Consider the following 72,089-nt stretch of genomic DNA (forward strand, 5'->3'; position numbering starts at 1 on the left):
CATGACATTGCGTTCTTCTCCCATTAAAACGAAAACTGCGCTTCATTTCCATAATTGGATGCGCACCATTACGCAATGCGATGCCCGTTGCATAAATCTTATATAAGATAAACTACTCATACACAAATTACCCGGTATGTGTTTGCTCTTACTCGACTTATGAGATCGTACATGAAAAAAAAAATCGAGGTAGATCGATCCATGCGTCGTCGCGGTAATGTTTGTCAAAGTTGTTGTTGTCATGAAAACTCGTTGATTTACAACGCAAAACGTCTTATTTGAACTGACGCGAATTAATTTAATCATATTTGTCAATTTCGCTTTTGCTTTATTTTGATATTTAATCCAAAGTTTAATGTTAGCAAGTGTTTTTTTTTACTGGAATTGTAAACAAGGAGTCGGTTAAAGTCTTCCGAAAATGTGCAGTCTGTGTGAATTGACAGTTTGACGTCATCAAAGGAAAGCCGCTTTCTGTCGGAAGCAATAAAGCGACAAATTTCGCGCCGAAAAAATTGGCTTCCTTTGTCTAGCAATCAACATGCCGAATCAATTGTGTGTTTGGTTCTCAATTGCAATCCTCCAATTTAATAAAAGCACGTGCATAGCTCCGCCTTCGAATCTTTTGCAGAGAACGGAGGCGGAGTTTAACGGTTAATTGAGCTAGTGTTTTACACAAGTTGAGTTCCGATTTGCCGAAATTACTCGGCCCAGAGCGTTGAAAACGACAAATACATTTATCAATGATTTTCCGAGATATACCGATGTGGTTCCGATTTCCAAACTTTCTGTACAGTTCCTATAAACTATGGCGGACGTGTTTACAAAATTCCTAAACACATATATCGTAAATATGGCAGTGTTTTATTGGATTATTTATACTAATTATCAAATACTATCGGGTTTGTTTAATATAATTAACATGTTAAACAATATAGTTGCGTCACAGACACGGAAATAAATTTTGATGGGGTCGACATTTGACTGACGCTGATTTCTTATTGTCTGTAATTTTTACCCGAAATAAATTTTGAGAAGTGCCCATAAAAGGACTGGTACATAATGTGTCACATTGAAAAATATCCCGATCTCTGCAATTGAATATATGTGAACCAATCGTTGATTGTACTTACTTGATTTTATTCGCAACCGTACTCAAACCGGATCGTTTTTTTCTCGTTTCGCTCGTTTTGCAGTGCGGTCGGGAATAAAATATTTAAAAAAAAGACGATTTTCCGATTTTATTTTTTTTCCCATTTTCCAAAAATTAGGGTCGGCGGTTTTGTAAACCAAGAAATATAAAAGTCGTGGCCTAATATACTTTCAAGCTCAACCCAGCAATTAAATAAAAAAGATTATTAATTATAAATATGCAATAATATTTCTGTCTGAGGTAAAAAAACAAACAAACTTGTATAACCGGTACTTTTCAGTCTTCTTCTGCGTTTCACAGATGATACTTTTGACCCAGAGCAGGCTGCCACAATAGGTATGTTGTCAGTAACAAGTGTACAGAGACCTGCATGTTTGTTTTCTATATTGTTGTGAAACAATGACCAACAAGTATACAAGTTTAGAAATTACCATGGTATTCTTTATGAATCAGTAAATAACTTGATATCTGTTACAAGTAATTAAAGTTATTTTAGCTGAAAAAGGTTTGTGTGAGCAGAAAAGTGACATTATTGTATTATTTTACTCAAAATGTTTTGGATAATATTATGTTGTGAAATCTTACAGTTTAATAATTTTTAGGTGTTGATTTCAAAGTGAAAACACTTACAGTTGATGGGAACAAAACGAAACTCGCCATATGGGTAAATATAGTATTTTTATGTTTTTATGCTCCCCCCAAAAAATTTGGGGGGGGAGCATATAGTCGCCGCTTTGTCAGTCGGTCTGTGTGTCAGTCAGTCCGTGCACAATTTTTGTCCAGGCTATTTCTCAGCAATTAATGACCGGAATTCAATGAAACTTTATGGGAAGCTTCACTACCAAGAGGAGTTGTGCATATTATCAGCCACTTCTGGTCAGATGATTTTTCACAGAGTTATGGCCCTTTGAAATTTTTTATAAAAACTTCTTGTCCCCCAACATCTGTGCCCTCAAGACGTTTCCTTTTATCTGAATAATATATAGTGCAATATTGTGACAAAAAAAACCTTTGGGGAGCATCACCCGTCTCCGACTGTTTCTTGTTTATTATTTGTTCCCCTGATTTAAATCAAAACTGTAAGAAATGCTAAATGTGTTATTGTTTTGAGTATGAAATTAAATTAAAGTGCTGATCCACATATAATGCGTTTTTAATTGAATTATGTTTGGTAACTACGGTAACAAAATTCATTTATTAGTCCCCTACCGGTTTCACCGGAGGGGACTTATGGTTTTCGCTCTGTGCGTCTGTGAGTCTGTCACACTTTTCTGGATCCTGCGATAATTTTAAAAGTTCTTAATATTTTTTCATGAAACTTGGAATATGGATAGATGGCAATATGGACATTATGCACGTCATTTCATTTTGTTCCTACGTCTAAAATTCTGGTTGCTATGGCAACAAATAGACTAGAAATACTGCTGAAAATGCTGGTTTTCTGGATTCTGCGATAACTTAAAAAGTTCTTAATATTTTTTCACGAAACTTGGAACATGGATAGATGGCAATATATACATTATGCACGTCATTTCATTTTGTTCCTACGTCAAAAATTATGGTTGCTATGGCAACAATTTTAATTTTTTTTTAATCTGAATATGTTGGAATTTCTGACAATGGTGGAGCGGGTAGGGGACTTATATTGCTTGACAATAGTCTTGTTTTACTTAGCTCAAGAAGGTTCATTCACCAGCATAAATGATGTTTGGCTTAAGAAAATTAATAGCCAATTAATTAAGACTTGAATAGTGTTGAGTTTGGCCAAAACTTGAACTTAAAACACACTTTAACCACAGGTGTTGGTGCCACGCGCCCAACACGGTCACCTGTGACTTTGAAAGGTTAAAAAGTATACAGTTGTTGTAAGGAAAATATCAGCAACTGTCGTATAGCCTTAAAAGTACAGTTATTTGTCACCACAATTGGCAAACACTGATGTATCTGATTATTATTAAATTTTGACTAGTCAAAACTAAATGGACTGTTTGACAGATTTCGACTTAAAAATTTTTTGCCAGCTAGAATGAATGATCTCCATTATTGTTAGGAGTTGTCTTGTAAAAACATATGTATACTTTACACAGTTTTTGTTGGAGGTTGATCTGTAAAGGTGTGCTAATAAATCCAATAGCAATTGGTAAATGGATTGTTTTAGGACACTGCAGGTCAAGAGAGGTTCAGGACTCTGACTCCCAGTTACTATAGAGGGGCACAAGGGGTCATACTAGGTAAGCATTTTTTAGAGTCAAGACAGGGCGGCACAAATGGTCATACTAGGCAAGCATTTTTTTTAGGGTTATGGCAGGGCGGCACAAATCTTACTAGTTAAGCCTTTTTTGAGGGTCACTACATGGGGCACAAAAGGTCATACTAGGGTAAGCTTTTTTATAGGGTCACTAAAGGGGGCACAAGGGATCATACACGGGTAAGCCTTTTTTGAGGGTCACTACAGGGGGCACAAGGGGTCATACTCGGTAAGCCTTTTTAAAGGGTTACTTAAGGGGGCACAAGGGGTCATACTCGGTAAGCCTTTTTGAGGGTCACTACAGGGGGCACAAGGGGTCATATGAGGGTAAGCTTTTTTATAGGGTCACTAAAAGGGGCACAAGGGATCATACTAGGGTGAGCATTTATGGAGGGTTTTTCTAGTTTTCTAATTTCTGTCAATTGAAAGACTGCTATATTTGCCCTTCATTCAAAATTTGCCAATCTTTGTTGAGTATCTGTGGAAATGATATCTAGGCCAACTTCAATAATCATTCAATAAATTTAAAGATAGTTGAGGGCAGGATTTGAAATACTGGTATTTAAAATAAGTCTTTAAGCAGTTTTACTCTCTAACAACCTTTAGTTGATCATTTTGATCTTACACTTTAATAACGTAAAAAATTATATTTTATCTCAAGTTTTTAAACTTTGGTGCATAATTGTTTTACAAGCTAAGCAGCACTTGTAAGATCCTGTTGTGTAATATTTGTTTTTACCAGATCATGTTTAAATCAAAGTACTGACAGTACTGGTGTGACAATGCTTTTGAAGACGATTGATATATAAGCATCTATTTAAGTTTGTCTACATCACCACAATTGTGTATGTGGGTACGAAAATTTTGGGTACAAAAATTATACCAACAAAAAGTTGGGTACGAAAAAAGATTTGGTTACGAAAAAAAATGTGGGTACGAAAAAAAAATTGTGTTAGAAAAAAAAATTGATTGCGAGCAAAAATTTGGAAACGCAAAAAAAATGGGTACAAAAAAAATGGGTACGAAAAATGTAGGGTACGAAAAACAAAAGAGTTACGGGGAAGTAGTACCCGTGGGGATCTTGATCCATTCAGCGAAACTGGGAGGCGGGTTACATTTTCAATCAAATATAACATGAAATATCTTTAAAAAGATATTCAACGTGTATTTTCTGTACCACTTATCTTAAAAAAAACGTTCTGTTACAGCAAAACGTTTGTGGGTTATCAGGGGTGGCGAAATCAAATGTCCGAGTTGCCCGAGTCGTACATTTGCTTGTCTGGGCAACTGACTTTTTTCAATTAAGTTTTCCGTGGACAACAAGTTTTTTAAAAGTCGCGTCCAGGTATACAAAAATACAATGTATTAAAGCCGTAATTAAGTTTTACAAAACCGGATGTTGACACGCGATTACATTGTCAGTGCTATTTGCGGAGCAATCAAGCTAAAATACGTGCACTTTCCTGCACAGCGATCTCCCTTATTCTATATGAGACCGGGAGCATGCCGCATTTTCAACATTCGGCCCGACTGTTAGACAGTGTACAGACTGGTTTCTTTATTTTTACAATCAGACGGAAATAAAAAGTATCAATCTAAGATAATCAAAACACGGTCTACCTTGTTATTTAAGACGACTTTAATGGTAAAGATGAAACTTTTTTTTAATCTTCAACAACGGAGCAGAAACCCGAAGCTTTGAGCAGCCCACCTCCCAAAAAACTAAGAAAGATTATGATAAAAAAATATGATCTAAGTAAACGCACCAGAACTTTTCAAGAAACTTGGCTAACCGATTTTCAATGGTTACCAGTTTATATAATCAAATTGCTACCAGTAGCGGAGCCTCAGTCTGATGAGGTCCACATATTGGACTAGTTTAATTTGTTAAGATTACAATGTACTTATGTTCAGCACATGTTTTAATAACACTAGCTTCGCAAGATTTAAAGTTTGAGAAAGTCTATATATTGTTTATAATATACTGCTATAATGAATGTACCATTGAAATACAATTATAAACAAAACAAGCAAATCATACTCATTTTGATATATTCCACATTATTTAACATTAATCAATAAATGCGTTTATAATTTATATAAACATTAACGGACAAGTGTAGTTCAGCAACGGGCAAGTTAAATTTCCTAAATGGTTGTCTGTGGACAAGTATAGTTTTTTTAGATTTCGCCACCCCTGGTTATAACATTACGTTTCAGCATATAAATTCAAATCTTGACATGCTCTTTAATTACACCATGCTCTTTGATTTGACATGTATATCATACCAAACTTTATATTTCGTTGTTTCCTTTCATTAGTTAATGATGCTATGTGTACGGACGTGATATCACATGCCCATGATTATTGTTTTTTCTCTTATTCAATAAGCTTAGGCATGTCTTGTCTTGTCGTGGATTTTCCTCCCTTTGGCATGGGAGCACTCCCCTGTAGAGGATGAGTTTTCCGTTCATTCACTCATAATGTTCAACTTTTTTAAGCGTAACGATAACTAGTGCGCATAACCAGACTAGTATTTACAAATACAACGAAACGCGGTCGGCCATCAATTAAGTTAACTAGGTCTAGTACAAAGTATCGAAAACGAAACGCGAGAGGACCATTACAATTATATTAATTTAATCAGAAGTATATTACATACAATTGGGATACCCATTATTTGCTACTTATTATTTGAGCTCTGTGCATCATGAGTCTTTCGCAGTAGGCTTGGGACCATCTTTCTATGTCTGTCTCTTGCTTTCGTGACAATATGACGCTGTCCTCTAGCGATGAATGGGTACAGTCAAGAATAATCTGAATTAGCATATCAAATCTTGTGTGATGGTTGTGAATTTGTTGTCATCGGATAGGATTGCTTTCAATCGTTTGAAGTTTTCTCCTCTCTTTGCATGTTTGTTCGTTAAGTACGGCAATCATTTCATGATGATTCCCGAAGTAGGTATGAGCACATAGTCATAAGGGCACTTGAATACATGAGTTCGTCCATGAACACATGGTAAGGTTAACTAAATCTCCGCAATATGACCTAATATGTGTTTAAAACAGCAAACAATATCCAACAAACGAATGAATTATCAAACATAGTATGTGCACTGATGTTGCTCTGTAATTTCTGTTTGAAAGTTTATTAAATATGCAAAATAAGAAAGCACGCGTAAGAGCGAGTTTCACAGATGTGTTACGGCTATTATGCTGTTTATATGCCATAGTCGCTACAACGTTTACAAATGGCAGGTTCGAAATAATTCGTTTTCTTAACACTCATGAACGCGTTGAAAGTTAATTATACATGTTTTAATTCGCAATTTATTTACTGAATCACGACAAATGTCAAATACAATACAGAAATTGCATAGTTGTTTTATTGATCTATAAACATATAATGGATTGAATATAACTGATTTAAAATTTATGTTTTTAAACTACTATTAAATCTTTTTTCCAGAATATGCTGTCCTATTTATAGCTGACATTCCTATACCTTTATCAATGATAATCAGCGAGGTATGCCAGTTAGTAAAAAAATCTAGCTATCTCAATCGGACTGGCTCGGTCTTTTACATAGGTCGCCATTGTGAAGAATTTTTTCATGGTATGATAACTTAGACGAGCTGCTTCGCAGCCTCGTCAAAAAAGGGTATGAAACCAAGTTTTCAACGAAGTTGACAATCATAAGTATTATATTTGGGATTGGCTGCAATGTGTTGGAGTGGCATCATACATGTGGTGTCCAGTTGATACCTTAGAAGCTAACATAGGCCAATGGTGATGAAACTTATATAGTTCTTGCATTAAGGAGCTGTCTCTGTACATACAAAAAGAAAATTTTTATGCCCCCGAAGGACAGCATATAGTGATTGGACTGTCTGTCCTTCGGTCACACTTTATGTTTGGGTTTCTCAAATTTCTCATAACGTCTATGTCCCTTGAGATTTAACCTTCATATTTGGTATGCATGTCTATATGGACAAGGCCTTTCCATATGCATAAAAATTTTGACCCCTGCGACCTTGACCTTAGGGTCCGCGTTTAGCTTTCAAAATCTGCGTTTAGGCTTCGAAAAATGCTCATTTCTTCTATGTCCCTTGAGATATAACCTTCATATTTGGTATGCATGTGTATATAGACAAGGCCTTTTCATACGCACAAAAATCGTGACCCCTGTGACCTTGACCTTGAACTCAGGGTCTGTGTTTAGGTTTCAAAATCTGCGTTTAGGTTTCTCAAAATGCTCATAACTTCTATGTCCCTTGAGATATAACCTTCATATTTGGTATGCATGTGTTAATGGACAAGACTTTTCCATACGCACACAAATTTGACCCCTGTGACCTTGACCTTTAACTAAGGGTCCGCGTTAAGGTTTCAAAATCTGCGTTTAGGTTTCGAAAAATGCTCATAACTTCTATGTCCCTTGAGATATAACCTCCATATTTGGTATGCATGTGTAAATGGACAAGGCCTTTCCATACGCACAACAATTTTAACCCCTGTGACCTTGACCTTGAACTAAGCGTTTAGGTTTTGAAATCTGCGTTTAGGTTTCAAAAAATGCTCATAATTTCTATCAAAGCGTTTATAGGGGGCATATGTCATCCTATGGTGACAGCTCTTGTTCACTGGAAGTTTTAGGTAGGTAGCTTACATGAAGACCTTTGTGAAAATTGCTGTTGGGTCAAGGTCACTGTAACTAAAAAAGAAAAACACAAAAGAATGTGGTTTCTCAATAAACTAAGTTTGATTTGACTCATCTTAATGAAAACTAGCATAGAACAAGCTCAGTATTGGAGTTATGATGGATATATTGTGGTTTGTGTGCTTACATGTAAACCCATCGTGGGCATCCATTTGGGATCAGTTTTGTCAAGATCAAGCTCATTGTTTATAAATATAGAACAAGTGTTTCCACTCTATATATCAGTTAGCTTACATGCAAATCTATGTTTGGATTTCTAAATAAATTATATTAAAGAACACCTAAAATACTGATAACCTGGTTTTGTGGCAATGCGATGTCATTTTTAGCTTTTCTATTTTTTGAAAAAAAAAAATGAGCTATTGTCATCACCTTGGCGTCGGCGTCCGGTTAAGTTTTGCGTTTAGGTCCACTTTTCTCATAAAGTATCAATGCTATTGCATTCAAACTAGGTACACTTACTTACTATCATGAGGGGACTGGGCAGGCAAAGTTAGATAACTCTGGCTTGCATTTTGACAGAATTATGTGCCCTTTTTATACTTAGAAAATTGAAAATGTTGGTTAAGTTTTGTGTTTAGGGTCCATTTTATTCCTTAAGTATCAAAGCTATTGCTTTCATACTTGCAACACTTACTAACTATTATAAGGGGACTGTGCAGGCAAAGTTATGTAACTCTGACTGGCATTTTGACAGAATTATGTGCCCTTTTTATACTTAGAAATTGAAAATTTGGTTAAGTTTTGTGTTTAGGTCCACTTTTTTCCTAAAGTATTAAAGCTATTGCTTTCATACTTGCAACACTTACTAACTATCGTAAGGGGACTGTGCAGGCAAAGTTATGTAACTCTGACTGGCATTTTGACGGTATTATGGGCCCTTTATACTGGAAAATTTGGTTACGTTTTGTGTTTTGGTCCACTTTACCCCTAAAGTATCATAGATATTGCTTTCATACTTGGAACACTCGCAAGCTATCATAAGGGGACTTTAAAGGACAAGTTGCATAACTCTGGTTGTCATTTTTACGGAATAATGGCCCTTTTTTGACTTAGTAACTTTGAATATATGGTTACATTTTGTGTTTAGATCCACTTTACTTCTAAAGTATCAAGGCTATTGCTTTTAAATTTCAAATACTTTCATGCTATCATGAGGGTACTGTACCTGGCAAGTTGAATTTTACCTTGACCTTTGAATGACCTTGACTCTCAAGGTCAAATTATAAAATTTGCTAAAATTGCCATAACTTCTTTATTATGCCCCCCTTCGTAGAAGAGGGGGTATATTGCATTGCACATGTCGGTCGGTCGGTCGGTCCGTCCACCAGGTGGTTGTCAGATGATAACTCAAGAACGCTTGGGCCTAGGATCATGAAACTTCATATGTACATTGATCATGACTCGCAGATGACCCCTATGGATTTTGAGGTCACTAGGTCAAAGGTCAATCTCACGGTGACCCGAAATAGTAAAATGGTTTTTGAATGATAACTCAAGAATGCATACTCGGCCAACAGGGCAAACTCTGAACAATATTACTGAAGCAACTGGTCTGTAATCCTAAATCTATAATTATCAGTCCAATGAAACATCATCCTTTGAGTAAAATACAGTGGATCAGTAAAAATATTATCAGAATATGAGATTTTTTGTATATTTTGTATATTAAATATTGTGTTAATGTTTAATTTTGTTGATTAATATAAATATAAGCAGGACAGGGGAGGTAATACACTATTATATCTTTCTTATATACAGGGGAAACAAATGCAATAAGTTTAAATTTCATGTTTAATGAATAGAGGATATCCCCCCCCCCCATTTTTTTTTAAACATCATGTAATAAATTACCCCACCCCACATTTAACCCCCTTCTCACCCCCAACCCCCTCTCACCCTCCCCTACCCCCCACCCCCCTACCCCCCCACCCCCCTACCCCCCACCCACCCCCCATTTTTTAAACATCTAATAAATAACCCGACCTTAATACCCCCCTCTCACTCCCCCCTACCCCATCTACCCCCCCACCCCCATTTTTTTTAACATCTAATAAATTAACACACCCCACATTATACCCCCCTCTCAATCCCCCCTACCCCACCACCCCCCACCCCCCCCCCCCCAATTTTTTTTTAACCATCTCATAAATTACCCCACCCCACATTATTACCCCCTCTCACCCCCCTACCCCCCACCCCCCCCCCCCACCCCCCCAATTTTTTTTTTTTTTTAAACATCTTATAAATTACCACACCCCACATTATACCCCCCTTTCACCCCCCCTACCTCCCACCCCCCTACCTCCCCACCCCCCCTACCCCCCACCCCCCCACCCCCCCAATTTTTGTTATGCCCCCCTTCGAAGAAGAGGGGGTATATTGCTTTGCTCATGTCGATAGGTCGGTCGGTACGTCTGTCCACCAGATGTCGGTCGGTACGTCCGTCCACCAGGTGGTTGTCATACGATAACTCAAGAACGCTTGGGCCTAGGATCATGAAACTTCATAGGTACATTGATCATGACTCGCAGATGACCCCTATTGATTTTGAGGTCACTAGGTCAAAGGTCAAGGTCACGGTGACCCGAAATAGTAAAATGGTTTCCGGATGATAACTCAAGAACGCTTATGGCTAGGATCATGAAACTTCATAGGTACATTGATCATGACTGGCAGATGACCCCTATTGATTTTCAGGTCACTAGGTCAAAGGTCAAGGTCACGGTGACCCGAAATAGTAAAATGGTTTCCGGATGATAACTCAAGAACGCTTATGGCTAGGATCATGAAACTTCATAGATACATTGATCATGACTTGCAGATGACCCCTATTGATTTTCAGGTCACTAGGTCAAAGGTCAGGGTCACAGTGACAAAAAACATATTCACACAATGGCTGTCACTACAACGGAGAGCCCATATGGGGGGCATGCATGTTTTACAAACAGCCCTTGTTTAAATTCAAAGCGGCGTTCTCAAGAAGCTGAACATTTTGAGTGGTGGAAGTTCAAGGTCAAGGTCATCCTTTAAGGTCAAAGGTAAAAAAAAAATTATAAAATTTTAAAGGGACGTTCTCATGAAGCTGCACATTTTGAGTGGTGGAAGTTCAAGGTCAAGGTCATCCTTCAAGGTCAAAGGTAAAAAAACAACATCAAAGCGGCATTATCATGAAGCTGCACATTTAGAGTTGTGGAAGTTTAAGGTCAAGGTCATCCTTCAAGGTCAAACAAAATAAAAAATTTCAAAGCGGCGTTCTCATGAAGCTGCACATTTTGAGTGGTGGAATTTCAAGGTCAAAGTCATTTTACAAGGTCAAGGTCATCTGTCAAGGTCAAAGGTAAACAAAAATAATTTCAAAGCATCTTTATCATGAAGCTGCACATTTTGCATGGTGGATGTTCAAGGTCAAGGTCATCCTTCAAGGTCAAGGTCATCCTTCAAGGTCAAAGGTCAAAAAAATAATATTTCAAAGCCCGTTCTCATAAAGCTGCACATTTCTAGTGGTTGAAGTTCAAGGTCAAGGTCATCCTTCTAGGTCAAAGGTAAAAAAAAACAAAAAACATTTTTTCAAAGCAGCGCAATAGGGGGCATTGTGACAAACACATCTCTTGTTTTTTTCAAACATGGTTAAAAAACACAAATATTTATTTTTATTATTTTATTTTTGAAAAACCGTCAGACCATCCCACCCAAGAATCCCCCCTCCCTAAAAAAAAAAATTTTTTGCAGTTTTTTTGCATTTTTATGAAATAGTAAAATGGTTTTTGAATGATAATTCAAGAATGCAAACGCGGCCAACAGGGCACACTCTGAACAATATTACTAAAGCAACTGGTCTGTAATCCTAAATCTATAATTATCAGTCCAATGAAACCTCATCCTTTAAGTAAAATACAGTGGATCAATAAAAATATAATCAGAATATGAGATTTTTTGTATATTTTGTATATTAAATATTGTGTTAATGTTTAATTTTGTTGATTAATATAAATATAAGCAGGACAGGGGAGGTAATACACTACAGGGGAAACAAATGCAATAAATTTAAATTTATTGTTACAGATTTGCCTCCCTTGTAATATATTTAAATTTTACCAAATGTAAGGCTAACAGCATTTTTGTAATGCATACTACTACTACTACTACTACTACTACTACTGCTGCTGCTGCTGCTGCTGCTGCTGCTGCTGCTACTACTACTACTACTACTTCTACTACTACTACTACTACTACTACTACTACTACTACTTCTACTACTACTACTACTACTACTACTACTACTACTACTACTACTACTACTACTACTACTACTTCTACTACTACTACTACTACTACTACTACTCTACTACTACTACTACTACTACTACTACTACTACTACTACTACTACTACTACTACTACTACTACTACCACTTCTACTACTACTACTACTACTACTACTACTACTACTACTACTACTACTACTTCTACTACTACTACTACTACTACCACTTCTACTACTACTACTACTATTTCTTCTGCTACCACCACCTACTACTACTACTACTCTATTACTACTACTACTACTACTACTACTACTACTACTACTACTACTACTACTACTACTACTACTACTTCTACTACTACTACTACTACTACTACTACTACTACTACTACTACTACTACTACTACTACTACTACTTCTACTACTACTACTTCTACTACTACTACTGCTACTACTACTACTACTACTACTACTCTACTACTACTACTACTACTACTACTACTACTACTACTACTACTACTATTTCTTCTGCTACCACCACCACCAACCACCACCACCATTCACAGTGACAAAAAACGTATTCACACAATGGCTGCTACTACAACTTATAGCCCATATAGGGGGGCCTGCATGTTTTACAAACAGCCCTTGTTTTTTTTAAAACATCTTATAAGTTACCACACCCACATTATACCCCCCTACCCCCCACCCCCCTACCCCCCCCCCACCCCCCCCAAACATATTTTTTTAAACATATAATAAATTACCCCACCCCACATTATTATCCCCTCTCACCTCCCCACCCCCCCTACCCCCCCCCCAAAACTACCCTACCCCCCCCCCCTACCCCCCCACCCCCCCAATTTTTTTTTTAACATCTTATAAATTACCACACCCCACATTATACCCCCCTCTCACCCCCCGAACCCCACCCCCATACCCCCCCCCCCACCCCCCATTTTTTTTTTAAACATCTTATAAATTACCACACCCCACATTATACCCCCCTCTCACCCCCCCCTACCCCCTCACCCCCCTACCCCCCACCCCCTCTCACCCCCCACCCCCCCTCTCACCCCCACCCCCCACCCCCACCCAAAACAATTTTTTTTTTAACTTATAAATTACCACACCCCACATTATACCCCCCTCTCACTCCCCCCTTGATTATGACTGGCAGATGACCCCTATTGATTTTCAGGTCACTAGGTCAAAGGTCTAGGTCACAGTGACTCGAAATAGTACAATGGTTTCCGGATGATAACTTACATTAGGTCAAAGGTCAAGGTCACAGTGACAAAAAACCTATTCACACAATGGCTGCCACTACAACTGACAGCCCATATGGAGGGCATGCATGTTTTACAAACAGCCCTTGTTGGAAGATAATGTAATAAATGACCACACACCCCACAATATACAACCCTCTCCAGTCCACCCCTCCCTCATTTGTGATTGAAATTGAGATAGGTCCCTACACCTTTAAAAAGAAAAAAAGATGAGCGGCCTGCACCCGCAAGGCGGTGCTCTTGTTTTCAATGTCACACTCTTATTGAGTGACCTTTGACATTATGGAATGCAACATTTACATAATGTTTTTTAGCCTTACAGTGTAATACTATAAATGGCGACATTTCTACAAAATTAAAGTCAGGAAAAGACTTTGGAATCATATTTTAAAGATATCAATTGTATTATATATTTATGAATTAAAACATTTAACATATGTATTTGTACAGGTATTAGTCTTTGCAAAAACCTTGTACAAATTTTATGAAATATTTTATTATTGGATGAAATAAAATTCAATCTTGTTTACAATTATTTTAGTGTATGATGTATGTAGTAAAAGCTCGTTCAGCAAACTTGAGGTCTGGCTAAATGAACTGGAGACATTCTCAACAAAACACGATCTCATCAAAATGCTGGTTGGAAACAAAATTGACCAGGTAAGTTACCCCATAACATTATTTTGTCATTGTGTTTCATTTTGGATTTAGGTGATATAATTTTACTGTTTAATTGAATTTTTTTTTCTTTCAACAGTTAATTATTTCCATACTGAGTTCATTTGTTGTGTATATGCATAGGAAATATTTTGACACTCTACATGTAATCCTGTGAAAAGTAATAAAAACAAAGTTCGACATTAAGGCACGTCCGACAGACATTGTCTTGTTAGATCGGTGGTCGGGCTAGCTTGTCCGACTGGTCTTACATAAACAAATCTACACTGATTCATACAACTATAACTAACTGCTGTAAAAACCTTTTTTTCTAAAAATATGTAAAATTACTCTCGTATCTTTTACTTACATCAGAACAAAACTAGCATATAGAAATAAACGCGGAGCATTCACATGATTCATCGCTATTTTTAGACACGAAGGGGGGCTTCCCGCAGAAATTTCTTTTTAGCTCACCTGATTGCTCAGGTGAGCTTTTGTGACGGGTCTTTGTCCGTCGTATGTCCATCCGTCGGTCGGTTTACATTTGCTGGTAAACACTAGAGGCCAAATTTCTTGTCCCATCTTCATGAAACTTGGTCAGAAGCTTTGTCCCAATGAAATCTCGGCCGAGTTCGAAACTGGGTTAGGCCCGGTCAAAATCTAGGTCACTAGGTCAAAAAAAAGAAAAACCTTGTAAACACTGTAGAAGTCACATTTCATGTCCAATCTTCATGTAACTTTGTCAAAATGTTTGTCTCAATGATATCTTGGTTGAGTTCAAAAGTGGTTCCAATCCGTTGAAAAACATGGCCCCCAGTGGGCGGGGCAGTTTTCCTTATTTGGCCATAGAGAAACCTTGTAAACACTCTAGAAGTCACAATTTTTGCCCAATCATCATGAAAGTTGGTCAAAATATTTGTTTAATTGATGTCTCAGACGAGTTCGAAAATGGTCGAGATCGGTGTAAAAACATGGCCGCCAGTGGGCAGGGCATATTTCTCTATATGTATATATTGGCAGTTTTCCCTATTTGGCTATAGAGAAACCTAGTAAACGCTCTAAAGTCACAAATTTTGCCCAATCATCATGAAAGTTAGTCAAAACATTGGTTTTATTGATATCTCGGACGAGTTTGAAAATGGATGTGATCGGTGAATAAACATGGCCGCCTATGGGTGGGGCCTTTTTCTCTATATGTATATAATGAAAACATGTGAACACAGCAAAAGTCACATTTTTGGCCCAATTTTCATGAAATTTGCTTAGAACATTTGTTTCCTTGATACAAGAGTTGAGTTCAAAAATGGTTCCGGTCAGTTGAATAACATGGCTGCTGGGAGGGGCGCAGTTTTCTCATTATGCCCCCACCCCTTTCGAAGAAGAGGGGGTATATTGTTTTGCTCATGTCGGTCCGTCCTTCCACCAGATGGTTTCCGGATGATAACTCAAGAGCTCTTATGCCAAGGATCATGAAACTTCATAGGTACATTGATAATGACTCGCAGATGACCCCTATTGATTTTCAGGTCACTAGGTCAAAGGTCAAGGTCACGATGACCCGAAATTCAAATTGTTATGGATGATAACTCAAGAACACTTATGCCTAGGATCATGAAACTTCATAGATACATTGATCATGACTCACAGATGACCCCTATTGATTTTCAGGTCACTAGGTCAAAGGTCAAGGTCACGCTGACCCAAAGCAGTAAAATGGTTTCCGGATGATAACTCAAGAACGCTTAGGCCTAGGATCATGAATTTCATAGATACATTGATCATGACTTGCAGATAACCCCTATTGGTTTTCAGGTCACTAGGCCAAAGGTCAAGGTCACGATGACCTGAAAGAGTAAAATGGTTTCCGGATGATAACTCAAGAATGCTTAGGCCTAGGATCATGAAACTCCATAGGTACATTGATCATGACGCGCAGATGACCCCTATTTATTTTCAGGTCACTTGGTCAAAGGTCAAGGTCACGATGACCCGAAATAGAAAAATGGTTTCCGGATGATAACTCAAGAACGCTTAGGCCTAGGATCATGAAACTTCATAGGTACATTGATCATGACTCATAGATGACCCCTATTGATTTTCAGGTCACTAGGTCAAAGGTCAAGGTCACAGTGACCCAAAATAGTTAAATGGTTTCCAGGTAATAACTCAAGAAAGCTTATGCCTCGGATCATGAAACCTCATTGGTACATTGATCATGACTCGCAGATGACCCCCATTGATTTTCAGGTCACTAGGTCAAAGGTCAAGGTCACAGTGACCTGAAATAGTAAAATGGTTTCTTGAGGATAACTCAAGAACGCTTATGCCTAGTATCATGAAACTTCATAGGTACAATGATCATGACTCGCAGATGACCCCTATTGATTTTCAGGTTACTAGGTGAAAGGTCAAGGTCACAGTTACCTGAAATAGTAAAATGGTTTCTGGATGATAACTCAAGAACGCTTATGCCTAGGTTCATGAAACTTCATAGGTATATTAAACATGACTCGCAGATGACCCCTATTGATTATCAGGTCACTAGGTCAAAGGTCAAGGTCACAGTGCCAAAAAAAGTATTCACACAATGGCTGTCAAGGTCACGGTGACTCAACTTAGAAAAATGGTTTCCGAATGATAACTCAAGAATGCTTACGTCTAGGATCATGAAACTTCATAGGCACATTGATCATGACACCCAGATGAAATAATGATGAAACTTGACCAGGATGTTTGTCTGGACAATATCTAGGTCAAGTTTGACATTTGGTAAAGATTGAATGAACCTAGTCCTCTCAGGTGAGCAAAATAGGGCCATCGTGGCCCTCTTGTTTTCATTGGTCAAGTTGTCATGAATATTAATGATTTTCTGCAGTGTCGTAAAACTTTACAGCATGTTTTTACCACTTCTATGGAAAATCGGTATTGTCAATGTAAACATTTTGGCGTAGCAGACAAGAGAATGTAATTTAAAGAATGACTTTGTTCAAGGTCGGATTTTCGTCCGACAAATCAGTTAATAAAGAAGAATCCAACGGTAAAACTGACAGGAAACGTAAATATTAAGAAAAACGAAAACGTAAATTTGATCCTAAATGGAAAATTGAGTTCCAATGGCTTGAATTTGACGAAGAAAAGCAAAAACTGTTTACTCTAGGCATCAAAATAACTTTTTGGTGTTCCCTGATTATTTACTGATAAATCTTGATTAAACAGTTACATGACACAATTGTGTTTTTTTGCTGTGTCATTTATGGTCTAGTAGACATCAGATTCGGGCAAGTACATTTTAAGAGAAGCTGGTCCGATAGTCTTGCTGTAAAAAAAGTTAATGTCGAACCCTGTCATGACAGTTTCTTTTTGCCTCAAATTTCAAAACTCAAAAATTTAGCAAGCTCAGTTGCAAAGTAATTATAAATAAGCATTTGAAGATACCACAAAAAACCTAACGGGTTATATAGGTACCAGTAAGCTGTAAAAACATAAAATATTGCATATAGCATTATGTTTATTTTCCTCCCGTTGTTATGAGTTTTTATGCTCCCCCTAAATTTTTGGGGGGAGCATATAGTCGCTGCTTCGTCTGTCCATGGGTGTGTCCATCCGTCCGTGCACAATTTTAGTCCGGGCTATTTCTCAGCAATTAATGACCAGAATTCAATTAAACTTTATGAGAAGCTTCACTACCAAGAGGAGATGTGCATATTATCAGCCGGTTCTGGTTGGATGATTTTTCACAGAGTTATGGCCCTTCGAAATTTTCCATTAACTGTACATATAGTGCAATTCTTGTTGGGGCTATTTCTCAGCAACTTATGACCGGAATTCAATGAAACTTTCTGGGAATCTTCACTACCAAGAGGAGATGTGCATATTATTAGCCGGTTCTCGTCGGATGATTTGTCAAAGAGTTATGGCCCTTTGAAATTTTCCATTGTACATACTGTGCAATTCTTGTCCGAACTATTTCTCGGCAGCTTATTACGGGAATTCAATGAAGCTTTATGGGAAGCTTAACTACCTTGAGGAGATGCGCATGTTATTAGTGGGTTCTGGTTAGATTATTTATTTAGAGAGTTATGACCCTTTGAAATTTTAAAGTTGCATAATCATCCATCGTATTATTATGTCCAAAGTTATGCCCCTCAAGACGTTTCCTTTTATCAGAATATATAGTGCAATATTGTGACAAAAAAAACTTTGGGGAGCATCACCCGTCTCAGATGGTTTCTTGTTTTGCATTGTCAGTGTTTGTTTTTTTTTCAATATTAAACAAATAAAATGTGAAAATGATGGGATATATTGAGAACCAGGTATGTTTTGAATATAATAGATTAATAATTGTTATTGTTGTGCAAGAAAACCTGACCACTCTAAGGCTCATAGTTTTGTAAGCCTCACTGAATTAACTTATCTGTGTTGAGCAATGCCTATATATTCTTCATGTTGTTTCAAAGCCTTACATAGGTAGATGTGGTTGCCTGTTTCAACTAGGTAAATGTGTCACATGTGCTTAAGCCATACACCTTGCCTCTGACTTTGAAATGAAATATATGTTAATCAATACATATACATGTAGATTCAATTTAAAAGTGTGCAAAATTGTCAATAAATCTATATCCTTGTTAGCAAGTAATTTATTATTTTTCAAACAGTACCGCTTTTAAAACTGCAAGTAGGATTTCTAGATGTATAAGTCCATTCATTTTGACAAACGCGATTATTTTTAAGTTTTAAATAGCAAAAAAGATGGATTTCTACCTCGTAACCACCAGATATATTCTAATTGGCATAGATAAAATTAAATCTATAGCCTAGTTACAGTAGCAAGTAATTTATTATTTTTCAAACGGTACTACTTTTTAAAACTGAAAGTAGGATTTCTTGACGTATACGTCCAGTTTGAAAAACATGATTTTTTTTAAGTTTTAAAGCGCAAAAAAATACGGATTTATGCCTTGTTTCCACCAGAGATATTCTAATTGGCATAGATAAAATATAATTCTTATTTTTACTTAAATTTACTATGCCAAATAAGGTTTGTGGCTTTAAAGTTTCTGTTTCTATGGTTACATACAGCTCTAGTTGACCACAGCCATCTGGCTATATGATTATTTTACTATCTGCTTCCATTTTAGCAGAATCAGAATGTAAGTGCAACATTCCTTTAATAGTTACTTTTATCACTGGTCTGTTATTTACAGGTATCTTGAATCTATCCTTATACTTCCATCTAAAAACTTAAGCATTCTGTGTACCTACAAAGTAACGCTTTAAACTGCTATGATTTTTACAATGATATTGGTGTGAAAATGTTGTTATAGCAATATATAATTGAGCCTTTGAAAAAGTTTGTGTAGTGAGTTAAGCCACACACATATTACAAAATTTAGACAATAGTGAAAATATTGCAGGGATAATTTAACATTCTTTATAATCAGCCCCTACGTATTACCTTTTCCTTGCATACATGCACACTTCCACTTTGTACATGTACTTGGTAAATATTAGCCCTCTTTAAGTTATCTCAATGCCCAGATAATTATTATGGTACATCCAACATTTTGTAGAATACCGGTATTTACCTTATTTGAAGTAATTTTCTTTTCAACAAATACCCTGTCATCCTTATGTGCACAATTTGGACCTCACCTGACCTAACACAAAAAGGAATAAAATATCTAATAATGCTCATCTCCAAAGAATCCCATTATGCTGTACAATCTCCCATCTCTGCCACCTTTCCCCCAAAGGTGAAAAAACACTGATTGTTTGTTTTTTGTCTTTAACATTCGCCTTGGGAACACTTTGTAGGACACATTTATTTTCAATTTTCATGAAACTTGGTCAGAGGAAGGTGATGCAGTTTCCCTGGTATGACTTGATGAAAAATATGTGTACAAGACTTAGAATTATTGTCTAATTTAAAAACCTTCAATCAGAAACCATCTTGACTGCGTAATTTAAACATTGGTCTGAACATTAACTCCAATATTATCTTGGCAAAGATAACATCGGTATCATAAGACCGAAAATAACCTGATTGGAAATCATATTTATTGCTCAAACATCTTAAAAGCAGATCAAGTCAATTAAGTGTGTTTCTTGAAAGTGCCCTTTGGTCTTTGGGGATATTGTTTGATAATTGCTACTTGCATGAGCCCACTCATGCTCAACCTGACTTTTAGCCATATTGATCTACAGGTAATAAAAGCGACATATTGTATGATTTTTTACTAGTCATTATAGTTGCTTGATGATATTTATAGAAATCAGTCAGTCACATGCAATGAATCTTTTCATTTTCGTCACTATATGTGACACATGCATAATATGTCTAAATGCATGATTGCATGTGCATGTTTATATAATAGTCACTTATTTGGTGAAAACTTTATCATACTTGGAAAAGCTAACAAAAACACATGTGTGCCAAGACAATTTAAACATTTAAATTTTACTACTCATATTACAGGGCAATCGGATAACTTTTCTTAGAAATCCCTAAAATCATTTATAGGAACTGTTAAGGAATTGCCCTTAAATCATTCCTTACTCTGCCTTTTTAGCTTGTACCATTAAGTCAGATGGGTTTCATCTGATTATCACTAAAATGGATAGCTGTTGTTTTTTTCTTATTCAAAATTGATTCCCTTTTAACTTAGGGAATTTTACTAGTTTGTTAAGTAAAATTGATACATGATCTGGGGAAAACGGTCTTTATACAGGTGCTGAAAGTTGCGTCAAAGATAAGTCTGTGTAGTCCGCACAGGCTTATCATGGACGACACTTTCCGGTTATTTTTCTTTTTAAGTAAGCCTCTCCATAGCAAACATCCAGTTATGGCTGAATGTGTCATCCCTGATTAGCCTGTGTGGACTGCACAGGCTAATCTGGGACAACACTTTTCGCACATGCATGTAGCCCTTGTTTTCCCAGAGAGAAGCTCAATCATTATTTTCCTTGTCCAATCCATCAACAGGCCAGACGGGAGGTGAGTAAAGAGGATGGATTGAAGTTTGCTAGGAAGCACCAGATGTTGTTCATTGAGGCCAGTGCGAAAACTAAAGAAGGGGTGCAGTGTGCCTTCGAGGAGCTAGTGGAAAAAGTAAGCATGTAGGGGCATATCCATCATTAGGTTGGCACTGACTAAAACGGATTTTAATGTATTTCAATAAAGAGTTGTTCCAAATAAGCCTGGGCAGACAATACGCACAGGCATTAAACCCTTTTTTCTGCGAGGGAGGCTCATATTAAGGTTTATTTTTACAGAACAGCTAAAATGTGCAGAGCAGAATTAAGACATCATTTAACTTTTTTCATGGACACTTTTGATGGTCTTCTTGTTTTTCAGGGGTTTTTTAACCAGGTTTTCCGAAGGAAAAAACTGGTTATTAGATTGGCGAATGCGGGCGGGCTGGCTGGCTGGCGGGCTGGCTGGCTGGCGGGCTGGCGGAATAAGCTTGTCCGGGCCATAACTATGTCGTTCATTGTCAGATTTTAAAATCATTTGGCACATTTGTTCACCATCATTGGACGGTGTGTCGCGCGTAATAATTACGTCGATATCTCCAAGGTCAAGGTCACACTTTGAGTTCAAAGGTCAAAAATGGCCATAAATGAGCTTGTCCGAGCCATAACTATGTCGTTCATCGTCAGATTTTAAAATCATTTGGCACATTTGTTCACCATCATTGGACGGTGTGTCGCGCGAAATAATTACGTCGATATCTCCAAGGTCAAGGTCACACTTTGAGTTCAAAGGTCAAAAATGGCCATAAATGAGCTTGTCCTGGCCATAACTATGTCATTCATTGTGAGATTTTAAAATCATTTGGCACATTTGTTCACCATCATTGGACGGTGTGTCCCACGAAAGAATCACGTCAATATCTCCAATGTCAAGGTCGCCACGACTAAAAATAGATTTAAAAAAAAAAAAAAAACTTACAAAGGGGGTTAATTTTTTTTGGTCATTTCAAAAGTTCAGTTTGAGTTTTCTCCCTTTATCAGATTTTTTTTTCACAATGAAAACCTGGTTTTGTGACAATTTTGTCCCTTGTTGTTTTTGTTTTTTCAAAAATTCCACAGAAAGAATAAACAGTAATGGGATTATTTATATAGAATACCAGGTGCATGTAACAAAACAGATAAGTTTATTTTGCTTGGTAAATGTAATATATAAGTTCCTTTGCTTGGTTTGCAAAACAAAGGCTCATGGTTTTGGTTTTATAAGCCTGGCTTAATATACTTATCTGTATTCAATCCTAACCTAGTATTCTCTATACATAATACAGCAGTATTAATTAATGTTGTATCAGTTTGTAATCAGGGATGGTAAAATCATTAATACCCCCTTGTCCCCGCTCATGTGCCAAAAAAGTCAAACTCTACTTTATTACATGTATAACTGTCAGGGTAAGCGAAAGCGAAAAAAATAAATAAATGGTTTTGATTTAATCTGATGTGAACATACTGGAAAACTAAACTGGAGATAATGGAATCATATAAACACACATTTTAAGTGATGTCTGTACTATGAATATTTTTATGAATGATCAGGGGTATATTGTTTTTGGCCGGCGCCCATATATGTGTGCGTGTGTCCGTCAACAATTTGTTTGTGTAGACAATAGAGGTCACAGTTTTCATCCAATCTTTATGAAATTTGGTAAGAAAGTTTATCTTGATAAAATCTGGGTTGGGATTGTATTTTGGTTATCCCGGGTCAAAAACTAGGTCACGTGGTCAAAACTAGGTCACATAATAGGTCAAATAATAGAAAAACCTAGTGTAGACAATCGAGGTCGCAGTTTTCATCCAATCTTTATGAAATTTGGTCTGAATGTTTATCTTGATGAAATCTGGGTTGGGATTGTATTTGGGTCATCTGGAGTCAAAAACTAGGTCAAATAATAGAAAAACCTTGTGTAGACAGTAGAGGTCACAGTTTTCATCCAATCTTTATGAAATTTGGTCAGAATGTTTATCTTGATGAAATCTGGGTTGGGATTGTATTTGGGTCACCTGGGGTAAAAAAACTAGGTCACTAGGTCAAAAACAAGGTAAAAAAGTAGAAAAACCTTGTGTAGACAGTTGAGGTCACAGTTTTCATCCAATCTTTATGAAATTTGGTCAGAATGTTTATCTTGATAAAATCTGGGTTGGGATTGTATTTGGGTCATCTGGGGTCAAAAACTAGGTCAAAAACTAGGTCAAGTAATAGAAAAACCTTGTGTAGACAATAGAGGTCGCAGTTTTCATCCAATCTTTATGAAATTTGGTCAGAATGTTTATCTTGATGAAATCTGGGTTGGGATTGTATTTCGGTCATCTGGGGTCAAAAACTAGGTCACTAGGTCAAATAATAGAAAAACCTTGTATAGACAATAGAGGTCACAGTTTTCATCCAATCTTTATAAAATTTGGTCATAATGTTTATCTTGATGAAATCTGGGTTGGGATTGTATTTGGGTCATCTGGTGTCAAAAACTAGGTCACTAAGTCAAATAATAAAAAAACCTTGTGTAGACAATAGAGGTCACAGTTTTCATCCAATCTTTATCAAATTTGATCAGAATGTTTATCTTGATGAAATCTGGGTTGGGATTGTATTTGGGTCACCTGGGGTCAAAAACTAGGTCACTTGGTCAAATAATAGTAAAACCTTGTGTAGACAATAGAGGTCACAGTTTTCATCTAATCTTTATGAAATTTGGTCACAATGTTTATCTTGATGAAAACTGGGTTGGGATTGTATTCGGTTAGTCAGGTGAGCGATTTAGGGCCATCATGGCCCTCTTGTTTACTTTTTGTTGTTATGTTCCAGATAATACAAACACCTGGCCTATGGGAGACAGACACTAAAAAAGGTGGTGTGGATTTCTATAAAGGCGGAACTCAAGGGGGTGGGGCATGTGGTGGATATTGCGTAATAGGATGATCTGTGTCAGTGGATGTTTGCCAAACTGAGGACAAGCTGTTGTGAGAAACTTCTTAAGAAGATTGTGCATGAATCTTTGCATATGTGGTAGATATAATAAACTGATTACGCTGGTTTTCAGTCAAATTTTAATGGAAGTAATAAAGAGAATGTTTGTGAATTGAAAATATATAAAGCTGCACAGAAAATATTTGATAGGGGAAAAATCAAGTTTACCAGTATTTTGACCCTAAAAACCCCATACATATTACATAAAAAAGATGAAATTAAACAGAAATTATTCTGCATGAACAAACATTACTGGACTGGTTATTATTTTATTCTTCACTGTATATGATATGTACAAAACAAAGAGTTAAGCATCCATCATTTCACATCAAATGATATGTACAGAATCAACATTTAAGGTCATTCAAGGCATTGAAAACACTTCATGTAATATGCTGTGATTGTGTATTAAACCAATTTCTGTCTAATGAAGGACTTGGTAATAATAATCCAGTTTGGAAAAAAAAGTTATGTACAGTTTACATGCTTATGGCTGTTCTGAGTCCAATGTACGGTAGACCTTTATGATTATAACAGTTCAGATTATCTTTCAAGATATAGGTTGAGTAAAAAAATAAGTTTTGTTTGTATATGAAATGCCTCAAAATTTCAAAAGCTATTAGTGAATCCATTTTACAGTTTACACTTTGTATTACTTTTTTTAAATTGTAAACTTCTCTGAATAACACAACAGTAAATTTAAATTTATATGTGGACGCTTTATTGTCTTGTTGTTTAAGTGTTGTTTCAGTGCTCAACCTAAGATTTGAAAAAGGCAAGGTTCTATTTTGTCAAAAAGAACTTCAGAGTTCTTAGTCTTATTATCCCTCTGGCTTATTTTCAATACATACATGTAGCATATGTTATGTTTATATTAGCCTTGTTCAGGGAAAACAGGGCTAAATTAATGTGCTTAATGTGTGGTCTCAGATCAGCCTATGAAGTCTACACAGGCTAATCTGATACAACAAATTGCACTTGTATGGTATTTTCTTTTAAAGGCAGCTTAGCCTTTTCTTAGGGAAAATTCTGTTTAAGCAGAAAGGGTAGTCCCTGATTAGCCAGTGTCGACTGCATCGACTTATCTGGGATGTCACTTTTGGCACATTCATTAGCCCTGTTTTCGCAGAGAACGACTCGTACATGTAGCATGTGTTATTTATATGTATGGTTATTTCATATTACATGTATTTTTATTTCAAATATTGTTTCTGTAAATAATAAAACTAGTGGAAATGTAATGAAGCTGCAAATGCAATATCTGTCTAATAATGTGATCAGGTAAAAAGATGATGGGGTGGGTTGGGGCAGGATGGGACTTAGGGGAGGCAGGGTTCTGCAATCTGCCATCACTGTCTAGGTGGAGAACTTTTAAAAGGTGGATGGTATAGTTGTGTGTCAATAATAGATGTGTATAACATGAACTTGAAGTTATAGAGCTATTGTTTTGACTTCTTAAGGTCCATTGTTTACTGAATAATAATCTAGAATTTTCAATTTTTTTATTATGATGTTCACATTTTGATTTTCATTAATATTGTAAGTGGTTGTTCTCTGATTAAATCATTTTGCATTTCAAGTTTTAATTTGTTCGCCAATATTTTTTCCAGTGAGTTTCAAAGAGAATGATTTATAGCCTGACCAATAGTTATCAAATTCATCTGTTTTATTTAGTGTAAAATCACTGGCAATTTTACATTTGCTAGTATACATTTTGTACGTGTTTAATGTTCACATATATTTCCTGAATTTACAGAGCTCTTGATTAGGATTGAGGAAATTAATCGCTCTTTATAATATATATATAGAGAGAAAGAGAGGCATATACATTATATAGAGAGAAAGAGAGGCATACACATGTGTGCTATTGTATAGATATATAGAGAGAAAGAGAGGCATATACATGTATGCTATTGTATAGATATATAGAGAGAAAGAGAGACATATACATGTGTGCTATTGTATAGATTTTGTTTAATATTGTTAATATTAGAATGTACCATAATAGACTATATATATTATATTTTTAACCAGGTTTTCTAAAGGTAAAAACTGGTTATTAGATTGGCGAATGTCGGCGGGCTGGCGGGCGGAACAAGCTTGTCAGGGCCATAACTTTGTCGTTCATCGTTAGATTTTAAAATCATTTGGCAAATTTGTTCACCATCATGGGACGGTGTGTCACGCAAAAGAATTACATCAATATCTGGAAGGTCAAGGTCACACTTTTCAAAGATAATAAATGGCCATAAATAAGCTTGTCTGGGCAATAACTATGTCATTCATTGTGAGATTTTAAAATCATTTGGCACATTTGTTCACCATTATTGGACGGTGTGTCGTGCGAAAGAATTACGTCAATAACTCCAAGGTCAAGGTCACACTTTGAGTTCAAAGGTCAAAAATGGCCATAAATGAGCTTGTCTGGGCCATAACTATGTCATTTATTGTGAGATTTTAAAAATTTGGTACATTTGTTCACAATCATTGGACGATGTGTCATGCAAAAGAATTATGTCGATAACTCCAAGGTCTAGGTCACACTTGGAGTTCAAAAGTAAAAAAATTGCCATAAATTTTGACGGCATGTCATGTGAAAGAATTCAAGAGTTCAAAGATCGAAATGGCCATAATGATAATGGCATTATAATTCTTAAAAATCGCAATAAATTTGATTCTTTTGTTTTGTGAAGACAGAATGCAGAATAGTCTGTGTCATTGCGGCACGTGGGGGTATACGTCACGTTTGTGACAAAGCTCTAGTTGGACAGTGTGTCGCGCGAAAGAATTACGTCAACATCTCCAAGGTCAAGGACGCCACAACTAAAAATAGATTTTGAAACAACTATGTAACTATGAACAATCAGTAACAATGCACATTTTGATTTTGAGTTGTCTCTCTTTATCAGACTTTTTATTCCCCCGATAGGGTGGCATATAGCAGTTGAACTGTCCGTCAGTATGTCAGTTTGTGTGTATGTCAGTCTGTTCGTCCGTCCGAAAGAAACACTTTAACATTGGCCATAACTTTTGCATTATTGAAGATAGAAACTTGATATTTGGCATGCATGTGTATCTCATGAAGCTTCACATTTTGAGTGATGGAAGGTCAAGGTCATCCTTCAAGGTCAAAGGTCACCAAAAATAAAAACATTTTCAAAGCGGCGTTCTCATGAAGCTGCACATTTTGGATGATGGAAGTTCAAGGTCAAGGTCATCCTTCAAGGTCAAAGGTCAAAACAAAACAAACAAAAATTTTATTATTTCAAAGGGGCTCAATAGGGGGCATTGTGTTTCTGACGAACACATCTCTTTTTTTTCTAATTGAAATAATGGTCAATTTTACACAAGGGGGTTAACAATACACATTTTAAATTGTCTCCCTTTATCAGACTTTTTTCAACTGAAAACCTGGTTTTGTGACAATTTTGTCCCTTGTTAATTAAATAAAAAGCTTTGTTTCATCTTACTGTAGATACTGTAAAGAAAAGTTATTGTCTTAAACTTGCCATTACTAAATCACCTAAGATATGGCAGGTAATGATCTATAGCCCTGCCTTGCAATTAGCAAGTTCTCAAGTACAATACTGAACACTGCTCTTTTACACAGCTCACTATTGAGACAATGCTGGCTTAATTTTGGATATTTCCCAACAGAGAAAAAACAGTTCCATTCTGCCTCTTGCAAAAATGTCCATTAGTGGGATAATATTATGTTTATTGGAAATTTGGTATGCAGAATAAGCGAAAGGTTGTGCATAATGGACTTTTTGTGCATTGTAATTGATATGCACAATAGATTAAATGTCAGTATGTATTTACCATTTTATTTGCATAGTTACGCCCTTATCAAGAGATTACTTGATGTAATTATAAAATAATAGAAAGATAACATGCTCTTTCTTTGTTAACTTAATTATGTTAACTTAATCAATGTTTAATTTGAAGCTTTGCAATGCTCTTGATTGTAAATTAATTTTAAATAGTATGTAGTTAATGTCAATATGGATCTTAACTGGTGTAAATAGTAGAATTAGACAGCTTTGTAGCCAACTGTGTTGTTAAAGGAAATAGTCTTGGCTCTGGCTGACATGAAGCATACTTAGTGTTGTTCATTGTTATCCTTTTTTGTGATTTCATGAAATCGTGTTACACTTACTAGCTGTGTACTTATGAATGCTGCCAATGAATACTGCTTAGGAGCATTTATGTTTGTTAGAGTAAGTTAGTACATGTTAAGTAAGAAAATATTGAATCCTGTGTGCATTTTAATTTCATATAAAAAACACAAAACATCCATATGAGACAAAATATATATATAAATATATAACTATTTTAAGGCAATGGGTTAATAAAACAATTAATTGCCATTATATTTGGTTGTTAAATAAATGAATATTCAGTAATAAAAGTAGAGAAAAGTTAATATATTTGTTTTATATATGTAAAAATTAGGGGAAAAGGTGTGAATAGTATTAGGTATCTAGAAGATATTTTTGAACTGATGATTAAAAGAAGGGCAAGAAATGCATTCATTTCATTTGGATTACATTCTTGAGGAAATATCGCAAAGAAAATGATAAATGATATGTTGTTTGTAAAGTCTTAACATGTTGGCACTATTTAACAGTTATGATACATTTTAATATGAAGTAACGATGTTGTAAAACTAAGATCTATATGTTGGCACTTGTAATAACGATTTGAATAGTATGTATAATGTAATGTTTGTTGCTGAGACAACAAAAGTATGATATTTATTTTTGTCATCTTATTTGTAACTATACATATATTGGTGATGAATATGTTATGCTTATGAGAATGATTTGTTAATGCAATAAAAGTCATACATTTAGTAGTGTGTGTTGTTTTATATCTTGTTATATCTTGTTGTGTTGTTGTTTCTTCACAGAAATAATAGTTTTCATGGCAGCAGATATATCCCTTGCAGACTCTTTATGGTTAACTTAAAAATGAAAAGGTTGCAATAATGATTGGAAGAAGTCCTGAAAATATTTGATGATTAATCAGTGCCAAAACTGACAAATTAATGAAAAAATTAAGAAAGAATATGTGTAGTTTATTATTCAGCAGAAATATTTTAATACTTCCAGATAATTTAACTGGTGTAAATGTTTTATACCGATATAATTTTTAAACAGAGTTTTATTTTAAATGAGAAAGTTTTTTAATGCAGTTTGTCACATATAAAACAAACAAGCACAGATGTTAAGTGAGTGGTTATGATATGAGTAATCAATTAACTTGTATTATGGCAAATTATGAAATAAGAAAGAATAAAAACTTTCGGTAGAGAAAAAAATCAACAATTTGCTATATATTCAGAAAAATTACTTTTGTTTTTAGTGATAAAAAAAGAGCAGGAAAGAAGTTATGTGTCATCAAAAATATTGTGCTCTTGGTATTGTAGCCTCTTGTGATTAAAACCATGTAAGATTTTGTTTGAAGTGACATACGTACTCTAGATATACGCTCCGTGGTTTATTATATATTTTATAAAGTAATGTTCAATGGAACGTATCCAGTTTTAAAACAAAAAATCCATGTTCAATTAAAGGTAATAAGAATGAAAGTTCATTTTTTTATTTAATGAACAATTTGTTTATGTTTTTTTCCCAGATTCATGCATGTTTGTAGTTATTCTTTGCTTAAGCACACACAATGGTTATATAAGACATCACTTGTTTAAAAAAGGTAGACAATGGTTAATAATATAGTAAGTTGTATGTAACCTAAAGATTAATTTCGAACCAATAAAAACGCACGACATATTTATCTCAACTTCCGGCTTACGCATTCGGATTTGTTTTGTGTTTTACCCACATTTGCCAATGTCTGTGTTGTGAAAAAATGAAGATTATGGCCGAACATGAATACTTTACTATCGGCAGTATAATAACTTGCACAACATGTTATCAGCAAAAAGTTCAGGGGGAAGTCCTGGCTTTCGATCTCCAGACCAAAATGCTCGCCATCAGTATCCTTGATTGTTAAAACATTCACGTGTAGTGACGTTAATTGTGTTATTCATTGAAAATGATTGTCGAACTGCAATAACATTGACAAGATCATGCCTCAATTTATGTAACATCTTATATTAATTGACATTGTTTTATTTCACAATGAGTAACAACAATGGCAGACTGTTATGTATTTGAATTATGCTGACTGCCTAAATTTTGCAAGCCATTTATATTTATTAAATTGTCCCATAACTGGCATAAGCTTCAAAATGTTAAAGCCATCTTAAGACTAGGTAAGACTTGACACAAGTTGGCCAGACTGTAGTGTATTTTACTTCTCGGAATATATCTTGCGCGTTTACAAAATGAATATTGTAAGATTCTGTCACACCGAGCATTACTCCTATAAATATGAGGTCGATTTACATCGACCTCATATCGTTTAACGTTATTTTGCAATAGCATCGTTCCGACATGAATTCATGTCGGAAGCTTTAACGGCATCAAATTCATATAACAGCACAGAATAATCATGCAATAAATTATTAAACATAAAATATAAACATTATTTTACTAATTGCACTAGAAAAATGTTTATACAAACTTACAAGTAATGATAGTCCAGACCTTAAAACACTACCACTGTTCAAATTCAATATTGTTGCCATATAGCACTGTGTAAATTGAAAGTTGCATAATGTTACCTCATTGGTCGGTTATAAATACATTGTTTCTTTATATATAGTATTAGATTTAGACGAAAATAATAATTTACGTGGAATGTCATATAAGTTTTCCATGAAGACTTTGATCTTGCCGTGTGTGTTTATGGACGTTATTAATTATGTTATACTTATTTTTGTATTTCATTAAGAATTAGAACGTGAAGCCCTTTTTGTTAACTGTTTTTAGCAAACGATTCGCGGCTTAATAAGACACGGATTATAGTTAAAGCGACACTTTCATTTAAAGGTTTCATGTGAACAATATTAAATGAAACCTTTTTTGGTATAAATATATTTTATTGACATGTTAAATTCGATACTTGAAAAGGTGTTTAGTCTTTAAAAAGATGTCGCTGATATTGTTAATTTCAATAACTGTTAATATGCTTAATGTTGTATAAGAAATTGAATAGTTTCACTGAGTTGTATTCCCGCCTAAAATCCGATATCGTAAAACGCGCAACGGTTAAGAATAAGGTTTGAATAAGTTTAGGTATTCAGATCCGAATATCAGCAGCTGTGCCAGCTGGGAAGCCCCGTTTTGGCTTTAACAACCGCAAGCGAAACAACATACTTTTTTAAGTCTTGCACTTAAGACTCCATGATCACAAGTATAGGTCCCTGCTGTAGCGTATGACACCATAGTGTTAATTAGTATTGGTCGGCACAGTATCTGATCATAACGAGATAATTGGTTTGTGCTGAACACAGGGGCAATAAAACCACAGATCTATCAATAAACAAGATTATTGAGATATCTTTTATTGAACACCGCGATAAAAATGCTCAAACCACGGACTCTAGATTACACGGATAAGAAACATGGCAACATTCTCAGAATCATCACTGCTATATGTGTAATCACCTAACAATTCGTCTAAAAATAATTTATATGTTTGAGTTGAAGACGATGTACTGTTGTATAAGTCTGAAAAAACTATCTGTCTGCCTGTCTAAAGCTAAGCCGTCATCGTCCCAGTGAAAAAAATCTGATTTTGAATAGTTGGACATGATGCCCTGATGTCAAAATACGTAATGACCCGCGTAACACCGACCGTGATTTTCAAGAATCTTTAATAAATTTGTAATTTAAGGTAAATAACATTTCATATAATTATACATAATTCCCTCGTTGATAATTAACAGCAAACCATGAATGTTTTTGACACCCATTTTATTTCAAGTATGCATGCAAAGCCGAATAAAAGCGAGAGGGTCCGCTATATACGCTGTTTCATCATAAATTTAACACCCTTTCTGTGTTATAAACAAGAGCTGAAATCGTTCATTTATTAAGATTTATTTATAATAAGCTTTATTGAAATGTTTCGCGAACAAAATACTACAATATATTCCATAAAAAATATAATAATCATGGCAAAGAAAATTCAATGGCCGGTTTCTAAACAAAAGCATAATCGCCAAGAACGTAGCATCAGTTCAGTGCGTTAGGAACGCGCGCTACTTTCTTCCGCCTTCATTCCTTAATTACTTTCGTTTTTAAACAATTTTTTTCTATCGTATACAGAATTCTATTCTCCTAAGCAAGATGTAATTTTTAAAACTGAACTCCAAATATAAACGCTACAAATTGGTATTAAGTACGAACATGTCAACCGTAAATCTAGATTCTAAAACTCCAAAACGGTATATATTTGCAAAAGTTAAAGTTATAACTCGCCGGGCTGTCGAAATCAGAAGAACGCTACAAATTGGTATTAAGTACGAACATGTCAACCGTAAATCTAGATTCTAAAACTCCAAAACGGTATGATATTTGCAAAAGTTAAAGTTATAACTCGCCGGACTGTCGAAATCAGAAGAAAAACTTAATATATATTTATATATCTGTTTACTACGTAACGTAAGCTTTCTAATGATATATAATTTGTCAAAATCGGCAGAGAAATGAAACTATAATTCAACAAAAGACGTGAGTGGGTACATCAAAATGTATAACCTCGGCGCTTCGCTGTACGCTTATTGTACAAGATCGATAGCCACAACACGGTAAAACGCGCGGTGGTAAAACATAAAATGTGTATTTCTTGTGTTTATCTCGCTATAAATCCATTAATAACAACGGGAATATACTAAAACGTATATTTTTTGAAAGAGGAATTAATAAGCAACAAGATAACGTATAAAACAATAAAATCGGATGAATAGTTTTTGCATATGATTGAATTTACTACATTAAGGGTCAAATACTCGATTCATCTCCTATCAATATACACGCCGTGATACAACTGGTAGTTTTAACACACACATATAGGTTTCATTGAATTAAAAAGTACAGAAAGCTAAAAAGTGATGTGGTTTGTTTTACAACAACAATTGGTTATGTGTAACCTATTCAAAAAATAATTTCGTTCAAGATAATTCAATGTAATTCTATAAACGACAAACACACTTCGTGTGTTGTGTATGTTTATTTTTAAAATGTACATAAGTGGTTTAAAAGCACAAATTTTACACATTTAAGAGGTAATTGCTCACATTTATGTCTAATTAATGATAATTTTATGCATTAGCAAGATTTAACGTAAAACACTGAAGTTTAAGTTGAACTCAATTTGCTACAGGAAAACGACGGTAGCCGTTTAGACGTAAGCGGGGTAGCTTACGTCTAATTATTTGGACTAACAGAGCATCTGCTGGTATCGATTATTTTGTTAACATTAAGAACATTTAGCTCTGTTGATAACACGTATGCATTAGGAGTATTAATTTAGTTTCACTAACATTATTGGTTTTGAAAATTAATACAAACACAACCAAAATGAGGAAAAACTAGTGCCATTCATGATCGCTTTTCAAAATCTTACTTTCACTAAAATAATCCAAATTTATACATATTCCACAGACACATTTTATTGGTCCTCCATTAAATTTCCATAAGTGCAAAGTGAAGCAGACAACTGGCCCAGTGTAAACACATTAGTTTGATTTATAAAAAAATAAAAATACTTTCACTTGCTCATATTTTGCAGAAAAAATTGTATCAAGCATAAAAGCTGTGCTTTCATTTCGTGGAAGGTGATATTCTCATATTCAGTGGAAAAACCCTGTCTGGATTGGTTGCTTATTTTATAATATCTTTCAAATGTAAAATATATGCTGCAATTTATTTAAACAAAAATTATTGAAGCCAACATTTGTGGTTATGCAATACTTGAGCCCTTTTTTATGCCCATTTTGCTCAAAAGAAGAATGCCAGATAATTCAGAAACTTGTTTAATTATAAAAAAGAAATAAAAAAAAAGTTAAAGTGCTGTTTAAGGTTGAATAAAATATGTTTTGTTGGCATTATGCCTATTGCAATCGAGTACTCTCCCTTTTCAGTATCAGTGATTTTTTTTGCTCAAATTTACAGCCGATTTTCGGCTTTTTCCCAACACGTTTTTTCCCAAAAATCTGACCAAAATTTCCCAAAAAAAGCCCAACTTCCAAAAAAAAAAAAAAAAAAAAAAATTTTTTTTTTTTTCTTTAAAAAGAAGTCTCATATAACTTAATTAGGACTTCATAAATCTAGGTCTCAACTTTATTTTTTTAAACATCTTACAAAATATATAACTTGAATTTAGTCATTTTTGTCCATAAATAATTCCCAAACTTGCCACTTTTATTGATTAAAAAAAATCCCAATTTGACCAGACTCCTTTTCTAGAAAACTCCCTGAACATGCACTTAAAAACAATATCACTTCTGTTACTTATAATCTTATTTATTATGCTTAATTTTTCCCAATTTCATGGTTTATCGCGCTATTTTTCCCAATTTCACAGTTAATCGCGCTAATTTTCCCAATTCAAAAGGCACAGGCTGTAACAAATTAAAGCAAAAAAAATCACTGAGTATGTCTGTCATGATACAAGGTACCCATGCGCATAGCACAGGTGGTTAGCGTGTGGCTATGATATTAATTAGTGAAAACATCATTTTGAATGATAAATAATCATATTATAACGAAAAATTAACTTTTCTAAAAAAAAATATTTCACTATCAAATATATATATAACAAGGTATGCAACTCAAAATCACCCCATAACGGGGTGCATCGCTTTGAACAGCCATATCTTCATCAATTGTGCAGCGATTTTCACGATCTCGGTCTTATTCAACGCAGAAATGAATTTCCTTTCTGGAAATGTATATGTCTTGCAATATTTTTACAAATGCTGGGTCAACTTTTAAGAAATAACACGATACACAACACGCATGACCCAGTTGACAGTGATCATGTATTCTTTATGAATGAAATCTCCAGTTGTAAAGACACACCTCCGCATTGGACCAATGAAATCACTCGTATGTTTAAAATGTCAGTTAGTTGAAATGTATGTAAACAAAGGTTTCAAACGGCGCTGGACAGTTAGTCTTGATGCAGAATGTAACGACAAGAACGGTAATAATGTTTTTTCATACGTTTTATTGAATTATGGTATCGAACTACATGAACTTTGTAGGGAAGTTGCCCTTTACTCCGTGAAGATTTCAGTCTTAAAGACAGCATGATCACTGTCAACTGGGTCATGCGTGTTGTGTATCGTGTTATTTCTTAAAAGTTGACCCAACATAGCCACACGCTAACCACCTGTGGCGCATAGTGGATATGAAACTATCAGCTTTGCTTGGTAAAACACGCTGTAAATAAACACATTTCATATGCATTTAACAGGAATTAAATAAATCTTTGAAGGTAAATCGTTTATATTTATCCCCACGTTTTTCGGAGAAAAAGTGGGGATATTGTATAGATGTGCGTCTGTCAGTCCATCTTGGCCACCTGCTCCTCCTACACTATTAGCACTAGAACCTTGAAACTTACATACATGGTAGCTATGAGCATATGTGCGACAGTGACAGTGACGGAATGTTTATCTGACCCCTGGGTCAAAAGATATGGGGGTTGGGGCCGGTCGGGCTCAGAGATTTTCACTCATTTTTTTATGTTATTTTACATTAACTTCATTTCTGCACCGATTTTCTTCAAATTGATTCTGAGCCTCTCTTATGACAAAAAGGTCAATCTCAACTATGCATGGCCCCATAACCAACCCTGGGGCGCCCCGGCCACATAGGCCACGCCCACCCAAATTGCCTTTTACTATAAATTCTTCATTTCTACACCGATTCACTTCAAATTGATACTGAACCTCTCTTATGACAATACGGTCAATCTCAGCTATGCATGGCCCCATTACCAACCCTAGGGCATCCCGCCCACATAGTCCACTCCCACCCAAAATTGCCATTTACTATAATTTCTTAATTTCTTCACCAATTCACTTCAAATTGATACTGAACTTCTCTTATGACAATACGGTCAATCTCAGCTATGCATGGCCCCATAACCAACCCTAGGGCATCCGCCCACATAGGCCACGCCCACCCAAAATTGCCATTTACTATGATTTCTTCATTTTTACTCCGATTCACTTCAAATTGATACTGAACCTCTCTTATGACAATACAGTCAATCTCAGCTATGCATGGCCCCATTCATAACCAACCCTGGGGCGCCCCGCCCACATAGGCCACGCCCACCCAAAATTGCCTTTTACTATAATATTTTTATTTCTACACCGATTCACTTCAAATTCATACTGAACCTCTCTTATGAAAATACAGTTAATCTCAACTATGCATGGCCCCATTACCAACCCTGGGTTGCCCTGCCCACATAGGCCACGCCCACCCAAAATTGCCTTACTATAATTTCTTCATTTCTACACCGATTCACTTCAAATTGATACTGAACCTCTTTTATGACAATACGGTCAATCTTAACTATGCATGGCGCCATGACCAACCCTGGGGCGCCCGGCCCACATAGGCCACGCCCACCCAAAATTGCATTTTACTATAATTTCTTCATTTTTACACCAATTTACTTCAAATTGATACTGAATATCTCTTATGACAATACGGTCAATCTCAACTATGTAAGGCCCCATTACCAACCCTGGGGCGCCCCGCCCATAATAGGCCACACCCACCCAAAATTGTCTTTTACTATAATTTCTTCATTTCTACACCGATGACAATACGGTCAATCTCAACTATGCATGGACCCATTACCAACCATGGTAATGCGGCATGGGGATACGCGTTGGCCTCTGCCCCGCCATTTTTACTTAAATTGTTGCATTAATTCAGAAATTCTGTTTTTCGTTTCCTTTTACACTTAACTACAACCAAAAGAATGTACCCCAGCCAGTGGCAAGCACAGTGTTCATGATGTTAAGCTGTTTAATCTGGCCTATGTCAGTGATGTACAGGTCATCAAAGAGGCAGACAAGGACACATCACCACCACCCGTATCAACCTTGAATCTTGGCAAGGTAAAACCATGTGATGACAATTTTTTAATTTTTATTTCTCATGTTCTACATGTAGTAAACATGTATAATTTTATATCATGGCATATTGGTTTATTTATTCAGTGTTATTTTGTCACTATTCTATTCATGTGAAAGATTCTGTTTTGTTCATAATAAACATGTCATGTTGATTAAAGTGTCTTTCTGACTTATTCTATATTGATTGTGAATTTGTATATTTGGAGCAAATTCTCTGCTATTATTGTCTTACTCATGCATTAACATTGTTTTCACCTCATCACCAATACAAATACTATTTTATTACTTTAATTGTTCTAAAGATCAGCAACAGGTTACGTTCAAATATTGAAGAGAAAAAACGGCAAGTCAATTACATTGGAGTAGGAGTCTCTCCAGAGGGCCAGCAGTTGTTCAATACAATTGTTAAAACGTAAGTTTCCCAAAGAATATGTGTATTCACTCCAGTGTGTAAAATTCAGATTTTAAAGTAATAGCCCAAATTCTTATACGCATACATAAAAAGTTAAATTTCCGACTATATAAATTTTTTCATTCCCACTAGCCTAAACCTTTCGGCTAGTGCGAATTTTGCACACTGTAACTCCTTTAAAATTGCCTTAATAGTGTATTTTTTAGCTCACTGAGCTCAACATGCTGAAGGTGAGCTTTTGTGATGGCCATTTGTCTGCCATGCGTTAAAAACCTGGCCGCCAGGGGGCTGGGTATTTTTCCTTATATGGCTATAGTAAAACTTTGTTAAAACTATAGGAGTAACATTCATAGTCCAATTTTTATGAAACTTGTTCAAAACATGTGTTCTAATAATAGCTCGGCCGATTTTCGAAAATGGTTATGTTGGGTCAAAAAACATGGCAGCCTGGGGGGGGGGGGGCATTTTTGCTTTATACATGTATATAGCTATAGTGAAACCTTGTTAAAACCCTAGAAGTGACATTTTTAGTGCAATCTAAATGAAACTTAGTAAGAACACTTGTTCTTATGACTTCTCGAATGAGTTCAAAAATTCTTCTGGTTTCTTGAAAAAAATGGCCCCCAGTTTTGGGTTGACACTATATTAGCCACCTTTATTGGCCAATCTTCATGAAACTATGGTCAGAACATTTTTCACCAATGAAATCTTGGCTGAGAATAAAACTGGGTCAGCTGATCCCTCTTAAATCGAACAAGTTTGTAAATTAAGATTTTTTATCATTACTGTATAAGGTCTTAAACTGAATTATTTCTAATTGTTCATCCATCCTTATGGATATGAAAAAAGCAAGAAATAGCTTGTTAAAACTTTGGAGGCATTATTTATTGCCCAATCTTGATGAAACCTGGTCAGAACATTTGTCGCAATGATATGTCCATCGTGTTCGAAACTGTGTCACAAAGGGTTAAAACTAGGAAGGTCATTAGGTCAAAGTAAAGATTCGCATGTGAACAATCTAGCTTTCACATTTATTGCCCAATCTTTATGAAGCCTTGTTTGAACTTGAGTAATTATGATTAAGGTCCATTAAAAAAATGTCTGCCATCAGAGGTAGGGCAGTTCTCCTTATCTGGAAATAGTAAAAACATAAATAACTCTAGATTTCACATTTGTTACCTACTCATCATGAAACCTATTAAGAATATTAAAAAAATGTGTCGTTATGATGTCTTGACTGTGTTAAAAAATAATTACTGCCAGGGGTTGCAGTTTAATAGTGAAGCCTAGTGAAAATTACACAGTCAAGTTACTTAAGGACTTTGATGGGCGCTTTGGGACCTTTTGGCAATTTTGTTTTGGTAATGGACGTCTAGTTACTCATTTTTAGCTCATCTATTTTTTGAAGAAAAAAAAAGAGCTATTGTCATCACCTTGGCGTCTGCGTCGGCGTCCGGTTAAGTTTAGCGTTTAGGTCCACTTTTCTCAAAAAGTATCAATGCTATTGCATTCAAACTTGGTACACTTACTTACTATCATGAGGGGACTGGGCAGGCAAAGTTAGATAACTCTAGCATGAAATTTTGACAGAATTATGTGCCCTTTTTATACTTAGAAATTTGAAAATTTTGGTTAAGTTTTGTGTTTAGGTCCATTTTATTCCTTAAATATCAAAGCTATTGCTTTCATACTTGCAACACTTACTAACTATCATAAGGGGACTGTGCAGGCAAATTAATGTAACTCTGACTGGCATTTTGACAGAATTATGTGCCCTTTTTATACTTAGAAAATTGAAAATTTGATTAAGTTTTGTGTTTAGGTCCACTTTATTCCTACAGTATCAAAGCTATTGCTTTCATACTTGCAACACTTATTAACTATTATAAGGGGACTGTGCAGGCAAAGTTAAGTAACTCTGACTGGCATTTGGACGGAATTATGGGCCCTTTATACTTAGAAAATTGAAAGTTTTGTGTTTTGGTCCACTTCACCCCTAAACTTTCATAGATATTGCTTTCATACTTGGAACATTCACAAACTATCATAAGGGTACAGTAAAAGGACAAGTTGCATAACTCTGGTTGTCATTTTTACGGAATTATGGCCCTTTTTTGACTTAGTAACTTTGAATACATGGTTAAATTTTGTGTTTCGATCCACTTTACTTCTAAAGTATCAAGGCTATTGCTTTTAAACTTCAAATACTTTCATGCTATCATGAGGTTACTGTACCTGGCAAGTTGAATTTTACCTTGACCTTTGAATGACCTTGACTCTCAAGGTCAAATTATTAAATTTTGCTTAAATTGCCATAACTTCTTTATTTATGATTAGATTTGATTGATACTTTGACAAAACTACTCTTACCTGACATACCACAATAGACTCCATCCAAACCATCCCCCGTGTCCTCCCCTCTCTCCCCCCCCCCCCCCCCCCCCCGAATCCCTCCCCCCCTAATTTTTTTTCTAAGATCATCTCACAAATGACCACCACACCCTCACACTATACTATACCCCACCCCCCCAATTTTTTTTTTGAAACGATTAAAAAACACAAATATTTATTTTTATTATTTTATGTTTGAAATACTGTCCAACCATCGCACCGAAGAATACCCCCCCCCCCCCACCCCCCGAATTTCCCCCCTAATTTTTTTTTTTTTTTTTTTTTTTAAAGATCATCTCATTTATGACCACCACACTTTCACACTATACCCCCACCCCCCAAATTATTATTAAAAAACACAAATATTTATTATATATTTTTTATTTTATGCTTGAAATACCGTCCAACCATCGCACCCAAGAATCCCCCCCCAACCCACACCCGATTTTATTTTATTTTTTTGCATTTTTTTTTCGCATCTTTGGAAGATAATGTAATAAATGTCCCCGCCCCCACACTATACACCCACTTCACTCCACCCCCCCCCTCTTTTGTGATTGAAAATGAGAGTCCCTTCACCTTTAAAAAGAAAATAGACGAGCGGCCTGCACCTGCAAGGCGGTGCTCTTGTTACACTGTAGAAGTCAACAAGTTTATTGCTGGTTTTGAAAATATCCAATATTACAGAATCACAGACAGTCGGTGGGTTGGAGTTAATATTGTTGTGATGGATGAAGTAACTATACGACCACCTTACAACTTGGAGAGTTGCCATGGAAAGGAAGGAAGCAAGGCTCTGGACCATGTGAAAAAGATTGTATGCAACTTTTTTTCTTCATTTAACTTGAAAAAGAATCATATTCCATAAATAAAGTTGTGTGTAATTAATATTTTAGCTCACCTTTGCATCAAGTGCTCATTTAGTCATACTGTGTCAGCGGTCGTCAACTATTATTTGTTAACCCTTTACCCATTAGATACATATTTTGACGCATTTGTGGTCCCTTAGAAAGTTACATGTTTATTTAATTAAATACTAGATTCAAGTTAAGAAGGCTTCTTTTCCAACCCTCACATACTGATAAGCAACAAACAGCATAAACCTGAACAGACTGCAAGTTACTCGCAGGCTGTTCTGGTTTTATGCTGTTTGCACATAGCCATTTTCACTTTGCTTCTGAGTGGGAGAGTGTTAATTCTCTGGAGGCCTAATATTCATCCAGTCATGATGTAACTTGGTCTGAATGTTTTCCTCAATCAGTTTAAGTGCAGTTCATGGCACTCTGCTAACAACCAATCACAAACGCCTTAGTCAGCCTTTTGTATGCGGGTACAAATCGTATAAAAATCATTTGCCACTCTCTGACCCACTTTTATGACTCAATGTTGATGAAACTTGATTAGAAATTTTATCTTGACAATATCTAGACGGAGTTTGAATCTGGTTCATGTGCATTCAAGAACAAAGGCACATGGCCAAATCTTAGAAAAATCTTGTGGCAATTATGATGCAATCTTTATGAAAGATGGTCGGAATATTAACCATTATAATGAGTAGGCGGAGTTTACAGCTGTGTCACAAAGGTTCAAAAAACTATGTAGACAGTCAAGTCAAGTCTTCGACAATTAGTTAACCTTGGCCTTGGGTGAGATCTTCAGTGTCATCAATATTTTAAAGTAATAACAATTTGCAGGCAGATTCATTGTCACATTTGCTTTCATGTGATTTGGGTTGATAAGTAATGATGCAGGTTGCATGTTGTTGGGTATAGACATTCAACTATTTCAACCAAGGACAATATGTGTCTGCAAGTTTATTAAAATTAATAAACATTATGATTTTACTCCTACTTTCAACATTTTATAGTACCCATTTTTATGTCCCCCACTATAGTAGTGGGGGACATATTGTTTTTGCCCTGTCTGTTGGTTTGTTTGCGCCAACTTAAACATTTTGCAATAACTTTTGCTATATTGAAGATAGCAACTTTATATTTGGCATGCATGTGTATCTCATGAAGCTGCACATTTTGAGTGGTGAAAGGTCAAGGTCAAGGTCAGAGGACAAATATATGTGGCCAAAATCGCTCATTTTATGAATACTTTTGCAATATTAAAAATAGCAACTTAATATTTGGCATGCATGTGTATCTCATGGAGCTGCACATTTTGAGTGGTGAAAGGTCAAGGTCATCCTTCAAGGTCAGAGGTCAAATATATGTGGCCCAAATCGCTTATTTTATAAATACTTTTGCAATATTGAAGATAGCAACTTGAGATTTTGCATGCATGTTCATCTCATGGAGCTTCACATTTGAGTGGTGAAAGGTCAAGGTTATCCTTCAAGGTCAGAGGTCAAATAAATGCGGCCCAAATCGCTTATTTTATGAATACTTTTGCAATATTGAAGATAGCAACTTGATATTTGGCATGCATGTGTATCTCATGGAGCTGCACATTTTGAGTGGTGAAAGGTCAAGGTCATCCTTCACAAGGTCAAGGTCATCCTTTAAGGTCAAACGTCATATAGGGGGACATTGTGTTTCACAAACACATCTTGTTCTGTTGAAAAATGATAAGCAAATGAAGCTTTCTTGTGTGTCTTTTAGTACCAAGTCATTTAGAGTCATTGTCCGACAATGAACTTTTTTTTTGTGTATATCAATACCTATATAATGTGTGAAGTTCCTGGTATAAAAGCTTTGAATATGTTCTTAATCAAAAATCATTTTGGTAATTTTTTAGCTCGGCTGTTTTCGGAGAAAACCCTAGGTATTGTCATAGCCAGCTCGTTGTCAGCTGTCCGGCGTCTGCCGTCCGCATCGTGCTAAAACCTTAACATTGGCTCTAACATTGAAACTTGTAGCTGCACCTTTATGAGTTCTACACCCCACACCCATTTTTGGGTCACTAGGTCAAAGGTCAAGGTCACTGTGATTCTTCTGACAAGCTTTTATTTATTTAAAACTGCACCCACTGCCGAGCGTTGGCACCCGCTATGAGGTTCTCTTGTTTTTATTTGTGATGGATGTATCGAATTATTTACAGGTCCAGAAATTCATTCGGGAGTATGGGCAACAGAAAGCAGGTGAAACTCGAAAGTCACACTCACCGTCTCCCGCGGCGACCATGTAATCATCAGACACGGCATCTCAGCATTTTCACAGATTTAGAGCGTACTGTTTATGTTCAACATTTGTAAAATGATGGCTATATCTTATACTGGTATTTCCTTCCAAGTCAGTTTGCTGACATTTGAATATCTTACGTTGTCCAATGATGTTGTTTTGTAGCTGGTTAACTTACTTGTTACTTTGTGTCACTCTTGTCAAAAGCCAAAAAGCCAGCTGAATTTAATGTTCACTTTATATTTAATGTGTTAGATTTTTGTTGGAACAAACTGTCTGATACAACACTGTTAACAAGTAAGAAGTGGAAAGATGGATAAAAGTACATATGATGTGTTGAAGAGATGAGATTAGGTACGAGTACATGAATTTATCATTAACCTGTCATTTACTCTTTGATAAAAATTTTAAAAGTCAAAATACAATTATGAAGTGTAAAAATGCAAATACATGTATTCACAGGTCACCAAAACAAACAAGTAAGACAAATCCTATTATTACATAAAAGCTTTAAATGTAGCACACTATTAACATATTATTAAACGAATAAACATCATTTAGTACCAAAAAGTGCCACAGTCTGTATTCTATTTTTAACCAGGTTTTCCGAAGGAAAAAACTGGTTATTAGATTGGCGAATGCGGGCGGGCTGGCTGGCGGGCTGGCGGAATAAGCTTGTCCGGGCCATAACTATGTCGTTCATTGTCAGATTTTAAAATCATTTGGCACATTTGTTCACCATCATTGGACGGTGTGTCGCGCGAAATAATTACGTCGATATCTCCAAGGTCAAGGTCACACTTTGAGTTCAAAGGTCAAAAATGGCAATAAATGAGCTTGTCCGAGCCATAACTATGTCGTTCATCGTCAGATTTTAAAATCATTTGGCACATTTGTTCACCATCATTGGACGGTGTGTCGCGCGAAATAATTACGTCGATATCTCCAATGTCAAGGTCACACTTTGAGTTCAAAGGTCAAAAATGGCCATAAATGAGCTTGTCCTGGCCATAACTATGTCATTCATTGTGAGATTTTAAAATCATTTGGCACATTTGTTCACCATCATGGGACGGTGTGTCCCACGAAAGAATCACGTCAATATCTCCAATGTCAAGGTCGCCACGACTAAAAATAGATATAAAAAAAACAAAAAAACTTACAAAGGGGGTTAATTTTTTTTGGTCATTTCAAAAGTTCAGTTTGAGTTTTCTCCCTTTATCAGATTTTTTTTTCACAATGAAAACCTGGTTTTGTGACAATTTTGTCCCTTGTTAATACTTAACCCAACGGTAGCAATTCTAAAGAAACACCTGACTGGCATTTTGTTTAATATTTAGACATTCAGCTCACCTGAGGAGTATGTGCTCATGGTGAGCGAATGTGGTCGCTACGTCAGGTTTCAGCTGTCGTGTGTTGTGCATCATAAACGTTTAGCTTGATAACACTCTTAAGACTATATTTATCCTCCAGTCATGGTCAGGATGTTTATCTTTACAATACCTGGGCCGATTACAATACCTGGGCCGATTACAATACCTGGGCCGAGTTTGAATCAGGGTTACATGCTTTAAAATCTGCTCACCTTGCATACTTTGAATCTGGATAATGTGTGACCAAAAAGTAGGTCAACAGGTCCAGTCTTAGAAAAAACTTGTTACCACTCAAGAGGCCACATTTATGACTTAACTCTTTCAGTGCGGGAACCGAATTTTGAAGGCCTTTGCAAACAGTTTGGATCCAGATGAGAGGCCACAGAAAGTGGCGTCTCATCAGGATCCAAACTGTTTGCTATTCTGATAGTATTCTTTGAATTTTTTTTTAAGAAATGCTTATTTTATAAATTCAGCAGACGACATTTTAGCAGAAGACAAATTTCCCAGCATTCAAAGGGTTAACCTTGATAAAACTTGGTCAGAATGTTTATCTTTACACTATCTAGTATCTAGGCCAAGTTCAAAACTAGGTCTTGAGGAGTAAAAAGCTAGATCACAATTTCAAGTCTTTTACAATTTCGAACTCAAGTGAGTGGACTATTTAAGACCTCTTTTTGTAAAAGCTTGTTGACTTGAATATCGGTCGTATGATTTTAACTGCTTTAATTATTATGCCCCCCTTCGAAGAAGAGGGGGTATATTGCTTTGCACATGTCGGTCTGTGGGTCCGTCCACCAGGTGGTTTCCGGATGATAACTCAAGAACGCTTGGGCCTAGGATCATGAAACTTCATAGGTACATTGATCATGACTCGCAGATGACCCCTATTGATTTTGAGGTCATTAGGTCAAGGTCACGGTGACCTGAAATAGTAAAATGGTTTCGGATGATAACTCAAGAACGCTTAGGCCTAGAATCATAAAACTTGATAGGTAGATTGATCATGACTCGCAGATGACCCCTATTGATTTTCAGGTCACTAGGTCAAAGGTCACAGTGACCGGATATAGTAAAATGGTTTCCGGATGATAACTCAAGAACACTTAGGCCTAGGATCATGAAACTTGATAGGTAGATTGATCATGACTCGCAGATGACCCCTATTGATTTTCAGGTCACTAGGTCGAAGGTCAAGGTCACAGTGACCCGAAATAGTAAAATGGTTTCCGGATGATAACTGAAGAACGCTTATTCCTAGGATCATGAAACTTGATAGGTAGATTGATCATGACTCGCAGATGACCCCTATTGATTTTCAGGTCACTAGGTCAAAGGTCAAGGTCACAGTGACTTGACACAGTAAAATTGTTTCCGGATGATAACTCAAGAAAGCTTACGCCTAGGATCATGAAACTTCATAGGTACATTGATCATAACTGGCAGATGACCCCCATTGATTTTCAGGTCAATAGGTCAAAGGTCAAGGTCACAGTGACAAAAAACATATTCACACAATGGCTGTCACTACAACGGGGAGCCCATATGGGGGGCATGCATGTTTTACAAGCCCTTGTTCTTTTAATTACAATTGTGTGATAAAGACATTTCAGTAATAATGTCATGTTTAGGGAAAATATGCATTTACGTATTGGTGGCTTTTTGCTACTTTTGGCTTGAAATGAAAATCTCATTGAATATTTTTATACACCTGTTTAAAAATAGGACAAATGGTGGGATTGTCTGAGGCTGATGGTGTCCATCAAGAAAATGTCATCTCTTTTACTTGAAGCCTGTGAAAATGTTTGTTGTTGTAGGAAAGTGTCTTTGGTAAAGAAAATTCAATCCAGTGCAGGTGGCAAACTACAAAACAACTGTGTTGAAACATGAGTCGGTATTTAAATGCTTCTTAGGGATTTAACCTAAACTATACTTTTAATTACTGTAATAAACAACACGTTAAAAATGATAGTGTTTTAAATTTGAAATCAATGGAGGAAATTTTTATTTTCAAGTCCATTTAAGTGTAGTTTAGATTGCCTTGTGAAAGTTGTTCTATTTTATTGTATTTAATAAGACCTTTATATCTTACACCATTGTCTGTATGGGATTTTTCGTTGTCAAGGTCATAATATTTTGTACATTCTCCTTTATTCTTAATTCAAGTCAGCTTTGGACTGAACTTGGTTACATAGGTAATTTACTTATCTTATGAATAACTTATATTAATCTCGAAAATCAGTTTCAATGTGACGATTTTACTTGCTTTTTTAGTAAATCATAGAAAATTGTCGATTGTACTAAAGTGCTTTGTGGCAAACTGTGTTGTATGGACAAGTGATTTACCACCTTGGGAATCTGCTTGGTAAATTGAAACATGTTGTAGACTTTGATTGTTGAAGCAACAGGTCATCTATGTTATTGAATATTTGATCATACAAAATCACATAACAACGTTCCCTGTCTACACAAAATTATGTACATGTACTTGATGAAAGACAACATGCTTATCATCAAGTCTTTTATCTGTTGAACATGAATATGACAAATAAATGTAAACTATTTTACTGGTTGACATTGTTTTTATTTGTTTGGTGTTTTATTTATATATTCAAAAAAGTTACTTTTTAATGGCAATGTGACCATATGTTGAAGTCACTTTTTATGGTCAACAAAAGCAAACGGTCATAGTTTGTATTACATTAAATCAGAGACGTAGATAACATCTTATCTACGTCACTGATTAAATCGTATATTCACATAAGAAACTGCTGGACTTTGGCCAAAATCATTGCACAAAATATTTCAATACATCTAATACATGGCATTCTACGTACTACCTGACAACATGTTAGTGGAAATTCAAATGTGAGACATTGTGTGTGTATTTCATATTGTATAAGGTGATTTCCAAGCCAGAGGCTACATTATGTATGTACCCAGAGTTTGCCCCAGCACTCGTACCTAATAACTTGTTAGACTTACGAAAGTTGGGGCGAATATTAAATTAAAGCTGCAATGCCCGGCTATTTTGTTGTTACTGAAAGTTATTCTATTTTGGTGTGATCTTGATGTTGTAATGGGAAGCCGGAGGACACCCCACCTGTTCGGTATGGTGACCACCAACCAAACTAAATGCTGCCGGGAATGCGAATCGAACAGAAATGCGAATTCGTTAGGATATTCAGAGTTAGAGGTGTTTAACTCACCTGAGCACAATGTGCTAATGGTAAGCTTTTGTGATCGTCTTTTGTCCTGTCCTTCGTGTCGTGTGCGACATTAACATTTGCTATGTTAACACTTGAGAGGCCACGTTTATAGTCCGATTTTCATGAAATTTGCTCAGAAGATTTGTGCTCATGATATCTTGGACGTGTTTGAAAATGGTTACGGTTTGTTGAAAAACATGGCCGCCAGGGGGCGGGGTATTTTCCTTATATGGCTTTAGTAAAACCATGTCAACACTAGAGGAAATATTTATTGTCCGGTCATCATGAATATTTGTCATAAGATTTTTCTCAATGATATCTTGGACGAGTTCGAAAATGGCTCCGGTTGGTTATAAAACATGGCCACCAGGGGAGGGGTATTTTTCCCCTTATGGCTGTTAATGGCTATAGTACAACCATGTTAACACTCTAGAGGGCACATTTATTGTGCGATCTTCATGGAACTTGGTCAGAAGATTTGTCCTTATGATATCTCGGACGAGATTGAAAATGGTTCAGGCTGGTTGAAAAAACATTGCGGCCATGGGAAGGGCATTTTTGCTTATATAGCTCTAGTAAAAACGTGTTTACACTCTTTAAATCACATTTATAGTCAAATGTTCATGAAACCTGGTCAGAACATCTGTTTGTTGATATCTTGGATTAGTTCGAAAATGGTTCTGGTCTGTTGAAAAACATGACCGCCATGGGTGGAGCACTTCTCCTTATAATGCGCTATAGTAAAACCTTGTAAGCAGTCTAAAAGTATCATTTATAGATCACTCTTCATGAAACTTGGTCAAAACATGTGTTGTTATCATAATATCTGGCAGCACAGAACAGGTCAATACTTTCGTATCTCATGTGAGTGACTTTGGGCTTTTCAGTTTTTCGGTTTTTGCAACCGTTGTGGGGAAATTACAACGTCAAGTTCAAGATCGTTTGTTTAGTGTGTGTCATAAACAACATCTACTACAAGAGAACCAGAGATACAAGTGACCAGTTAATTGGCCGTTTTGAAATACTAGTACTCTACTACCGCATCAAGAAGCTAAATCCAGTGTAAATTGAAAATGTCAACCTGTCTGATATCAATAATCCAGATATTGTCTATTTCGATCACTTAATTTTTAAAATGTTGGTGTTTATTTTTTATACACCACAAAATGGGAAAACACCAAAAATGGCATCGGCACCGCCTAAGGCACATATATTATTCAATTCTGTTCTGTTCTAATGTATTTACGGAGATATGAGTATACATTTGACGGAACTCGCATAATATTGCATGTTTCCACCTTTTAACAGATCCTTTTGACAGATTTCTAGTCTATACTCAATAGTTGTCAGGTATTATTTTTCCCTTAATAGCGTCTAGCCTGTACGTTAAATACTAATTACAATTACCCGGTACATCATACTTTGGAAGCACAAATTGCAACCCGGTAACACACTGAACCGCAAATGGAACGCAACTTGCAAAATGTACATGTTGATTTTATAAATTGATGATTGTTGTCATTTTTCATTATCAATAAACACATTCTACAGAGTTTAATCTTTATATTGATACCCTATAACTTATATGTGTTTACTTTATTAACAACCTTTAAATAAAAAATTCGAAAGTTGCACCAGTCCCGTGCATAACGTCATGTGTCACCTCTTTTTTTAGAAATATGCCGTAAATATGTTTTACTAATTCAAATGTATTTGAGTATCTTTTATACGTTACCAAAGTGTTGCTTTTATCCTACAGCTAAATGATTTTATAGAACAAATACGACTCATAATTTAAAAAATAAAGAAAAGATAAGGTTTTCTCCACGGTTATTTTTAGATAAGGTTTTCTCCACAGTTATTTTTAGAACATGTACATAGGGACTACTTTTTTGGCCTTTCACCCCTGATTGCGTCATTCAGGTCATTGGGTACGCAGTCGTTTAACGAGTTAACGAGTGTGTGTGTGTTTACGATTTGGATTATTTAGAGGATAATACACAACTGAGATGGGCCGAGCAGTGACAATCGGGCCGTAGGGGGCATAATTCATTCAATTGATTACGCAATTTATGACGTATCTCGTGTGACGTAATTTAAATGACGAAACTAGCTAGACGCTTTGGATTTAAGGACAACATAAATTCGGACTTGGAGGGTTTTTATTTTACAATTAAATATTTGTTAAGCATCGAACGATTATTGTGTGTGTTTACGATGGATTATTATCATATTATGAATGTGAATAACAGTGTTGGGATATAAAACTGGAATGAAACTGGTGATACTCCAGTTTCGATTTCGTTAAAATGTCGAATGTACTCGAATAACGCGATGTTTTGTTGAACAATTGATGGATTTAATTTAAGAAAAGTGTCAGTGAATTGTTCTTTAACTTTTTGAAGGAAATCGATATTGAATTAAAAGGGTAATTTCTTTGATGAATAAGTCGTTCCTTTGTCAGTCGATCAAAGAATGTCTATCCACAAAGAATTGCCTGCTTACATCCAGTGCTTTAAAATGGAAAAGATGTATTGCGATAAAGAAATGTGTTCAGAATTTTAACTCGTTATGGAAGCAAATTAAACTTTACGAAAATAAACATGGTTTTTACACAACTTCGGTGAGTATCGTGAAAGTACCTCTTCTCGCACCTCGCCTCTTCTCGAACCTTTCATTTGTTTACATTTTATGCGCATGCGCGCACGCGCACAACGTCATCATTTTGTGGGTACCTACGTATTGTTTACGACGACTCGCGCGTAGCTGTCAATCTCCGAAAATGCGTCACAAACAGGTAAAATAAGTGTATTAAACATAAAGTACGTAAAAATCATTGTTTTTCTTAATGCTTGTTTACCTATAATATGATTTTCATGTAAGAACCTATAAAACATGGTCTAACTTTCGATCTCAACTATGCTTGACAAAAAACACTTTTCGTCTGCGGCAACAAGTCACGTGACCATGGTCAAATCATGTGACAAAGCTATTTTTAAACGAAGTAAAATGTTGCATGTCACTAATTGTTGCAACTTAAAACATATGTTTCTGATTGTGTTTTTGTAACTTTTTATTTAATATTTGTCCAACAATTTTCAGAAATTCCCAATGAAAAGAGTTAAAAAACATAAGGGGTACTCTCCATCAGCAATCACAAATGCTTACAAACTTGTAAAAGAAACTGGGATCCCTATTAAAACTGCTGCTAGACAGTATGGAGTGCCACATAACACCCTTCGTGATAGGGTAAAAGGCCGCGTGGATCAAGAAACCACGATGACAGGTTCTGGTCCACTATTTACATTGGAAGAGGAGGCAAAGTTAGTAGCACATATTAAACTGATGGCTGATTTGGGGTACGGTTTTACCATAACAGAAGTGGTCTCAAAAGCAAGTGACTATGCAGTCTTTCTTAAGAAGAGAACACGGGACAAACCCTTGACCGTGAAATGGTTTAAGGGCTTGCGCAGCAGGTGGCCGGAGCTCAGAGTCATAAAACCAAGGGGGTTAGCTAAATGTAGGGCAGAAGCTACCAATGAACAAGCTGTTGAAAGCTATTTCACAAATTTAGAAAATGTGCTGAAAAGCAAAAACCTTATTGACAAACCTGAGTGTATATATAACATAGATGAAAAAGGGTTTCAAACTGAACATGCCCCACCATACATAGTTAGTGGTAATGCATCAGCTCCCGCAATCACCTCTTCACGGACAGCAACAACCACAGTCATTGGTGGCGGTAACGCAATTGGGACACAGATTCCTCCCTTCTTTGTTTTCAAGGGTGCGAGAATGAATGAAACATTAATGCAAGGTGCTTCTTCAGGATCAGATGCAATTATGTCAAAGACAGGCTGGTCTAATTCAAGCATTTTTCTGGAATATTTACAATCCCACTTCATCAAGTACATTCAAAGATCTGATCCTAATCAGCAAATTATCATCATATTTGACGGCCACAAATCTCACATCAATGTCCCTGTGTTGGAATGGGCAAAGAAAAACAACATAATTTTGTTTGTCCTTCCAGCACATACATCTCACGTGCTTCAACCCCTTGATGTAGCCTGCTATGGACCTCTGCAGAAAATATATAATTATGCATGTCAAAAATTTATCAGAGAACATCCATCTTCAAAAATCACAAGATACAATATTGCAGAATTAGCATCCAATGCGTATGTGACAGCATTATCCGTGAATAACCTGAGGGCTGCCTTTGAAAAGACTGGCATATTTCCATTCAATAGAACTGTGATAAGTGCTGACGTTTTTAAGCCATCAATTCCTTATGTTGTTCCTCAAGAAAACACAGTGGCTTCTGACACTCAGCCATGCATTGACAATTACTTTACAACTGCTGAAAACATAATTGAAATGAAGAAAGCACACCATACACTAAAAAAGACTTTAAGAAATAATGTGTCTGGTCAGGAAATAACCAGTGATTGCATAAATCAAGAAATATTATCACAGCCTTTACCACGTTCCAAAGATACACCAGTCTTTCCTATCAACAAAAGAAAACAAACAAAAACAAATGAAACAAATGTCAATCAAAGTAATGCCCCCTTCCAAAACCTCTTCCTGGACCTTCGCACATTGGCATCTGTGATACTGATAGTCAGTCTTCTGAAGATGATGTTTCTGAAGAAGACAAATGTTGTGTGTGTAAACTTTTTCAACCCAAGGAACTGAAAAACTGTGTTTCCCTTGTGTTTACAAAATGGGCACAATGTGATCACCAAAACTGTGGACATTGGACACACTTGATTTATTGCTGCAAACAGAAAGTTGTTCGGCGGAATGATGTCTTCGAATGCCCATGTCATAAAAGTGAAGAGTAAAAATACTAAAACTGAAATAAAAACATATATTTGTTCTAAAAAACATTGTTATAAATCAAGTTTTAATGTTATTTTCTAGTTTCATAAAAAAACTGAACAAAATCTGCTTAGAATTGTGAATTTAAATAGTAAACAATGAAGGGTTCGAAAGGAGGTACGATTGTTTTGGCGGCCATGACAGTTTTACATGATATGGTGGTGCTGAAAACTTAACGCAAATCTGTTAACAAAAGAGGATTAACATAACAATTAAAGTTGTCAGGTATGTAGAAACAATTTATTTATCACATAAAACTCTTACAAATACGTTTCACTATTTCCAATTTTGTTTTTGACATGTCAAAAATTAAGAGGTTCGAAAGATGGTTCGTCCATGATACAACAATAAATAGTAGATGTTTTACTTTGTATGTCAGTAAGTTAAAAGTGTGTAAAAAGAAGAGCTGTTTATAGACTAAAATGAACAATATCGGCGGGGATAAATGCTGAATCAGGCTTCACGCAGGTGTCTACACATGTTGTAAATTTCAAAATGGCAGCCATGTTTGTTTTTGGTATTTTACAGTGCATGGTTAAACAAGAATGGTAGTTTGAACACAACCGTCTGTGTTCTACTAGAGTGTGTGACATTTGGAACGCTGATTAAAATTGAATCGAGGAGTATAGCGATATTTTGTCTCGTTTCTCTTCTTTTGCGCGGAATTCTTAAGGACTATTTCGAGTTCCGTAAACGGGAAAGATCACAATTTATATTACTACGCAATGTTAGATTCAGTAAATTTAATGGGGTTTTTTTTGCTTTTATTTTATCAATTTAAGACTACTCTTTTAATTGCATCAGGAATAAATTAAATAAAAAATATATTGTAGGATAAATAGAAAACTAGGTTAGTGTGATTGTGTACTTAAATTTATCCCACTCGTCTCAGAAAGGCTTACAAGGCTCGGCAAGCCTCGCCATGTAAACCTTTCTTCACTCGTGGGATAAACTTAAGTACACAATCACACTGACATAGTATTCTCTATTTCTTTTGCGGTTCGGTGTATAAAAGCAGACCCAGTTCGATTAACGTTGACATAGAAATATACAATTTTTACGGCTTTAAATATAATTCTTAAAATTTAAGTATTTTTAAGTATAACAATTAATAAACTTATCTTTGGATTTGTTTCTATTTTATCTATTGCCGCATTGTGTACACACCGGTAGTGCACAATGCCGCAGAAAAGGGATGTCCCAATAAATCGCCTGCTGATCCGTATACGGACCATGGACCATACCGCCCAGACGATACGGCCCAGATTAGCGGACCATACGGCCCAGATTATCGGACAGTACGGCCCGGATTTGCGGACCATACGGACCACATGTTTCTTTACGTCATGTACATTATTCTTAAACACGAATACACTACAAGACGCTTTTGAAAATAAATACAGTAACACGGGAAATGAAATAGTTATTATTTCTCTCAGATTTTAAATTCATTTTAATGTTGTCATCAACTATTTATGTAAGCAGTACACATCTCGCAAACATTCACTTTAATCGACAGAATATATTTTAATAAAGTTGTAAATTAATACTTATTAAATTTAAAACATGCCGCGTGGTGAAAACAGCAATAAAAATTTATAACATAATTATTAAATTTAATACATGCCGCGTGGTGAAAACGGCAATAAAAATTTATAACATAATTATTAAATTTAATACATGCCGCGTGGTGGAAACGGTAATAAAAATGTATAACATAATATTAAATTTATTACATGCCGCGTGGTGAAAACAGTTTTAAAAATGTATAACATAATTATTAAATTAAATACATGCCGCGTGGTGAAAACGGCAATAAAAATTTATAACATAATTATTAAATTTAATATATGCCGCGTGGTGAAAACGGTAATAAAAATTTATAACATAATTATTAAATTTAATACATGCTGCGTGGTGAAAACGATAATAAAAATTTATAACATAATTATTAAATTTAATACATGCCGCGTGATGAAATATATTATAATTGCAATAGGGTTATGACACTCGAATAAGTGACTCGTACGTTTGTATATTGGATACGCCCTATTTAGGACACCTACTGATTGATCTTATCTATTACAGTAATTGATAATAGACCCTAATGGATTAACACGTCTGTAAGTACCAATTAAAGGTAAAGTGTGATAAGAAATTGCAGCGGCATCAGAGTCGGCAAACACGTGCCACACAAGGGCGTTTGTGCGCGGCTTGGGACCGGTACGGGAAAAAAGATTAGTACGAGTGAGCTTCTGAATGAGTGCTGTAGACTGTATGGACCTGTGTAAATGTGTACGTGTGTTTGTTTGCTAGTGTGAACGATTGAGTGAAAATGTATATAGCCTCTATACTGGTAGCTTCGGACAGTCCGGTAGGTTCGGACGTTTTAAAAATGACGTAAAATCGAAGGTATAAACGCGACGTCGCGAGCCAATCTTCTGACAATATTTTGACAAGAAGACACACTGTCGTATTCCAGTAAGAAAAATCAGCAAAATGCGCCATAAACAGGTAAGAATTAAACAGTTTGTGTAAGAAAAACATAAAACGAACCTATTTATCAACGGTCTCCATGGCGAAACTCACAAATTTATCAAGAAATCAACAAAAATCGTCTGTCTTATATCCGACAGGGAATTCAGCAAAGGGAGACAATCATAATATTATGATTATACGTCACAACCAATAGGCGCTTTAAATAAATAGAGGCCCCGTATGGGGAAGTTTTATGCGTGTAAATTTTATGTTGCAAATAACGTCATCTGGTTTTCAATTAGCGGTCAATTAGTATAGTAGTAAAGTTTGATATCATATTTTAATGGATATCTTGTACTATGTATTACCCTTTCTTTTAGCCGAAAGCATCGAAATATCATGGTAAATACAGGGGATACAGAAAAGAGACACTTGTTCTGGTTGTCGAAGCTGTCCAAAAGGGATTGTCGGTGCGGAGAGCCGCAGCACAATTTTGTGTGCCACGGGCCACCCTTGCTGATAGAGTATCGGGACGGATAAGTGGTACAGTAACCAAGGAGACACTCTTTAACCAAGAGGAGGAATTGAGGTTAGTGGAGTATTTAGAGTCACTGGCACAGCTCGGATATGGGGCCACTAGAAGTCGACTCAAAGATTTGGCTGGGGATTTAGCCTTTAGCCTTGGTAAACGGGGAAAGAATAAGCCTTTAAGCAACGACTGGGTCTCGGGATTTTTACAGAGATGGAAAACACGCCTGTCATCTGTTCGCCCAAGTGCATTGGAATCTTACCGTGCGAAGTATGCAACTCCGGAATCGGTGGATCATTATTTCAAAAATCTTGAAGAAACATTTAAAAAGTATGACTTATTAAACAAGCCAGAGTGCATTTACAATTTAGATGAGACCGGTATCCAGCCAGAACATCGCCCCCTTAACATTATTGCCCCCACCTGTGAAAAGGCGCAGTCAGTTACATCCCCGAGATCAACAACAACTACCGTAATTGGGTGCGCAAATGCTATGGGCAATCACGTTCCACCTTTCTTTGTTTTTAAAGGGAAACGGGAGAATCCCGAGCTTATGAAAGGTAGCTCTCCGGGTTCAAGATTTTGTATGTCCGACTCTGGGTGGTCAAACAGTAACGTTTTAAAAATTTATCTTGAGCAGCATTTCATTCCGAACGTCCGACGTGGAGAGAATGACAAGCAACCGATATTGCTTCTTTTTGATGGGCATAGTTCTCACACATCCACTGATCTTATTGAATGGGCCATTTCAAAAAATATTATCTTATTTGTATTACCTGCTCATACATCACACATATTGCAGCCATTGGACGTAGCTATTTTTGGCCCCTTTAAAGGTCATTATTACAGGGAATGCGCTGCATTTATGCATAGGCATATGGGTAGATCAGTCACCAAATACGACATGGCAGAAATTGCGTGCACGGCATATTTGCATGCAATGAGTCCCTTAAATATTGTATCGGCCTTTAGAAAGACGGGAATATACCCCTTTAACCAACAGGAGATTCAGGCTGAAAAATTGTTCCCATGTGAGACTTTCAGGGAAGACACGCCCTTACAGAAGGTGATTGCAATGAAAACTGGTAAAGAGGCAGTTGATAAATACTTCGAAGACAAGTACAACCGTAGAAGTTCTAGCCCTATGTCACCAAAGACAGGTGTTCAAGTATCCAAATGCACTTGCAAAAAGGCCATATTGAAACCTAAACCCAGTGGAAAACAAATAACCGAGGCCACTTTCTTGCAACAGCTGTACGAATACGAGCATGCAAAAGAAACCCGTACTGGCACAACTGCAACGAATCCGAAGAGTCCCCAACCATCGACAAGTGGAATTCACAACAACTCCATTGAAATTGCTTTAAGCGATAATGACATTTCCGATGAAGACTCTGAGGTTTGCTGTGTATGTAAGAGTTTTTACCCACCATCGGAAAAAAATCCTTATCTTAAAATTGTTAATTGGGCCTATTGCGATAAATGCAGTCATTGTGTGCATCTATCTTTTTGTCACGAGAAACGAGTCATAAGGAGAGGAGAAACGTTTTTGTGTCCCCACTGTGTTTAGTTAATTAATTATTGCGTCACGTGTTCTCCCTTATCATGCTTTTCATATTGTTCTCGTCTTAACATTTATATAATCGTGCGTAGTCTTTTAAACGAGAAACATAAGTACCAATCTTAAAAACACCAAGTCAGAAGGGATGTGTGTATAGTTGTGATTGACGGCAAAACCATACACATATCCGTACTGTTATCATTTTTAAATTTTTGCTGTGTAAAATCTGAAAAGGATATTGTCGTTTCAAATTATATATATATATATATATATATATATATATATATATATATATATATATATATATATATATATATATATATATATAAGCAGGATAAGGGAAGTTAGATACAGTTAAAATTTATTTTACGACACGGGGTCTCGATCGAAAAGGATACTAGTCCGTTTTATCAGCTCGAATTGTAAACGTCATTTGCAATTGAGACCGTCGAAACGTTACTGACGTTATATTTATTTCTTCATGGTTATATCACAATTGTACCTATTTATTATTCGTTTGAGCCCATTTTGGCATGTTAATTGTTTTAAAATGAAGAAGACACTCTCCTTATACCGTTGCACTAAAAATCAATGTAAATCCCCCTTCGAGAGCCTCATGCAACTTCACAACATCCGGGCGTCCGAACCTACCGGTGCGCCCAAGCGGCACAGAGTGGTCAAATGGGTCATTCTCTATTTTTAGTAAGTAAATGTTTTCGGATTGTTCTGATGAAATTTCATGTTGTTGTTAGTTTGTTTACTGTTCATATTTCAATAATCCTGCACTTTTTTGCTACTTTTCGCTTAATGTCAATACGCATGCGCCAGTCGTATAATTAAAGTGTCCGAACCTACCAGTTTCCAGGCTATCTATTTGTTTGATTGTATATAAAATATATTTGTTTGGTTGTATGTATGTTATACAACTTTGTTCTTGTACACTGTTTGCTCACATTTCACAAAATGGCTATAAATGTTGTTTTTTGTTGTACATATATATGTATTTGTTTAGAAGTGTTCTATATATATATATATATATGTGCCTGAAATTGTTTTTTTTATTTGTTGTACATATATTAGTATTTGTTGTGTATTTTGGATGTCGATATTATATTAACAAACAATAAAGGAATTTACTAGGGTATCCATAGTTGTGTCCTTACACGATGAAATAATATAAAATATGCTTGAATGAAAATGAAATACTATAATTTTAATATGTTCTTAAATTTATTCATACAATATTTAAAGGAACACTTAAAAAATATTAATTAAGATATGGTCCGTATGCTTTGCAAATCTGGTCCGTATGGTCCGCAAATCTGGGCCGTATAGTCCGATAATCCTTACACAATGAAATAATATAAAACATGCTTGAATGAACATGAAATACTACAATTGTAATATTTTCTTAAATTTATTCATACAATATTGAAGGAACACGAAAGAAATATTAATTAAGACATGGTCCGTATGCTTTGCAAATCGGGGCCGTATGGTCCGCAAATCTGGGCCGTATAATCCGATAATCTGGGCCGTATGGTCCGATAATCTGGGCCGTATGGTCCGAGAATCTGGGCGTATGTTCAGGCCCGTACATTGTGTCACACCGGTCTTACTGACAATAACTTAGTGACGTCACCATTTATGTATAGAATGCAGGCCCGTATGGTCCATGGGCCGTATATCCCTTATCCGCTGATCCAGAGTTCGGAAACCAGACAACAAGCTTTCTTTAACTTGGAACACAACAACAAACATGGATTCCATTTACAATGTGTACTGGAACGAAGGTTTCTGGCTTCCAAAAGGCGTTACATGGAAGCAGTTGGAGAACAAACCCGATTCAGATGTGTACCTGCCCCAGGCATCGGACATGACATGGTCTCTGCCAATTGGACTGCTGATTTTCGCGTTTCGTTTCGTGTTTGAAAGGTGATCATTTTTATAAATCTGAATTCCTGAATGAACATGCCCTGACTAGAAAATGCCATTCTACAGCTTGTGATAACTTAATTTCGCTCGATATGTCATTGTCGGCTCGGATACTACTTATCCTCGAGTGCCCAATTTCGACGCATACAAACAGTTTGTTGAAGTTTTGTTGCTCAATATAGGGATTTTTGTAATAAATTTTGTTATTTCATTACACATGCATCTTTTATTTACACATTTTAAATTCAATCGATTGTGTTATCAACAAAAATTCGTTGAAAAACGAAATGACCTAAATCTATGTAACGGCGGCCATATCTGTTGAGAGTGCCCTAAAACGACGCATCTGATTGGTTATATGATTTCAATGTAAATATCACTCCTGTGGAGACTGAATGAATAAAATAATAACTCATGGTTGTTCTACTTAAATGTGTAATTGCTGTAAAAGTAATATGAAACTGAAATTAATTAAATCAATTAAGATTTTTAATTGTGTGATGCCATACTGTATGGCAGTGGTTTTAATAGGGGCCTGTGTCAGCAACCCTGTCATAAGCTGTGTTTATGGAAGATATGTGAATATAACCTGTAGTTCTTTTGTGGAACCTGCACTTATAATTAATTAACTGAAAATTAGTAATAAACATAATATGCAATTACCAACATAAACACGTGCTACATATAGTTAAAATTGTATTACAGCATAACGAAAAACATATCCGGACTTCAAATGAAAGTTTACGCGTACACCTTTTTCATAGTGAAAATAAATCTATTTATACCATGTTTTGTCAAATGGCAGTCACGTGACTTATGAATGAAATGGTGAACTTTTGCATACGAAACCGATGCATTATCCCACGGTCTTATTAACAACGACAATTGGGTGTAAAGTGTTCAAAAGTTTTGCATTAAGTAAAGTACATAAAAATCCATCATTTGCAAACCGATCAACCATATCTTACCTTTTAACCCGCTATTTTCCACATAACACACAATAACTATAGTAATTTGTGCGTAGAGTACCATGTGCTATTGTGTGACGTCAACGGATGTCGCTCATGTATCAAACATGCAAAACAAAAAATGCGTCGAATTGGGGCAGCGTCGATTCGGGTCACTCAACGATACATGTACTCTGGGTACTCTATACTAAGCCACTTTTCCTGTTGGTTCGGCCACCTACGCATTCAAACTCGCGCATGTGTACAATGAACGTCTGCATTATTAAGAAAAATGTGGGATTTAAAAAGGAAAATATCCATGTTTCATGAAACAATGAAAAAAATCGTCAACAAACATGCATAACATCAAAAAACTTACATGTTGAAGTTGACAGCTGGAAGTCAATATCTGCTAGACGTTTTCCTATAGGTTCGTGAATTCGATTGGTCGAACGCACGCGCTCTACTGTGAGGCTCTGTGTGGGGAAATTGCTGAGACAAATGCAGAGTCTTTCATTTCTCTATCTTGCAATTACTTTATCCTCTTTACAAAATGAACTTATAACCAATAACGTATTAAGTATGAACATTGAACGCATTCAAATGATACATTCAAGTGAATGTAATAAAACATTAATGGTCAGCATTGAAAGATTTAACAATTATTAACGAATGCGTAACATAAACGGTACAAAACAAATTTTAATTTTAAAAACAGTGTGGACAAAGGGAACTGTCTCCTTTTCACAGCACCGATTTTGTATGGCAGAAGGAAAGGTGGAGCCAATGCCCACACTCGTCGCACTGCCCCCGATTAACGATTTTTATGTGCGGCCTTGTGTCCAGATTTGTTGGACTAAATTGTCCACATACGCAACAGTTTTCGGAATCGTCCGTGTCCGATTCGGAATCAGAGTCTTCTCTTACAATGTTGGCATGCAACTTTTGTATGCCACTTGTTGACAAAATCGGGCTTTTACACATCATCTGGCTTTGAGATGTGACGGCACCGTTTAAGGAACCCATACAGCCAGCAGTTGCTTAGTGTTTTTTCCGAATCACACTTCCCTAGGTGATGCGCCAATTCCCAACTTCTGCATGGCTGTATTCAGTCTTGGCATCAGGGGTCTAGCTAGGTTCAAAATTTAGGGAGAAGTCACTTCTCCCAAAGGCCAAAATAGGGAGAAGTGGCAACTTTTCGGGGAGAAATGGTACTTTTGCATCCAGTGGTCAAGCTTAGCTCAAAATTTCGGGAGCTGTCACTTCTGTACAGTTGCGTCATAGGTCTTCATTTTACATGTATTTTTCGGCAAATTAAAGGAGAAGTATTTCCGTTCAGCTTTCAATCAACTCTTTACTTGTCCTATACCCCTCATTAAATTTGCCAATTATCATTAATCAAAAACAACTCTTATTTCACACTTAGGGGGACAACATTTACAAATACAAACACACACTCACTTAAGTGTTCATTTTTGTTATTGATATATTTAACTGAGTTAAAGTTATATATTTAACACTTTACATGCTATTTATGTGATGACTTATAAGCTATTTCAATAATAGAGGCTGAAATGGGTGATGGAATTCAAAAGGCTGCATTTCATTTATAATAAGAGATGTCAAGTGTATGAAACCTACATTTTTCTTATTTGTAATTGATTGTAAATTATTCTGGTAATTTTTATTATTTTTTTCCTGTACAGGTTTATCAAATAAAACTTCAAGTTTAACAAAACCAGTAATATTCATAATCTTCTTACTTCCTTGTAAATTTTAAGAAAATCAAGATTAAATCGAATTTATATTGTGCTACAATTTTTTAAAATAAAAAATTCATTTAAGGTCTCATTTTACAGCACAGATTCCAAATCTTACACATAAATGAGCCCTATATTTATTGCGGTAGCAGGCTCTTTCGGCCCCAAGCTCTTTCGGCCCAGTCCGAAATTTCAGGCATTTTCGGCCCCAAGCTGATTCGGCCCCAAATCGACCAGGCTCATTCGGCCCCATATTTTACTACACCTATTAACTAGGGTGTATGATTGAATAAAGGTGTTCAAAATGATATATATTGTGTTGTCTGTTTGTTCCTTTGTATTGCTTTTAATTATTGATGATAAAATGAAATTAATTGAAAACCATTATTGTTTTACAAACTGTTACCAATGTATGTAATTGTTTAATTGTTAAATTGTGCCGGCTTTTAATTTTGCATCGATTGTCAGTTTGTTTGTTAAATATTGCGTTTGATTAAAGGTGTAAATGATGAGTATTTGTTTGGTTTGTTCCATTGTTGTTTTTTGTCGGTTATTAGCAATTCTTAACGAAATTATTACAAAAAAAGTATAAAATGCTATGATTGTGTTAACCCATTCAGCCCTAGTGTCGTATATATGCGTCCAAATAATCAACAGTGGAGTTCCTAGCGTCGTATATATGTGTCCAATAATCTACAGTGTGAATTCCTAGCGTCGTAAATATACGACAACTTAGATGTAGCTCTGAATGCCTAATGACTTAAAAATACGTCTGTTCATATTGGCATTTAAATAAACAGCTATTTATTTGCAGTAAGTTTTTCAACCTAAGAAAATTCTTGTAACAAATACTTTCATAATTTGGAAAATGATTTTGTTTTATCATTTCTGGTCAAAACCCTGTGCAAAAAAAGATAAAAATAAATAAATTAAGTCATGGTAACTCATGTTGTTTTTTTTATAGTTATTTGTATTCTATTTTTGTATTTTATTTCATTCTACATTTTAATTAAGTTTTAATATAAGCATATTAAGATGTTCTCGTTTATTTATTTTTCATAAAATTACTTGCAATTGAAACATAACTGTGCTTATTAATGTTTGTTTTTATTATAAGCAATATCTTATTATTGTTTATATGTCATTTAATTATTTATTTTGTTTTATTTTAAAATAATTTTAAAAGATTGTTTTTATTCATTATTACAGTTTCTATTTGTAAAAAGTGTATACATAGATAATAATGGTATTGGATAAATTATTTGGATATAATTCAATGTTTTTTTATTTGATAAGTTATGCAAGATTTCTAAATTTTCATATATTACTACATTCATTTTTAAATTGGAAATATAATAATAAAACATCTGTCACATAAACCGTCAACAAAGTAACAATACTTAAAAACACTATATACCATTTCACACCACTAAAAGTAACAATAATCAGATAATCTGTCAGGCATTCAGAGCTGATGAGGGTCCTGATTAGCTAGGGGTAGATAAGGCTATTACTGATAGGGGCTGCCTAGAGATAAGGCTGTAGTATGGAATGAGTTAATTGGTATCATAAGTCATTTTGCTGTCTATGTTATACTTTGGTTACTAGTTCTATAATTGTGCTGTGAAATTTGGTATGATATTGGATGTTACTTGTGTTAATCGTAAATAAATTTGTAAGTGTAAGTGTTTGTGATTGTGGATTTGTGATGGAGGAGGACAAGTGTTTAGTGTGTAAGAATGCCGTTCGCTCGCTGCAGCATGGCATCACATGTGACGTTTGCGACAAATGGCAGCATCGCACCTGAAATACAGGTAAGTGTTTATTCAAATACTAACAATAAAAGTTAAAATTCTCTTACGAAACATTGTAAAAATGCTTTCAAATGAGAACTGAGACATTTAATGAAAACGTGAATAAATCTAATTGCCTTATTACAATTTGTTAATCTGGTTAGACACATGTATTTTACAACCTGATAAAGGTAATAAAACCGGGCATAGGTGCGGGTGCTATTCAATGGCTTCACTCGATAATGAAAGACGGGGTCGCATTAATTAATGAATTATGATATGGATTTTATTATTATAGTCTCATCCATATTTATATTTTTCATAATTTTGATCATATAAAACATTAAGATGATGATGCAATACAGGTAAGTGTCAATGCCAACTGACAAGCTAAGATTATCGACAAATTATTTTCCTAAGTAAGACTGAACATGGGTCTAATTTGCAAAATTTTTAATTAATTTTATTGTCATGGTTATAATTTGCAATTTTTTAAATTAATTTTATTGTCAGTTCATTGTCAGTTCAAAGTTTACTGATTTATCAACTTAAATCTACATTTGTTGTTACCTGTTAACCCGAATACACACCACACATGTATTTAACAACCTGATAAAGATCATAAAACCGGGCATAGGTGCGAGTGTGCTAGACAATGGCTTTATTCGATAATGATTGACGGGGTTGGAGTAATTAAAGAAAACAACATCTGTTTAATGCATTAACGATGTGTGAACATCGTCAAGTTAGTTATTAATAAATTAGGTTATGTTGAAAACTTATGACGAATTTTGCAAACACTTTGTAGGCATATCCGCGACAGAATATTTTAGTGCAAAGAGGGGGGATATTGTTCTTACCTTCATCTGCAATGACTGCTGCAACCGCCCTACAACGCCTGACATTAGCCTAAACATCAGCCTAAACTTAGAAAATGTCGCGCAGTTGACTATGCTTGAGGTACTAGTTACTTCTCCGATATTATTGTTATAAATATGAAGTATATTCAGGTTTTTACAGTTTCACAAGCATAAACAAGTTCAAAGATAGTTTTCATTGGTATTATTAATCATTTTGATATCATCTATTAAACGGACTAGCTCTTTATCATGCTGTCCTAAATGATTTTTCTTTGTGTCAATCGTAAATCGTAAGTAAAGTAATATAAAATAGTGACATTATTTTTGGCATTAATAGATTTAAGTTGTTTATTCGTTGTATGCTCAGGCATCCGAGGATCCTGCTTTGCTTCCACGGTTCGACATTTCGCACGATTTCGGATTGTCCGACGTGTCAGCGTCAGAAGACATAGCGCTCACATGAACGTCCGAGTTCGAGCCTTTTGATTTGACAAGAGCCGAAGTGCAACCGCCCGTTGTGATCGACGAACAGTATGTAAACTTAAAAATGGTATAATCGTGTAACTTATGAGCAATCAATATAAAATAGTTATTCTATTTAACAGTGGATACTAATGTTATATGTTAAATGCTTAACATTAGAATACTTTTTTACGTTAAATGCTTAACATTATAATAATATTAAACGTTAAATGCTTAACAGTATAAATGCTATGCCCATGTTAAACTGTTCGTTTCAGTAATCTTCCAGAGCGAGCTGTATCCGACAGTGTACTAACTCAGCCCGAAACCATAGAATACACGGTTGTAGACGCAGGAACCACAAGAGGCAAACCAAAGCTAGTATCCTCCGATGGATATTCATTCACGTTTAAGGTAATTAAGTTTTTACATAAGCCGTAAACACCCATACGTATTATTAAATATAAACAATGTTAAAATTTACATTATTTGTGTATCTGTGTATGCGTAAATAGTGACTTTAAATAAACTGCTTTAGTATGCAAAACTACTATATCTATACATTTTAGTCGCGCTCTGTAAAAATGGGGTTTAATGCATGTGCGAAAAGTATTTCTTTTTTTAAACTATTTTACGTAATGAATTAAGTATTTGTATATCAGTTACCGTTATATTTTCCCGTTTACAGAAACAGACAAAGAAGCAAGCTGTGTGGCGATGCAGCGTGCGACGGAAAGCGTTCATGTGTACCGCGTATTATGCTGATGATTGTGACTCTTATGATGAATGATGATGATTTATATTTATATGATGATTATTATGATGATGTAATTGCATTATTAATAAAATAAAAAACTTGTGTGCTGTAAATTATGTAGTATGTAATTAGGTTAAATTAATGTATTGTGTTGTTAAGACGTATGTATTTCTTATTGTTATAACTTTAAAATTATCCAAATAAATGTAATATAAATTATTTTATAGTTTGTTTTATTTTCAAAGCCGTCTCATATTCTTGTATCTATTCTTCTCATTTCCACGACGATATACCTTAAGCAAAAGACAAAGAGAATCTTTTTTCAAATGCATTAATCCTCAATAAAGATAGTATATTACTGTAATAAACAATATTCCATAGTTTTAAAGAGTTTTGACCAACATATTTGCAACGATTCATTCAAATAAAAAATGGGGCCGAAAAAGCCTGGTACCTGGGCCGAAAGAGCCTGAAATTGGGACCGAAAAAGCCTGAAAAACCGGGGCCGAAAGAGCCGACAACCATTTATTGCCAGTGTGCTAGGTTAACTCTTCCCATTTGATCATTCCTTTGTATTGTTTTAATGGGCCATTTAACTTTGCTGAAGTATAGTTATTGGTAGCCAGCACAAGGCAATTAATCAAGGCTTCACCTATGAACAATTTTAAGAACTCTAATAGCTCCCGACTGTGCATTTGAATGTTCAACTTTGCATGACCTGTAAATGTGGCAACTTCTGACTGAAAATTCTCCTGTGTCCAATTCTCAACATCAAATTGATTTTAATGGTCAATGTGTGGCACAAACAAATAATTAAAAGGTGGAGAAGTTATGTCGCCTTCATGAAATTAATTAGCGACATAAATATTCCCTTGGCGAGCAAATCGCCCACTTCGCCCACTAGCAAGACCCCTGGGCATTAATTTTTTTAAGGCACTAGCCCGGTTGGGCTACCAGCTTTGAAATTTCACTAGCCCGAATCAATTTTAACTAGCCCGAATTAAAAGTTACAATTCTGTTACATTTATTTCTACATGTATGTTTGTATTGAAAAAACATAGAACAATAAAGATTAAACATATACACACTTGATTCTGTTTTTATTCACAGTTAATGTCTGACAAAAAATTAAAACAATGTGAACAGACATCTCCATTCAATAATGGTCATTGTCTGAGTCTCCGACATCCAGGTCTGACATATTATGTATGCTCCTTAAGGCGGCCTGAATAAAAAAACAATGTTATAACATGATATAAATTTTCCAAACAAATATCTGAATAAAGTAAATAAAATGTCAAACTAGCAATAATATCTGTGCATATGAAGTAGCACAAGAAGGCAACTTTTCTTCCCAAACTTCTGAGTATTCTAAATCTAAAACGACATTTGTAGCAGTAGTTCTATCGCCTAAGCCACATATGGTTTATCGCTGTTTTGCCGATTTTACAAGCATCTAAAATGCAGTATAATACACTAGTGGTGGGTTGATTAATCAGATCGTTGACGCGTAGTCGACAAATTGCTGCTGACGTAGCTATGTAAATTTCGTGTTGACGAATTCTTTACCGTACCGACTAGTAGTCGGCGACTACAGATCATTCGATAATGATTTTGCTAAACCATTTTTGTTTACCGCTCAACTGAAACAAGCTTTTTAACCAGGTTTTCCGAAGGAAAAAACTGGTTATTAGATTGGCGAATGCGGGAGGGCTGGCTGGCTGGCTGGCTGGCTGGCTGGCGGGCTGGCTGGCGGGCGGGCGGAACAAGCTTGTCCGGGCCATAACTTTGTCGTTCATTGTGAGATTTTAAAATCATTTGGCACATTTGTTAACCATCATTAGACGGTGTGTCGCGCGAAATAATTACGTCAATATCTCCAAGGTCAAGGTCACACTTTGAGTTCAAAGGTAAAAAATAGCCATAAATGAGCTTGTCTGGGCTATAACTATGTCATTCATTATGAGATTTTAAAATCATTTGGCACATTTGTTCACCATCATGGGACGGTGTGTCGCACAAAAGAATCACGTCAATATCTCCAATGTCAAGGTCACCACGACTAAAAATAGATTTATTTTAAAACAAACTTACAAAGGGGGTTAATTTTGTTTGTTCATTTCAAAAGTTCAGTTTGAGTTGTCTCCCTTTATCAGATTTTTTTTCACAATGAAAACCTGGTTTTGTGACAATTTTGTCCCTTGTTTATTGGATAAAACTATCCCTTTAAACCAATCAGCAATCGTAATACGGTTGTGTATAGGCAATTCGTTCAAGATGTCGGTTAGTGAAGAATTTGTTCCGTTCCCGAAAAAATAAAAAAAGAAATCTGACGTTTGGAATCATTTCAGCGTCAAACTAATAGATTCTTCAAAGCCAGCCAAGGATGGGAACTTTGATTTGAAATATGTTTTCTGCAATTATTGCAGGAAACAATACACGAACCATGGTATGTTTACTCTAAAAATAAAACCATGCAAACATGCGTGTACGATGTTACATCGTTTATTTTGTCAATTTTGCAAGTTCATATAGAAGAAATCCTGAATCATATATGTCCTAATTCATTTCTTACATATAAAAATCTGCACTCATTATGTTGTGGTTATTTTTATTGTTACATTCTCTCAAGAAACCTCTTTTAAAAGTGAATGATATGGGTAAATTGTGCACAACGTGGGACAAGAACCCACTACCTCCTCATTTTCTCTTCAAACTGAGCTGGTCCCAAAAGCATAACCGTCATCTTTTTTATGCACTCCTCTTATTATAAGTAAGTCAAGTAAGGAATCGGGTTGTAAGAAAGAAGATCAACCAAAAATATATGAAAGTTTTGGAACTGGTTATACATCTTCTCAAGTTGTAGCTTTATCTGTGGCAAAAAAAGAAAGGATTGACAATGCACTGTTAGGTTTATTTGTTCACAAAATGTTACCACTGAGTTTGGTTGATCACTCTAGCTTCAAAGACTTTGTGCATGAACTTGACTCACGATAAAAAAATTCCTGGCAAAAAAACTGTCAGTGAGAAAATATCTAAACTCTATGAGAATGCACAGTCTTTACTGCACCAAGATTTGTCACGAGCCCCAAATGTAGCTTTAACACATGACACATAGACTTCAATCCACACTCACCGGAATGGGAACTACGGTCAGCTGTTCTGCAGACATCGCTTCTACCTGGATCTCATACAGGTAGGGATATATTTTAGATAATTAAATGAAGAAAATCATTTTATTAAAACAAATACTATTAAAAGAACATTTATTTATATGAAAGATGCGCTTTTTGAGGTAAACATGTACTAATTTTCTTTTATTAAGTAATCGTGCCAAATTCCATTATCAAAATAAATATTAAACAATAAATTAAAGCCAATTTAAAGGTTTCCTTAATTAAATTTGAAAAAGGCAGCCTCTGTTTTTTATGTTATAAAACTCTTAATTAATTTTTCTACGCATAATTTAAGTTTAGAAAAAAAGAGAATAACTTGTAAATAATCAATGAATTAATTTATTATTTCAATTTGCAGGCGAGAATATCAGTGATCATCTGTCGAAGACCCTCGGTGTGTGGGACACTAAAAATCCGGTGATTGTTACGGATAATGCAGCAAATGAACAAAAGGCCATTCGGCTTCTTGGTCTAGACTGAATAGGCTGTTATGGGCACAGGCTAAATCTTGTTGTTAAACATGCCTTAAAAGACGATAAGGAAAGTTCCCTTGTAACAAAGGGAAGGAGTGTTGTTGCTTTCTTCCATACTAGCAACAGGTCAACTGAACTGCTCGAAGAGCACCAAGGCCATCTGCCAGAAAAGGAGTAAGGACATAGACTAATACAGGACGTTCCCACTCGTTGGAGCTCATCACTATCTATGCTTGAAAGATTGTCGGAGCAGAAACAGGCTTTGGCGGCTGTGGCTTCTGATAACCGTCTGGGTAAACATGCAAAATTGCTGGCAAGTAGGTTATTTACATTTGAGGATGAAGGAGTTGATGAACTTATTAAAGTACTTTACCCATTCCAGCGCGCTACAGAAATGTTGTCAAGTGACAAACGGCCAACTCAGGAATTAATACTTCCAGTTATTGTAAAACTGAATAAAGCTTTAGTTCTAAAGGAGGATGACAGTGACATGATCAAGTCTGTGAAGACAAACATGAAACAACAGTTAGATTTAAGAACAGAAGATAAGGATTTTGCCCTGTTAGCTGCTCTTCTTACATCATCTTTGAAGTTCATGCCATTTGCTTCTGTGAAAGAAGTGGAGAGGGCTTCACAGTTATTGCTGGATCAACTGATTGAGTTGTACTTGGTTAGCCGGTTAGGTAAACAAGAGAAACCTGAGAATGTGGATGAAAACAGAAATAGTCTACCCCCACTACCTGAGATGCAGGAACGTATCGATGAAGATGATAACATTACTATTTTAAATGATTCACAGCAAGATGAGCCTGCAGCAAAGAAGGCTAAACTTGAAATCAAACATGATTCTCGGAAAGATGTTAAGCAAGAGTGTGGTTGGTTAGATGATGTAATTTTCATGTCGGAGGAAAAAGCTCTTTCTCCGGAGGAACAAGGACACAATGAGTGTAAATCATATCTATCAGAGCCAGGTTGTGATGGAAAAAGTGTTTCTGATTTAGAATGGTGGCAGTGTCATGCTTCAAAATTTCCCCAAGTGTCAGTATCAGCAAAAAAGTATTTGTGCATTCCCGCATCAAGTGTTAGTTCTGAGACAGTGTTCAGTCTCACTGGAAATATTATTTTGAAAGACAGCTCCAGACTTAAGCCAGCTCTTGTAGAGAAAATTGTGTTTTTAAATAACAAGTTCTTGATGAAACCCAAAAAGTAAAAAATGTGACAGTTGATTGCATTTTGTACTGTTCTTACAAGTGTTAACTTTGTAAAGTTAATGCAAAATCAATGTTGTTCAGTTGTTCTTGTTTTATTGTTTGAAAATGTTTGTTTGAAAGAGATTAGAATTCTTAAAAGAAACTTTATTTTTATGTTGTATAAAATGTTTCAGTTATTTCTTAATAATGGTGAATCCTAGTCATTTATTTTGTTATTCAATTGAATTCTGATAATGTTATAAAACATTGTGATTGTTGTTTTGTTATTTGACTTGTGTTCTGAGAACACTGGGCATAAAGCATTTGAGTAAAGTGTCATCCTAGATTAGCCTGTGCAGTCCACACAGGCTAATCAGGGACAACACTTTCCGCATTTATGACATTTTTCGTTTAAATGAAGTCTCTTCTTAGCAAAAATCCAATTTAGTCGGAAAGTGTCGTCCCTGATTAGCCTGTGCAGACTGGGACGACACTTTACGCACATGCATTATACCCAGTTTTCTCAGAACACAACTCAATTTATTTAATAAATTTAGTGGTCATTGTCAAGAAACTATTATCAAAAGGTCCATGTTTAAGTAGACATTTTTGTATTCTTCTGATAATGATCATAAAAGTTGTTCTTTTGAAATAAAATTACTTTTTAAAGATCTGTTTTTATTTACCAATCTGTAATATTCTTCACTCAGTAGTCAGTACACGATTGGTTGTTGTTATTGGGGTTTAACGCCGTTTTCAACACAGAACGTAATATTTCAGCCACAAGATTGTTCACTAATTCGAACAGGAAGCAAGATTTTTTTTTTTTTTTCTTTTTTTTTTTTTTTTTATTCAATATCATACATACAATGTAAACATGTATATGATCATACAATATAGTGATATACAAAGCAATAAAGTTCAGACATGTTTTACAAGATATGCTAATATATATTTATTTTTTTTAGAGAGAAAAGAAAACCACAACAGAGTAATAGTTATGAAAAATGATGAGTTGTATAAAGTCGGAAGAAAGCATACTGGACTTGTGTTTTTTGTTTTATATTCACAATGATCTTGTCAGATTAAAAAATAAAAATTAAAAAAAATAAATAAACAAAACTATTTTAGAGAGATAAACTAACATTAGGGTGAAATGAATATAAGTGGACAAAACATTATGAGAATTTAATCCGATTCCATTTTTGTTCAAAGATTTGTAATGTGTCATTACTGAGGGCTATTTCTTTCTCAATCTGGATTTTTAGTTTAAGACTATGGACAAAGCAATTAAAATTTGGTACTTGTTTTTTGTACTTCATGTTTAAGATAAAATATTTCATCAATATAACCATAAAATTCACAATA

At 35.6% G+C, this 72,089-nt stretch overlaps 4 protein-coding genes and 1 long non-coding RNA gene across 8 annotated transcripts in view; all 5 read left to right on the forward strand.

The window, feature by feature from the left end:
* Positions 1–1,428: 1,428 nt before the first annotated feature.
* On the forward strand, positions 1,429–29,180 carry LOC127855976 (ras-related protein Rab-18A-like; the record flags this gene model as incomplete). Its single annotated transcript, XM_052391911.1, has 6 exons — positions 1,429–1,486; positions 1,753–1,814; positions 3,309–3,381; positions 14,216–14,334; positions 21,317–21,442; positions 24,164–29,180. Coding segments are annotated over 6 exons (552 nt in total), but the record flags the coding sequence as incomplete, so codon positions are not given.
* A 954-nt stretch (positions 29,181–30,134) lies between these two features.
* On the forward strand, positions 30,135–47,268 carry LOC127855232 (protein LSM12-like). Of its 4 annotated transcripts, none has more exons than XR_008037414.1 (6): positions 30,135–30,323; positions 37,243–37,382; positions 37,703–37,812; positions 40,891–41,020; positions 43,252–45,699; positions 45,984–47,268. XR_008037414.1 is itself a non-coding variant. In XM_052390661.1 (5 exons), exons 1-5 carry the CDS (start codon positions 30,197–30,199, stop codon positions 43,336–43,338), a joined length of 594 nt encoding a protein of 197 aa, XP_052246621.1. In that variant the 5' UTR covers positions 30,135–30,196; the 3' UTR covers positions 43,339–47,268. The 4 variants fall into 4 exon arrangements, 1 of the variants encoding a protein (XP_052246621.1); XR_008037415.1 differs by having other exon boundaries at positions 43,252–45,562; XR_008037413.1 differs by having other exon boundaries at positions 43,252–44,125; positions 44,288–47,268.
* A 3,379-nt stretch (positions 47,269–50,647) lies between these two features.
* On the forward strand, positions 50,648–54,428 carry LOC127855228 (uncharacterized). Its single transcript, XM_052390651.1, has 2 exons — positions 50,648–50,710; positions 51,016–54,428. Exons 1-2 carry the CDS (start codon positions 50,696–50,698, stop codon positions 52,612–52,614), a joined length of 1,614 nt encoding a protein of 537 aa, XP_052246611.1. The 5' UTR covers positions 50,648–50,695; the 3' UTR covers positions 52,615–54,428.
* A 4,633-nt stretch (positions 54,429–59,061) lies between these two features.
* The window catches only part of LOC127855234 (ceramide synthase 2-like), an 18,376-nt gene continuing 5,348 nt past the window's right edge, over positions 59,062–72,089 (forward strand). The window contains exon 1 of the mRNA XM_052390663.1: positions 59,062–59,303. Coding sequence (XP_052246623.1) covers positions 59,128–59,303 — 176 coding nt within the window. The 5' untranslated portion in view covers positions 59,062–59,127. The remainder of the gene's footprint in view (positions 59,304–72,089) is intronic.
* LOC127855242 (uncharacterized) lies at positions 65,035–66,148 on the forward strand. The gene is made up of 3 exons (XR_008037429.1): positions 65,035–65,194; positions 65,404–65,539; positions 65,814–66,148. It is a non-coding gene; the product is annotated as an uncharacterized LOC127855242 (long non-coding RNA).

This window comes from Dreissena polymorpha, chromosome 13 (genome assembly GCF_020536995.1).
Source record: "Dreissena polymorpha isolate Duluth1 chromosome 13, UMN_Dpol_1.0, whole genome shotgun sequence".
NCBI lineage: Eukaryota > Metazoa > Mollusca > Bivalvia > Myida > Dreissenidae > Dreissena > Dreissena polymorpha.

What these genes read in the sequence shown, in the direction of transcription:
- LOC127855232 (XM_052390661.1), top strand. Translation starts at nt 30,197, where the DNA reads ATGAAGATTATGGCCGAACATGAATACTTTACTATCGGCAGTATAATA. An exon ending in TTCAATACAATTGTTAAAAC is followed by an intron (nt 37,813 to 40,890) that starts GTAAGTTTCCCA and finishes CCAATATTACAG; the next exon opens with AATCACAGACAGTCGGTGGG. An exon ending in TGGACCATGTGAAAAAGATT is followed by an intron (nt 41,021 to 43,251) that starts GTATGCAACTTT and finishes AATTATTTACAG; the next exon opens with GTCCAGAAATTCATTCGGGA.